Source organism: Diadema antillarum, unplaced genomic scaffold (genome assembly GCF_040938485.1).
Source record: "Diadema antillarum isolate AM-2024a unplaced genomic scaffold, OU_Dant_1.0 seq00001064_RagTag, whole genome shotgun sequence".
NCBI lineage: Eukaryota > Metazoa > Echinodermata > Echinoidea > Diadematoida > Diadematidae > Diadema > Diadema antillarum.
The window spans coordinates 320,001-375,644 of record NW_027271890.1 but is presented as its reverse complement, the minus strand read 5'-3'; the positions used below and the strand labels follow the sequence as shown (position 1 = coordinate 375,644).

Below are 55,644 nucleotides of genomic sequence, written 5' to 3'. Positions count from 1 at the left end.
TTTCATATCCTCTTTACATCACTCTAATATTTCACTACTTCCTGAAAATTTGTGTGAAACCACATAGTGTTGGGGAACAACCAATTTATAATCCCCCAATTCCTTCTGTAACCATCATCATTAATTGCACATCTATCTTCTTCATCTGAAACGGTTCATTGCAAAATGGGCTAAGAGCCACTTTTAAGCATTTAAAATCATGTCTATCATCACATAGAGCAAAATAAAACCTTTCCATTGGTACCTCACTTGTAACATAATAAGGAATATTCTTGAAGTTATGATTAAAATATTCTGCATTCTCTCAGTGTTTTTTTCTTGTTTTTAGCAGCTTTATTCACAAATATCTAAACTTAACAAAAATGGAGATAACTCATTTTGCTATTAAACTCTTCATTTTCCCAGTATTAAACAAGGATATGTCACTCCTAGGAACAGACAGCTGACAGACATCACGATACTGTTCCGTCCATCAGTCACTCTCATCACCAAGTTGCTCAAACTCCTGTAACATGAAACGTAGACAGCAGAAAACAACACATCGATTACTTGTGACATAAAATTGCATGTTTGATCATCACCCCTTATTTTTTGTCTCTTGTTCCTGGAACATGCTATCATGCTACTCGAGTTTGGCATTTCGAACCTAAAGGGGACCTCTAGGCGAATGAAGAGTTTTATTTTATCTGGTTTGCTTTAATAAAAAAACACATGCCATTGAAATACCTACAGCACGGTCATAATTTCTGTTGAAAGAGAACGTAATAAATAATATACAGCGTTCATGGACATTTACATCAATTCCATGTACAATTTTCATCTGTTTGTGTACTTTTGTGCCACTGAGTGTACATACACAAGTACATCTAATGCGTATTGGTTCTACAGATATCAAACGCTGTGAAAAAAGTTAATGCCTTATACCTTTACATTTTTCTTTTCTCAGACTTTCATCTGTGCGCAATAGGCACAGATATGACTTACGTATAGACAGGTGTACCATTTTGACCATGTAAAATTATTGGTTTTTACTGGTAAACACACATTAGTATTTAAGCACCAGTGTGAGACTGCTAGTAGTACATTTCGTGGCAATTTGACATGGGGACGAACAGAATTCAAACTCAGAATTTCGAATTGAGTTTTGAAATGCACAAAGTTCTGTAAAACAAACTGCCAATAGTGGAACCATTACATTGGTTTCTGATATCAGTAGTGTAACAAACAGACAAACAAACAAACAAAAAAGTCTTAGATACGTTACATTGCAAAGATCTGTTAAATACCAAGGAGTTCATGTTTGTACCTGATGAAATGAAGTTATGCCCTTCCCTTGCCTCTTTTAAACGTAGATATAATACAAGACTTTTGTTGAATAACTATAATTGAAGTTTTTGTAGAAATTTAATCAAACATTCATGTGATGTCTGCAATGTGTATCTTTTAACATATTTTTCACTCATAGTTTTGCCTCTTTTATTTGTCTTTCTTTCCCTCTTTTCAAGCGCATCTTATAATGTGCATACAATTTGTCAAGTGGGAGTCCAGCCGTAGAAAGGCCAATGGCCTCTGCTGGCTCCTCCATTTTCTCTCTTAGAATTTCCTTTTTTTAATCTTTTTTTTTTCTATTTCTCTTTGTTGTGTGTTTTTTTTGTGTATGTACATGTATACTGTTACCTAATGCAATGTTATTATTCTCACTTTTTCCTTTGTTTTTTTAATGAAAATTTGGAAATAAATGAAATGGAATGGAATATGACATCTGTTTTATAACTCACCAAACTGAGGCTTCTGGGTTCAATCATACTAATCTTCTTCTCAGTGTCGCTCTCCTCCGATGCAGAGCTGAAGTTGAGCTTGCTGGGGGTTCCCCTCGGGGTTCCTCTGGGGGTTCCCCTGGGGGTTCCACCCATGATGCGGGATGCGGTGTGAGACCTACGGGAGCTCTGGACCAAGCTGACGTTGGGGCTCGGGTGCTGGTTCAGTCTGCGTCATTAGGTTAGGGTCAATAACATGGGGGAAATGTTTGACGAAAGTACAGGACTAGGACAGGGTAAGGTCATAGGCGTAACAATGAATTCAAACTGTTTAAATCAAGTTAAGTCAAGTCATAGTCTCTAATACCAGACATTTCAAAATCCTACAAAAACCTTTACCTACAGACACTGAAAAAGTCTGAAAACATAGAAAGAACAATACCAGTAGATATTCAATCACAATTTGAAGACTTTTGACCTTGATATTTGACAAGTAATTTTAGGGATTTACCTGTTTACCATTACTAATGGGAGTAGTTAAAGGGTGTGTACAGTTCTGGTTGATGTGAGGATTTAGCTTTTGATGTTTTGCGAGATATTCAGAAACCACTCTATGAGATGTCAAAGAGCATGCAATTCTAAGGGGTATCAAAAGTTTATTTGATGAAAATCGGTTTTGAAATGGCTGAGATATCCAAAAACAAGGTGAAACAAAGAAATTCTAATAAAAAGCGTGGCCTGTCACCTTTTATTATCATCACTTTTTGGGATATCTCAGCCATTTGAAAACCAATTTTCATCAAATAAACATTGAATCCTTCTTAGAATTACATGCTTTTTCATATTTCATAAGAGGTTTCTCATTATCTCACTTAAGAATGTTCAAAACATGAATCCCCACCTCAACCAGTACTGTACAGTTCCTTTAATAATTGAGTATGTTTACTGTGTATGATAATATACTGTATACGCCAAATATTTCGCGAGGTTTTTATTTTCGCAAATTTCGCGAGTCAGGTGCTATTCGCAACATTAAAGATACACAAAAATATTGACTCTAATCCCGATGTGGATGTGACGTACGCGTGTACATTTTTCCGTTCAGTACAGGACTCCACAATCGCGAATTTAACCACTCATGAAATCATCGGGAATTCCCGATTCGCGAAAATTTAGACTCTCAAAATATATGGCGTATACAGTATTAGCATAGAGATATTTTCGCAAGTGAGGACTTAGTCACAGTAATTTTCGTGAGATGCTGTTTTTGCGATTTACCACTGATGCCACTGTTCACTCTGCCAATCTACTGTGCATTGCCATGGTGATATTTTTCCTTGTTGTTAAATTTGCGGCCCAAAAGTGATACAGTGCACTCCAGTTATAACGAACACGGTGATAACGAAATTCCGGTTACAACAAAGTAAAAATTCAGACCAAACACTATCTGTTCTTTGTTCTTTATTGTTTATTTGTTCGGTTATAACAAAATTTCAATAGAATGAAAGAAAATTGCCAGTCCAGGGGGGTGTTTCATAAAGCTGTTCGTAAAGTTACGAACGACTTACGAGCGACTGGTGATCAGTTCTTGTGCTGAATTATGGAAATTCTGATACAGTATAGCACATCAGAACTGATCACCAGTCGCTCGCAAGTTGTTCGTAACTTTACGAACAGCTTTATGAAACACCCCCCAGAGGACTTTGTTACAATGTGAGTCCACTGCACGGGAAATTCACAAAAATTAAACCCTTGCAAAATTAAAAGCTTTTCCAGTAGAGAAGTGGTCTCACCTGGTGGAGACAATTCCAGTAGATATCGGAGACGAACTTCTGGGAGTGGGGCCCCTTACGCTCTTCATGTGCATGGGTGTAGCAGGTATCTGGAAACTCCTGATAGAAAGAATAATTCAGATAATATGGTGTCATTAAATAGAAAAGCTAATTCCAATTTGACTCATTTCAGATTTGTTGAGAACGTCAATGCGCTTTACAGACTATTATTACCCTGGTCACTGGATACATTATTTCCAACCAGCACTGACAGTGCTCACATTCCACTTCCTGGGGAGCATTCCAGCCAGTCGCAGCCATTTTACAGGCGCACACATGCTGATCAACCAACATAAACATTCTCATCCTACTGCATACCCATTTATACTCCTGGGTGGAGAACAGCAATTGTGTGGTCAATGTGTCTTGCTTAAGAGCGAACGTATCAGGCTTAGCATGGGCTTGAACCCACGAACCCAAACCACACTCACGTAATTCAGAGACAGGCGTTTTTTTATCCAACTTGGCTATGACGTGTCCTCCTTGTAAGATGATCAGAAGGTTTGAAGTCAAATGTAACTCTACATTGTATGATCAAATCGACTCCTGGGAATAAAGAAATACCACGCAACCATGCCAACAAATTTAACATTATTTTTGTTTGTAGAAATGATTAAAGTTTCATATTTTTGTTTAAATAAATAATTCTAAAACTAAATGCTGCTTCCTCAAAGTAACAAATGCGAAGTTATTAGCTTCCTACGATTCAGTCAGCCTTGCCTTAGTCAAATCCGAAGGGACAGGATAACATTCTTGGTTTTAGGGGAATCAACTTGCACAATGATCATCATACTGATATTCATCACAGGAAGGATTTCTCCCAGTGTTTCGACTTAAACGAGGTTGACAAATATTGACTACACCAGGCAACATTCATTCTTACGTATTGTATTCCTGAGATAGAATTGAATTAAAATCTGCATGCCAATGTGCAGCTTGTGCTGCTGTGACATCACTACCTCAACTCATTTGCACTTTGTTATACTGTGTAAGTTTCTCAATACATGCTACATTGTTTACCCAAAGCAGTACCAAAATATTCATTTGATTCTAATGTCTTTATTGGTTATTTAAAATATGGCATTACACTAACCCCTGCCAAATCCACTTTGAAAATGAATGTGTTGAAAAAAGACAAGTTGTGTGAACACCACCTCACCTGCTTACTCTGCTTCCGCTATGTGAAACTGCATTTGGCTCTTCCTCACTAGAAAACGACAGGCTGCCAAGTGGACAACCCAGGGAACCATGAGAGATGTCACTCTCAAAAATCTCATCTGAAAGAAGAAGGGAAGGATAATAATGAAAGCATTCATTATATTCCACATGCTAAGAATGTTGCAATAGGATTGGCCCAGAGCTGATCACGTGATGAAGCGTAGTTTTGCCCATCACATCACCTGAGACGAAAAGTTCGTTACACTCCATGTTGATAGTCCCTTTAGTTTCGCTGATCTCCACACAGTCCACACAGTCCTAACGCAAGATGAGTACGCGCGAAATAAAAGTGCGTTGCACTGTGGACTATCATGTGACCTAAGTCACTTGATAGTACACAGTGCAATGCACTTTCACTTCGGTGCCGCGCGGTGCACACAGCAAATTCATTGTTTTGATATCTACGCGCACACGTAGCCTAAGTCCTAAGGATACCTAAAGACAGCTAAAACGGTTTCAGATGTGGAATAAAATGGGAATTTCTAGGACCCTAGATGTGGAATATAGAGCAAATAATCAACTTTTAGTTTAAGGCAATGAGACAAACTATCACTTCCTCGGCGATCTAAAATGTGTACGCTATCTTTCCTCAGCTGCGCTTCGGAAAGATAGCTACATCCAGATTGCCTCGGAAGTGATAGTTTGTCCCATCACCTTCACCAGCGTTGATTATTTGCTTACTATCCTTCACACAAGTACTACAGCATATGCCAGCTCATTCTTCCCACGCACCATCCACGACTGGAACAACCTGCCTGTTGATCCCGCTGCATACCCATCCCTCATCGCCTTCAAATCTGCGTTGAGGGAGCTACAGTATGTAGGTTGTAACTCTTCATCCAGAGATTTTTACTTGCACCTGTAAATATTTTGCACCTGTATTCAAATTTCTGTTGCCCCGATGCGGCGTATGCGTATGTTCTCACAGTGCGTTCATCCTCGACCATTTGAGGGCAGCACTTTACCGGAAGAAGAAGAAGAAGAAGAAGGAAAGGGACCATATTTTCTGCATGTGCTTACAGGACAAGTTCCCCTCTGTGGACTGAGTGAATGCAGCAATAACTCATAGAATACACCAGTGAAAGTTTGAGGGAAATCTGACAATTTATTCAGATGTTACGAATTTTGGAAATTTCAGTGCTACCATGGTTGGATGAGAAGACAACTATGCTTTGTGGCATCACATGTGTAGAATGATATGAAGAAAATAAAAAGGGAATTTCACAAAATTTATTATTTCTTTAAAAGTACTCAATCCCTCAACTTGTTGCTGATGTACATGCTAAGGGTAATATCTTTACCCTTGCCTTCTGAAAGAGGCAAGTCAAGTGCTCTTTTATCATGCCAGAAAAGTGAAAATATGTTGAATTTCCTTAATGTTTGCTTTATATTGTTCTACGCATGCAACATCATAAACTAGTAGTGTTCTCATCCATGGTGGCACTGAAACTTCAAAACTTCATAACTTTGAAGGGATTGTCAGACTTTCACTGGTGTGTTCTACTTTATACATTGCTGCATTCACTCAATTAACACATGTAACTAAGGTGAACTTATCCTTAAATGGCAAGTTTTGTGAACAAAGGACTCATACAATTTGAATACATCACCAAAATGGTATTCATCAACGCTACATGGATGAAAATGAAAACTGCTCTTTACCATCTGAGAAACTGAGATCCCACTCTGATGGATGTCGGGGTCGGTCTGAGACACCATCAGCCTCCTCCAACCTCTGGTTGCCATAGCGACTACCCACGAGAGGTTTCAGTATTCTGAAGACAACACCTACGATGATGGCAAACAGCACGGATATCCACCCAAACAATTTCTTCCACTGAACAGAGAAAGAAGAAAATAAAAGTAAAATTCTAAGAAAGAGAAACATCACATACAATGTTCAGTCATTGAACAGAATAAAGCATCAATTTGTAACAAATGTTTTGCATAATCTTCATTTTTTTTTGTATACTGTAAAACACAATATTTTCACGGAATGTAATTTTGCAAATTGGGGCCAACGGCCTTTTTAGTGGCATGAGATTTTCGTGAGTTGCCTCTAACATTCAATGCATATATAGTGTAAACAAAAACTTTTGCATGCATTTTAATTTCACGAATCTTGGCTCTCGCAAAATTCGCGAAATTAAAATGCACCTGCACATTCCTCATTTACAGTAATTTGTTCAATATTCATAGTCCATTCTTTGTAGGAATATCATTAAACACTTTACAACAATGGCAAACTGTCAAAGTTGCAGCTACCATAGCAACAGCCAAACAGCCAATCAAATTCCAAGCATATTAGTTGCTGCTATGGTGACTGCATTGACTGCAAGTTGTAATGATTTATCAAAATTGGCCACTGCTGCTATAAATTCAGTGATTCTAAATGTTCTCAAAATATGCAATGAGTATGGTAAACTTGATGGCCACGCTCTATATTGGATTTGTCATAATATGTGCAAGTAATGAAATAATGTTTCTATAATCAGACTATGTTTTCCAATAAAAAAATTTGATGAACAAAAAATAACATAGAATGCCAATGGTGACCAGACCATGTATCTCAACTGACATATTATACTAAAAAAAGCTCCTACCTCAATTTAGAATATCAAATATGCATTGTATATTATTTTGAGTTTAAAAGCCTTTAAATTGTCTGTGCAATCCAAAACAAAAATTATTTGGCATCAATATTGATGTTATTTTGCAAGAATGTTGCACAAACAAACTTTTTGTTTTCTCTGTTGAAAATTTAGTGATTTTTGAGATTAAAGGTCTTGTCATTCCAGGGGATGATCATTATATTGTGGAAAATAACAAGCTCTCCCTTTCGAAGACGACACTCACAATTCTTTTGAGGAGTCTTTGTCTGCGTTGCCAGGCGATGGTTTGTTGGACCATTCTCGACTCCATCAAGGCGGCCAGTGTGGGACGTCTCCTGAAATCTGGGTCCATCATGCTCTCAATCAGATGCTTCAAGGCAGGAGAAATTCCTGGTGTACGATGTAAGAGGGAGTGACAAGAAAATAATAGAATAAAAGACTTCATCAAGTTTATTTTTCTTTAAACAAAAAAAAAAAAATGACAGTGATTGGGTGATATCTTTCTTTAAAATAGCCAACAAGTTGTTATTCTTCTTTTTCTTTTTCATATCATGCATATTTGTATACATGTAAGGCCTGCAAGTGAGGCTAATTGGGAAGAAGCATCTATTAAATTTCAGGTTGAACATCAGCTCTATGGTAACTGATGATGAAAAAAGAAAACTGGAAACAAAACAAAACTTTGAAGGTTCCACGACAACTGAACAAGCAGTAAAAAAGTGCTATGAAATTTGATGTTTTTGTGAGACTTAATATCAGTCAAAGCTACATAGGGAAATCTGAGTGGGGGTTGAGGGCGTGTTCTGAACGTTCTGAACGTTCTAAAGCTCACTCCTATCGGAAGATGCAGAAATGAAGGTATTGAATGTTATTACTATCACAGGGTGTGATGATGATGATAATGTCAATGACAATAATAATGATAATAATAATAATAGTATTAGTAGTAATAGTAGTACATGTAGAAGCAGCAGTAGTAGCAGTAACAATAATTATAATAACAACAACTTCTACAATAGTATTAACAAAAGTAAAAAACTACTACTACAAAACTACTACTACTACTACTACTTTCAATAATGATGATGATGAAAGTGATGATATTTGTAGCCAGATGGATATCCCTGTTTCCCTGGGTAAAGATTATCATTCCTACCTGCTGTAAGTTGCCATGGTATCCTTCCCTTTCTCAAGTCATGCCAAGATTCTCCATTCCGTGGCAGTTCGAGATCACTGGCCAACTCCAGTATCGTGATTCCCAGACTAGTGTAATAAGAAAGAGAGATAGATAGATAGATAGATAAATAGATGCATAAATAGATAGAAAGAGCGATGGATAGATAGATAAATAGATGAATAGATGGATAGATGGACAGATGAATAAATAGATAGAAAGATAGATAGAAGATAGATAGATAGATAGACAGATGGATACATAGATAGACAGGTGGATAGATAGATGAATAGAAAGATAGATAGATAGATAAATATATAAACAGAAAGAGAGAGATAAAAATAAAGAGAGAGTGAGAGAAACATAGAGAGGACAGGGAGAGGGAGACAAAATGTATCAAAAAAGAAAACGCTTGAAACTTTAAAGTGAGCTTTCTCACTATTGTGACGCAAGAGAAAGAAAAATACAGAGGCAAATAGACACATTGTGAGGAAGTAAAATACAAAAAATGAATGCTCCCACCCCTTTAAAAACAAATCAAAAACACAAAAACAAACAAACAAACAAGAGGACATTTTATATGTCGAAGTGAGATATGTGCTTGACTTTATACACACACATCTTAAAAATACATATATACAAATACACCTCAACTCAATACTGAATGAGGACAGCAGACATGGCTGCAGCATAGGACAAAAATATCAATGCAGAGGACATAAACATGGCACAAAAACAATATTTACAGAACATCAGGGCATATTTTCCAAGTTTTCAGCTGATTTTATTCAAGTGAATGACTCTCGTGGATAGTAACAAACATGTTCAGTATATGGCTGACAATTCTCAAAGGCTTACACTGATGAAATAAAAATATGCATTCTTCACACCTACTATGTCTGATTGATCATATCAAACCTTATCCAAAGAGACAGAATAATTTTCAGCAAACGACTTCAGATCTCACCCATCTCCAATCCTCCCTATCAACATAGTACATTCATCATCACTGCTTCAACCTCTCCCATCAAACTTCTCTGAGTTCGGATTCTACCCACCTGAAGACATCAGCATGCTTGCCAAAGTGGCCCTGCAAGAGCTCTGGGGCGAGGTATTTGGGATCACCTTCTTGGGCATCGGTCACCTGATCCTGTCATGTGACAAGTCACATGAAGAGGGTAAAAAACAAACAAACAAACAAACAAACAAGCAAATAAATGAGAATGTAAACTATACCAATGTCAGATCAGTGTATAAAATCATCAAATCTTTTAAAAGCTTGAGAAACACTTGTGTGCAGGTCTTTCAAAGTGCATTTGTAGAGGAATGTAGTGAGGTTCTGAATAAGGTACCATGGACTAAAATTCCAATTCAAACAATTTACAATTCCAATATTGCATGAGCTTCGCATGAGCTTTAATAACTCTCAAAACTAACTTTATGGGGGAATTTTTAAAAAGAACTCTGATGATGGGATGTACAGCAAGCTAACTTTCTTTCTGAACTTTTCATTTCACCCCCCCCCCCCCCCCCCCCCCCCCCCATCAATGTAAAACATGTAGAAGGACAGGAATTGTCCAACTCACCTCCGTAATATGCACTGACAAGCCGAAGTCGCCAAGTTTGCAAACCCCCTCGTAGGAGATGAAGATATTCTCAGGCTTAATGTCCAGATGAAGAAGACCATGGTCGTGCATGTGATTCAAGCCCTGAAGGATGGATGCCACCATGGCAATGAGCAAAAATCATTATAATATTGACAATTAGTTATGGTGGTGGCAACATCAATGAAAGCAATAGAAGTGGAAGTAGTTACTTTGAAGTGTTTAAAAACGGTGCCTTACCAATTTTGCAATCAAACTCTTCATTTGTGACACTGCACCACAAAACCAACAAAAAGTCGCCAGACAGGGATTTTTAGTTAAGGGCAGATTCTGAAAGAGCAGACTTTAAGCTTTAAAATGATGTATAACTCAAATCAAATGGACTCCCCCTAAAATATTTAAACTTTGGAAAGAACACACACACTCTGGAAGAGTGCGAGATGAGAAAAGAGGCATTGAAGTACAGGGTCTATTCAGGAGCTTAATCTTTTAAAGCCGTGTGAGCTATGCAATGAAAGGGACAAAACACAGGATGTAAGCCACTGGAGTAACAACAATGAAGGGATTATCAGTTTAAGCTGAAATTGAGCATGCTTTGTTAACACATCCTGTCCATGATTAATGCCAAATTTCACAGCAGTAGCATTATCCTTTCAAAAGTTTATAAGAGTTGAAAGTGAGGAGAGTGCAAAGGATTTCAAGAAATAAAAAGAGGTCTCTAAGACATATACCTGATCATTTAAAATAGTCCCCCCAAAAAAGGGTTGTAGAAAAACTGATGAAAACACACTTTCCCATTCATGTTATGATCGCAAACTTAGGAATAATGTAGATGAAGGATAGCTCTTTCAGAAAATATGAAAGAGTCAAAATTGACTTGGTTGACCTATTTCACCTTTCTTGAGTCCTCATGCAAAATCAAGGGGTGCCACTTTTTGTTGGTTTTGTGATGCACGGTCACATTTATCACTTGAAGTCTCACCTGTATCAGATCGACTAGAAAGCTCCATAGAATGCTCTCAGGTATGTTGTGATTCTGGTCTGCATACGCCTGCAAACTACGGATCAAAGATCAGGACGGACAAACAAAATAAAAGAAAGTATACCAATTACAATGATAGTCAAAATAACACCGTTATCAACAATGGCAACAGCAAAAACAATAGTAATAATCACAACAATAACGATGATAGCACAAGTAATACCATCACCACTACAACTGCTGAATATTTGATTTGATTTGATTTGATTTGATTTATTCACAAAATGCATAATTATACATACATTATTCACAAATATGCAAAATATTGTCTGGATCGTCACAAGCTATGAAAAGCTTGACTGGGACGTCCATCTACATGATAAGATTACTGATCACCTGCGTGAGCAATTGATGCTTAACCCGTTGAGGATGAGTCCCGAGTATACTCAGGCAGGTGTCTATGGGAAATGTGTGTTGTAGCAAAATCAAACCGTCCTCAACAGTTTAAGAAGAGCTACAGCTGTCATTATCGAGATGTATGTATGCTAATGATTTCTTTTTTATTAATATGACTATGATTGCCTTTGATTTCTTTTTTATTACTATGACTATAACTCAAACGCAGATAATCCATGTCTATCTACGTTGATGAAGAGTGATGTGTCAAACCCACCTCATCTTGCAGAGCTCGGTCTGGATGTAGAGGTGTCCTCTCTCAGCCCACGCCCGATGAAACTCAACACAGTTCGGGTGTCTCGACAAACTCTCATGCTTCCTCACCTCCTCCAGCTTCCGTCTCCTAGCAACCACAAAAACAGAAACACATGGTGTCAATCAGACAAGGAACTTTAGTCAGAATCTCCTTCAGAGGATAGTGAAACCGAAATACATGTATATTGAGTGAATGCATCAATATCAATAGAACACATCGAAAAAGTTCGAAGAAAATCAGTCAGAAATCTATTCAAAAGATTCCCTGATGTATTCTACTAAGTTTTGCATACAGTATATACCAAAAGAAACTTTGCGTTAATCAACATTAACGTTTCATTAACGCAAGCGGTTTCACCTGGATCGTTAGTAACGCAAAGTAACGATCGGGAAAATTAACGTTTGTAGTAACGATGAGTAACGATGGGTAACGATGAGTAACGATCCCTCACGCAAATTAACGATGTTTCGTTAAAATTAACGATAGGTAACGCAAGAACTCACACGAGATTTTGGTTTTGAAACGAGACCTGGTGAAAGGACGACGTAGCCCCTGCCGAGTGTAGCGATTTAGCGGAGTCTTTTCGCGAATCGAATCACGATTTCGCGAATGGTTTATTTGCGACCGGCGTCACCAAAAACGCACGCCGGGCCACCAAAAAAGCCGAATGTTTGCCTTCAGTTTTGAAAATGAACAGCGGTAACTATCGGCTCCGTAAGCTGCTAGAATAAATGTCAGATGTTTGCTCTTAATTTTGGAAATGAATAACGGCAATATTCGACTCCGTATTATACAAAAATAAATGTCGGATGTTTGCTCATACTTTTGGAAATGAATGATGGTAAGATTCAGCTCCGTACGGTGCTGAAATTAATGTCAGATATTTGATTTTGCGTTCGGAAATGAATAGGGATAAAATACGGCTCCGGAAGATGCTGAAATAAATGTCGAATGTTTGCTTTGACGGTCGGATATAAATGATAACGAATTTCAACTCCGTATACGATGATAAAATAAATGCCGGAAGTTTACTTTTACGTTCGAAAGTAAATAATAATAGCATTTAGCTCTGGAAGATGCTAAAGTAAATGTCGAATTATCCCTTTGGCGTTCGGAAATGAATAACAATAATAATAAACTTCGTACAACGACAAGATAAATGTTGGATGTTTGCTTTTACTTTCGAAAGTGAATAGCAATAACATTCGGCTCCAGAAGATGCTGAAATAAATGTCAGATGATTGTTTTTACGTTCGGAAGTGAATAACAGTAATATTTTGCTCCATACGATGCTAAATAACTGTCGGATGTTTGCTTTTAAATTTCGAAATGAATAACAGTAACATTTAACTGCGTTTGATGGTGAAAGTTAATGTTTGCTTTGACGTTCGGAAATGAATAACAATTATAGTATTCAACTCCGTCCGATGATAAATAAATGTCTGATGTTTACTTTTATGTTCGAAAGTAAATAGCAATAACAATCAGCTCCGGAAGATGCTAAAATAAATGTTGAATGTTTGCTTTGGCGTTTGGAAATGAATAACAATAGTATTCAACTCAGTACGATGATGAAATAATTGCTGGATGTTCGCTTTTACGTTCAAAAGTAAATGGCAATAACATTCAGCTCCGGAAGATACTAAAATACATGTATATGTCGAATGATCCCTTTGACGTTCGGAAATGAATAACAATGACATTCAGCTCCGTACGACGATGAAATGCCGAATGTTCGCTTTTACGTTCGAAAGTAAATAGTGCTCAATAACATTCGGCTTCGGAAGATGCCAAAATAAATGTCAGATGATTGCTTTCGACGTTCGGAAGTGACAAGCAGTAACATTCTGCTCCATAATTATTAGATGCTAAAATAAATATCAGACATTTGCTATAAATTTAACATTTCGAAATGAATAACAATAACATTCAGTTGCGTTTGATGGTAAATTTAATGTCGGATGACGTTTGAATGTGAAAAACAGTATAACATTCGGCTCCGTACGATGCTGAAATATGTCAGATGATTCATTTCACTTTCGGAAGTGGACAGAAGTAACATTCGGCTCCTTCGATCATAAAGTAAATGTCGGGTGTTTGCTTTTGAATTTGGAGATGAATAACGGTAATATTCTGCTCCGTACGATGCTAAAATAAGTAACAGATTGTTGCTTGTACATTTGGAAATTATAAACGGTATCAGTCGGCTCAGTTAGATGATAAAATAAAGAGCGGATGTTTGCTTTCACGTTCGGAAATGAATAAGGATGATATTCAGGTCCGTAAGATGATAGAATGAATGCCGGTTGCTTGGTTTTACATTTGAAAATGATTAACGGTAACATTCGGCTCCGGAAGGTGTCAAAATACTCGTAAATGTTGAATGATTGCTTGAATTTCCACCAGAAATAAATAACGGTAATTTTTTGGCTCTTTACGATGCTAAAACAAATGTCGGATGTTTAATGTCTGCAAATGCTCCCACTTTCTCATTTCAAACGTAAATTTTGACCAATTTGATAGGCATCAACTTTTATAAAAATCTATTATAAGCCTATATATTTGTGAAATCTTAGAACTCAGAATAACGGTATAAGATGATTAAATTTTCTCCTTATTTTAGACGTGGGTACCTGTATCACTTCAGTAATACTTGATATTTATTTTTCTATGTTTAGTAGGACCGATAGTTTTGCTTGTTTGTTTTTCTTTTCGGGCCACCAAAAAATAAAAATCAATCATTTTGGTGGCCCGATCGGGCCACCGAAATGAAAGTTAGTGTGGAGCCCTGGCCTTTTGTGGATAAAGTGTCTTGCTGAAAGGCAAATATCGGGCTTCGAGGGGATTGAAACCGCAAACCCGTACCATGGCTAATTGATTCAGATTTTACTTAAGTACATGTACTTGCAGGTCAACTTTAGATAGACTTTTTTTTTTTTTTTTTCCGATACAGCTGGGGCTCCATGTGCATTAGAGTTTGCATTTATTTACAACAGTATAATCGGAAGACGAGCAGAAAGAATGTCAGCACCAGGAGTAATCGCACCGGGCCGAAAGGGGAAAAGGAAAAGTATATCCTGAATCTATACCCCCCACATCGACAAGAAGACAAATGAAAAAAAAAAAAGAAAAGAAAATGAATGGACCCACATGACGCATAATTTTGGTAAATCTGCGGGATATTCGTTATTTCATTTTGCTGTGTTCAAACTACACACCAGTATAGCTTTTCGAGTGTGATCTTAATGCGTATGAATGTTCTATGGACTTTAAGTTTATAATGCGAAAGAGGGTAACTATATAACAATTAACGACAGTGATAACGCCAAACAATAGGAACTTTCAGAGTGGAAGAAAAATAAGACGTCCCGGAAGTACGCCAGACGTCATAATTGCTTTTTTTTGTTCCTTTCTAGCTCCACAGCATCACCATAGGAAAATCGATTTGACCAAGAACAAAAGCGTGTCCCTCTTTTCTTCCAGGGCAATTACCCCGGACCCTTCCCCTGGCCCTAATCCTAACCATAACCCAAACTCCTCACCCTAAACCTAACCCTAATCTTTACTCTAACCTTACCATTAACGAGTATTTAGCGGGGGAGGGGGGGGGGGGGGGGGGGGGGGTAATTGCCCTCTGGGGTTAATTGCCCGGATTAGGTTGCAACACACAACAAAAACCTCTTCCCAGCCCTAAACCTTCCCGATCTCCGTGTGTTGTCAGGTGAAACGACATGTTCAAATACAAGAATAAAACAACAGTAGGTATTGATTGAAACTCGACACCCATTCATGCCAGCCAGGCCAGGCTGAAATGTAACTTCAAAGCACATTCCGACAGCTGGCTGGCAAAACCACATGGCAAAGGAATTTGCGCGCGCGTGTGGATTGCTCAATTTGGAGGGCCTGGGAGCGGGAAAAACAAGGGTGATTTGATAGTCTGTGAGTTATCAAAAGCAGACCTTTCGAACAATTGCAAACGTCATGATACTATTTTGTCTTCCTTTTGGACTGAAAGAAAAAAAAATCACAAAGACGAGTTGAGTATACGTTGTATCACAATTTTTTTACATAGCCATGCAAAACGATTACTACACTCATGTCATGACAAGAAATGAATCAATATTCCAAGACAACAAAGCAGCCTCGGGTACGGACGGTGACAAGAAACGCCACGCATTCACGATGCACGTTGGGGAGCAACAGAGAGGTGGGAAGAGACTCTTCCCGCCTCCCTGGGAGCAACATGGAGTTGGCAGGGAGGGGTGATCCTGGAGTTTGTGACAACTTCCCGATACTACTCCGTGACAACAGGGAAGTAGAAGAGAGACACTCCACCTCCCTGGTGACAACACGATTGTGACGATCTCAAAGCATGGACCTTACCACGCCCAGCAAATCTGCGTGCTACTTTTCAAAATTAGAAGGAACTTTGTCTCTGATCTGTTGAGTTGTTTTTGCTGAATATCAGGAGCTTTTCATGCCTGAAGTTCAAGTGGATGTTTGCCAAAAATTTCATAATTTATAAATCTCTCAGTAATTTATTTTAGGCTGTTGATGCTGCCGTAAAAACATAAGAAATTTCATATGAACTAGTCAGGACAAAGACAAAAAATCTCCGCACAAAACAAATACAAGTATTTTTTTATTGTCATTGGTAGTCAAATTTGTGTTTTACAGATATGAATAAAGCAATAGGCATAGTATTAACTATTGTATTACACGTAGTAACACTTTCATGGTAAGTTTGACGTTTTAAACGGCTACATTAAGTTAACAAAGATCGCAGGAGAGTTTTTTTTAAGGAGTGCAACCATAAATGTGAAGGCATGTTAAATGAAAGGAGGAAAAAAAAGAATCAACGTTTGTAATCCTGGGTCTTCGACTTGAGCTATCTTTAATTAAACATTCCTTCTCTGTTCATCTCCAAGACCCCAGACTGTTCATGACCTCCGAGAATGCGCCAGTACGCGCGGTTTCTTCTGTTGATTGGTCTCTCTCTCTACCCACCCCTCCCCATTCCCCACTCTGGCACCTTGGCATCGTGGGATTTTCATGTTTCTGGGTAAACTTTCATGTGAAGCGTGCCTATCAAGTCACCACTTGTCTCACCTGCTGGCAGTGTAATAATGCGAGCAGAAAGTGGCAGACATTTTCTTCTGCTGCCCGCTACTTTTACTGCCGAAATACTCGGCTTTGTCACCACACACTACCACCAGTTATTCAGCGAGACACACGTTGTGTATTGGAATATAAATGGACTTTTGCACCTTCCTGAATTCGGTAAGTGTCTGACAGTAAAAAATCGTGACATCGCTAACGTTAGACAGTCGGCGTTAGTTTTAGGCTTGCGTATGCGTGATTTCATGGGTTCAATGTTCGATGGAAAATGTTGGCTCTGGGGAAAAAGGTGGCTTCGAAATTTTCGCTTGCCCGATTCCATTGACTGCGCCCATGAGTACAAATTTGACGACCATGACAATACGACATTGCCAGGGGAGTTCTGCTCAACTACAAAATCTTTTCGGTATTTGTATCGCTATTTTAATGCCCTCCGCCGGCAGGAAGTTGTCCGTAGTAAATATAAAGAACGACAGGCATCTCCGAGTCTCGCAATTTCCGAGATTTCTTCCCAGTCCACATGACAAGTCCGCTAACGCAAGATCTAAAAATTAACGCACAGTAACGATCTGTAACGCACAGTAACGATCATTCACGCACAGTAACGATCTGTAACGATCATTCACGCACAGTGATCGTTAATTTTGTAACGCAGAAAGATTAACGCAGTAACGATCGGCGCTTGCGTTACACGTAAATTTAACGCAAAGTTTCTTTTGGTATATACTGTATCATGTACAGATACTTTCTCGACCTGCTACTGGTCAGACATTTTGGCTTGTTTGTGCGGGTGTAGAGATTCTTACTTCACTCTTTTCAAAATAAAAGACAAAGTAACAAGAGGCAGTACATGTACTAGTACTGATATGTTGTTATTCAGTGATTCACCATACCCACAGAAAACAAGTAGTGTGTTCTGCTCTTGAAGTACTATTAAACTAGGGTGTTGTTAGCCCAAGAAATCACTATACAATTTGTGTACGTCTTGGCCCACGCAGCGTGCTAGAAAACATTGAAACCTTGAGAATCAAGGCAAGATTTGTCTTGTTTGTGTGTGTGTGTGTGTGTGTGTGTGTGTGTGTGTTTGGTTGCTCTCAACTCACTTGTCAGATTCTCCCCTGAAACGCTCCCGGGATCTCTTGACAGCGTAATATTTGCCATCTTCCCTGCTCTTTACCTTGAATACCTTTAGCATGCATCAAAAGATATAAAGAACAGACAGATTTAAAAAAAAAAATCGTCGTGTGCATGGCACATTGTTGTTAGCGCACTTCCGTGCGCATGGCAGAATGTTGTTAACCCTATGCGCACTCCCACACCCTAACGACAATCTGCCATGCGCACTCCCACACTGTAACGACAATCTGCCAGGCGCGGGGAAGCGCTGTAATGACAATCTGCCATGCGCACAACGAAATATTGGTTAACTTATAACACATCATACAGTTATATGCATCAACTCCCATTACGCAAACTTTATGTTGCTCATTGACAACGTTCTTTGTTGTCATACATTGAGCATTATCATTGTACAATTAAGAGTGAAAAAGCTTTATCTTCTATTGAACATTATTTAGTTTAACAGTCTACTTGTACACATTCACATCAAAATAAAAATCAAGAATAACCTAGAATATCTGACATTTATAATCAAATCACCATTTTCTGACTGGCATACTGGTACATTGTACACCAATTTCATGATCTGCAGAGTCTAAGCTACTACATAACAGAACAACTTGTACCACTTATTTCCAACTGACGAGTCCCGAGTATACTCGAGGACGGTGTCTATGGGAAATGCACGTTGTAGTGAATCAGTCCATCCCCAACGGGTTAAAACTTTCTTAGATCTACTGACAGGAATTAGTTATCAAGCTATGGTATCCATTGGCTTCTCATTTTGACAAAAAGTCCACAATCACCTTCTTTTGCAGTTTGTTTGAGATAATGTGTAGATTCTTTCAGCAGAAAGCAGTCCGAGATGGCATGTTTAATACACGTGTACAGGTCAAAATGAATACGAATACCAGTATTGCTAACCTCTCCAAAGGAGCCTGCACCTAGTCTGTCTTCAACAGTGAAACACTGATCAAAGTATAGGGCGCTACTGTGCTGGTTGTAGTGCGGACTCGCTAAAACAGCTGTACGGGAGAGTCTAGTCAAGGAAACAAATGAAAGGATTGAATACAAGTACATTGTACACGTACATACAAGTACAGTATGTACAACTTGTAGGTGCACGATAAAGGGTGAGGGATAAAACACTGAACACTTGTACTGGTCCAGCGGTCTCAGACCCACCAAAATCACTGTTGGGCCAGTAAGTTTTAAGGAAATGCCAAATTTACTAGTCAGGTATGAGTGGTGAAAAATAAAAATAACATTGTTGGGGTCAGTTAGTCAAAAAAGAAAAAGAAGAAGAAAAAAAAAAGAAGGACCAGTTACAAACTTTATAGAAAAACTGGGTATCTTTTGGTCGGACGAGGACAAGTCGAAAAAAATGGATTAGTGTACAGCCCTGGATATACTGAAGAACTTCAAACAGCACAAACAAATCACTTGACAGTTCACATGCCCAGGCATATTACGAGCTAAAAACTTGTTTATAGGCAGCACACTCATTCTCATAAAATTGTGCCTTGTACACACGTACATGTATCAATTGGGAAAGCCTGGGTCATGCAACAAGAAAGGGTTTTTATTTAGATCTCTATTAACTGAGAATTACTGTTTCCAGACATCTGTTAGAATCAGCAAAAAAAAAAAAAAAAAAGGAAGACGAAGAAGAAGAAAAAAAAAAGCAACTCCATCATAGGCTAATTGAAAAAAACAACAACAAAAAAACACAACATTCGTTTCAGTTTGGCTTGGTGCATCATTGCCTTGCTTCTTTCTGAACTTTGTACATGTAGATACGCTGGTACGTAGGATCTATTGTACTGTACAGCCTTTGTTTCTATTGAGGAGAATCTTTCCTTGAGGTACTGGTACAATTTAAAATGCAACAAAGACATGACATTTACACTATTTTGGTGGACATGTAGAAATGCCAGATTTGTGAAGTTTAATATGAAAACTACAATGTGTACAAGTATTTTAGGCGTGCAGAGGTATGGTGACAAAGAGCACATATGATTTCATGCAAGACCTTACAATTCAATTCAACTTCTTCTATACTCAATGTGCATACTCTTTTCTAGGTATGATGGAGAACAAACATCTCCCAAATTGATATTAAAGGGTGCTCTCTCTCTCTCTCATCAGCGGAATATATGGTAACAAAGCTAAAGGATACAATTCTCAGACTGCCTGAATGACACATTTCGCGGCTGGTGTTCCTCCGTCCGTGATCGGTGTGGAAAGAGTCGGCTGACAGAGGAAAGGCTCTTTCCCTGAAGACGAGGTGGCTGTGATTCCCTGGGTGTGCCACCTACATGTAGGTGCTGTGGTTATAAGCAACGAGAAAATAACAAATCTGCAATGAAGTCTCTGGACATACATACTGTTTTTCAATTCAATTCAATTCATTTATTCATCTCATTTTCGGATAAAACAATACAACAGTATTGGCTTTTACAATACACAAAAGGATAATCAATCATTTACATATAACAGTGAAAATGAAAAAAGAGAACTTGAGAAAAGCCAAAAGGCCTTGTGAAGTAAGTTCCCTTACGATTATGCACAAAATAATTGATTTTTAAGGTACAAAGTGTAGACATGGACAGAAAACCAACAAATACAACAAAACATAACATAACAAAACAAAACAAAAACATAAGACAAATGATATGATAAATTGACTATGACTATGTGTGATTTGCTAGAAGGTATATTTTCAAAAATTTCTTAAATGAGGACAGGCTACATGTATTGCGTGAACAAATATCTCTAGGAATTGAATACCAGATTAACGGAAATTGGTGACGTACGGAGTTTGAAACCAGATTTGTTTTTACTACCCACATATGAAATCTATTGCAATTTCGTGTATTGTATTAGTTGAAAACATACATGAAATATACTGTTGAGCTCTTAGAATATGGAGACAGGAAAAATACAGTCATTCAGATGTCGGATTACTTCAGATGCAGGAACATTTGAAGACCTGAATTATATAAGAACGACCCAAGTCCAATTTTTGGCCAAATTCTGTTTGACATGGGAAATTGTAGCTTATGCATGGACTCATCTTGTGTATAAATCATAAATCCTAATTACCCCCGGAAGTGCCTGAAATGCATGAGTTAAATCTTATATTAATGTTAGAATGAAGGACTTGGGTCATTCTTACATTCATATAATAGCGCCCTCTCTCATCCTTCTCTCATCTCTATAGCAGAATATCATGTATATGAATCAAAGAACGACCCAAGTCCATATGAATCAAAGAACGACCCAAGTCCACCACACAAAATGGCCTCTCCACAATTAATATGTTAATTGTCATAATAATATATGTTCTAATTTGTATACAATGTTGCCTTCCCATCACAGATAAATAGAATATTATTGGACAAATAAAAAAGATACTGAAGTTTTTTTTTTAGTTTACTTGAAATGGTTTTCCATGGACTTGGGTCGTTCTTATATTCATATACAGCTGTACTCATTTATTCGGGTCTTTAAGTACACCTGTACTGCAAAGCTCAGACTCCTCTCTCCAAGAAGTCAAAATACAATCTGACTAATCCAAGCACAATCAAGTAGGGGGCTGTAACTGCCCTCCATAGAGTGAATAAACCAGCACAATGTTACACCTGGGAGGTGGGAACTTCCCACCTCCCTGGTTACACATGGTCAGGTGAATATATCCCTTTGTCATATTGTTGTATAGCTTAAAGCTATACAACAATGGGACAAAGGGACATAGATTGTAACACAGGATTAATACAAGGGGTGCCAGCAAACTCCCAGTTTATATTAGGCTGTGTGGTCAATTACTAATCAACCTGTTCCTTATGGGAACCTGGTAAGTCCAGGTTCTCGTTGGAGCAACTCATATGGGAACCTGGCCATACGAGGGCCCCATTTCATAAAAACTTGCTATGATAGCAACTCTTGCTGGAATGGCAATTGTCATGGTAATGACAAGAATCCAGCTTCCTGATTGGCTGTTGCTATTGGAAGTTGTCATTCCAGCAAGAGTTGCCATCCTAACAGTAACATCTTTTATGAAATAGTGCCCAGGTTCCCAAGATGAAGACAAGAGTGCATGTTTTTTGTGACCTACAATATGTAAAATGTGTTTGCGTTGTAATGCAAAAAAAAAAGAAAAAAGAAATGGGTTTGATAAAAAGATAAGAGTTTACTCTATCACCATATGTTTTTTTTTTTCCTGTTGGAAAAATGTATACACAGTAAATGGGTACTTTTCAGGGATGTCTGTTTATTGGGAACTGTTTCCTATAGTACATTATACCCCTGAATACAATTTGATCTTCTAGAACACTTCAATGAGACATAACTTTGTCACAAAATTGCTTCAAACAAGCAATTTATTAAAACTTATGCCAAAATTACAAATTTTGGGTGAATGGGTATAATGCAGGACAGAAATCCATGCACTAACATTGTATGAAGGTCAAATCATGAATGCTCATTGAAACTTTGCTGTTTTTCAATTGAATGGCTTAATTTTGATGAAAGAAGATAATAACAGCTGTACAAGTAAAATTTCAATGGAAATTGTGTTTTCAACCATTTCTAGACTTAGTGGTGAATGCGCGTAACATGGACAGACCGTCTTGTCGCATTTTGGTCTGTCCATGTTACGCGTGTTCACCACTAAGTCCACAAATGGTACCTAAAACACAATTTTCACACTAACAAACTAATAAACTAAACACGGTTTATTTACAAATACGCTTAGTAAAATGCGAACATGGCGCATGACTGCGCAATTTACGTGCATATTACCTACATGTATGGCCCATGGAGGAAGGGGGTGCCAATGTTGAGGTACCCTTTTAAGCTGCGCAATGAAAATGCATCGCACACACAAAATGGCATTATTTCACAATGGGGATTCAGAATCAACAGGATAGCCACAAATTTCAAAACTGTGCAGTTTTGATGGCAGTTTTGATGTGCAGTTTTCATGGCACAGTATTTATGGCATTTGTTTGAGGCAAAACTAAGGCAAATTCGTATTCTATTTGAAAACAAATTTGCCTTAGTTTTGCCTCAAACAAATGCCATAAATACTGTGCCATGAAAACAAGCTGCAGATCCTTAAATTAATAGGGTGACGATACATCATCACCTACAACTGTAGGTGGCTAACTGAATAACATAAGTTGTCCCACGTTAGAACTGTGCACACACAAAGTACTACGTAAATTAAATAATTTTATGTACAATACTACATGTATTGTTCCAAACTGCAACACTCAACTTTTCACAGCATACCATACAGCGTACAGTAGAATCTAACATTAGATTCTACAAAATAGTACAGCTAAAACCATACAGATGATACAGGGCTTACACGTAAGCCTCTATCCATGTTAACACCACCACTAGGCCCTAACTGTTAGAAGTTACAGCAACAAACATAAACCCTCCCATATAAAGCTTAATAATCTCACATTTACACCAGACTCATGGGTTCGACGTCACCCGTTTAGACTATAACGTTAGATATTAGCACGATTAGAGGTTATATTCTAACTGCTACAACTCAACTGTCTTCATACTAAAACTAGACATAGAATCGTATACACAGCCCTGTCACTGTATATTGTCAAGTGTAGACACTGTGTACAGCGACATGGCTGTATCTTCACACAAAGTCAAGAATAAACAGGGAGTTCAGCATCGGTTGGTGACTCACCTTTTTCTGAGAAAATGACGCCTCTTGAAAAAACTTCGGCACAGGTCTCGCGGGAGAGGCAAATTCATAAGCAGACATACTCAGACGAGAATTATGACCGGTCATCATTCTGCTCTGAATGGGGTTTCATCTTGTATTTATACAACCAGACGGAACGCAGCCGCTACGCTGCAGACTGACACACTGTCTCTTCTTTGCCTGCAGTTTCGGCTCGCTCCTCAGCTCTGCCCTGGCACCTCCCTGCTCACTCCTCGTCTGTGACTGTCCCTGTGCTGTGGTGTATGGTGTGTGAGCTCGACGAGCTCTAACATTACAGCAAACAAACGAACGTCGCGTCGCTAGTCGAGTCGTCGCTGCCGGTACGACAGGCATGCACCAATGTTGTGTACTACTGTGCTGAGCTAGAGAGCAATTCCGTACAGTGTAGAAGCATGCAATCAAGTGGACGGAGGGCAATTGCGCGAAAAATTGAAAGGCGCGCGTTGTTGAGAATTGTTTTTTATGAATGTAAAATAAAATATACAAAATCAAATTTGGCACAATATTTGTCAAAAAAATTTTTCGTTTATAATACTCATATAATTCTTTTTTAGTTATTTAGAAAGAAAAAATAATTTTGGAGAGGAAAAACATATGAGTAAAAACCATTTTGTGATGTGGTGAAAATAAAACACGTTACACGTCCACATACGTAGAGCCACGTAGTACAGTCCCATTCATAGTTATATATGGGGTATGACTGGCGAAGTATTTCTAGACCACCAGTTTAAGACTGCTAAAAGGTAAGCCTACTCAAAATTTCTCAGTTTTACTCTCTATATTATTTGAGATGATTTTTGTTTACCTGTCACAGGTATAACAGACTATAAGAAACCTCTGACGCTTAGTTATACATGTTGCTTAAACTCCTCATAGCTGCCCTGCAAGTTCAACTTCAATGCAATGGCAATGCAATTGTAATGCAGTGCGTGCCTATGCATGCCCCAATGCATATGCGATGGCCAATGCAATGGTGTCCAAATGTCAATTATCTAGCGAGCATGACCATGATGAGGATGCAATCAATGATGTCCAAGACCAAGTCCACAAGGCACGATGATGAATACTGTGATAAAAAGTGTATACAAAAAGTCAACAACGGTCACGCTCACTTAGCAGCTGCTCGACTGCTCAAATGTGAACTGAACATGCTGAGTGATGAAGCTAGTGCCTAACGTTAGAGACAGAGTACCATGTCCAAGCCCATGGCGTATGGTATTGGTATAATAAATAATTATCACTGTAAGGCGGAACCGCAGTATCGGCAAACAGGGAGCCAATTACTGTAATGCAAATTAAAGAGTCTAGGTCTAGATCGAGTAGCAGTACACACATACTAGATCCTCATGTCTACTGCACTGGTCTAGTACCGGTATAGAGTCTATCAATGTGAATGTTTAGGGGCCTATATTTATATTCATGAAGTAATTTAGACCCATTCTATCTTGTTTTTTTATTTTTCTTCAAACATTAACAATTAAACAAACACTCTTTCTTCATATCTAGCAGATGTCATGTTGCCTTCGCTGTGTTGGCATGATACAGTGAAATAGCTGGGATGGTTGTAAAAGATTTCAAACCAAGCCCAAAGCATTGTGTTCCCTAAGAAGAAAACTTACGAGTAAGGGTTGTGCAATCAAGAGAACAGCACTCATCAAGCCAGAGGGCAAAGGTCAACAAGAGAGCACAGAGGTCAAAGGTCAACAACAGCTCAGAGAGGACTCAAAATGAGGCGGGCAGCCGGTGGAGGTGAGATGTACAGTTGTACCATTGGCTAAGTATTTGTGTTTGATTGTATTGTAATTCACTTTGCAAGCAAAAAATTCACCATTGTAGTTTCATAGACCAAACTGTTTTTCTTGGTGTAAATGTCTTTTTATTTCATTTGTTTTGTGATTTCTTTGCTGCAAGGATACTTGTAGTATTTCATGAGTGTGAATGAAATAATTTTCTTCCAGTTGGGCCCTGTTTTGGTCACATGCAGCTGTTTACATTGTACGGTACTAGGTATTACAGCTCTAGTTTCATCAAATGCTTCCTAATTCTTACGTATAAATGTGTAACTAGTCATGAAAAAACAAAATTTTGCAGCACATTTTTTTTTTTTGGAGATGATGCTTCCTGTTTCTGCTACAAACTGGCAAGTTTTTGGATTTTTTTTTCTTATTGTATGGAGATGAAATAAAATCAAGAAGTGATTATTTGTCCAGTATAAGATATATGTATGGTATCAAATATCAGTGGTGGTATTCACTGATGACATGATTATGATATCTGCAGCACATACTCTTCTGGGCTTGATGAGTTTAATAGTACAGCAACATGAGGGAAAGAGAGGGAGAGAGTGAGAAAAAAAAAATAGAGGGAATTGTCAACATTGATGGTGCAGAAGCTGTCATTTTAAAGGTCTTCCATACGGTGGAGAGAATACTTGGCACTACCCTACACATGGACTTGTAGCGATCTTCACCAGAGGTATAATACTGGAAAGTTTTTGTTTCTTTTCCTTTTTTTATGCCTCCGCCACAAAGTGGTGCCGGAGGCATTATGTTTTCGGGTTGTCCGTCCGTACGTCCGTACGTACGTTCGACCGCTTTCGTTTATGCGATAACTTGAGTAATGTTTACTGGAATTTTACCAAACTTGGTCCAAGTATGAAGTATGACGGGGCAATGATTTGATTAGATTTTGGGTGAAATCGGCTAAAGGTCAAAGGTCAAAGGTCGAGGTCAAATCATGAAATTGCATCCGTTTATGCGATAACTCAAGACTGGATGGAGCAAATTTCACCAAACTTTGTTGGAGGATGATGGATGATGGGACAATTACTTAATTGGTTTTCCAGTGAAATCGGACAGAGGTCAAAGGTCAAAGATCAGGGTCAAATCCTAAAATTTATCTGTTTATGTGATAACTCAAAATTGGATGAAGCAGCTTTCACCAAACTTGGTCCAAGGATGTTGTATGATGGAACAATTAGTTGAGTAGATTTTAGTGACATTGGCAAGAGGACAAAGGTCAAAAGGTCAAGGTCAAATGCTAAAAATGTTGCTATTTCCCTCATATCTATGCAATGCCCACCGTTATTTTCTTGAAACTTAGTTTAGACATGTACTACTGCGTAAAGATTGTCCAGAGAGAGTTTCATGTGATAAGGTCAATGGTCAAAAGGTCAAAGGTTAGGTGAAAATGTTGCAATATCACTTTTCTCGCAAATGGTTGAATGTATCTTCATGGAACTTGGTACATATGCATGTACTGACTGGCAGGGATTATCTAGGGAATTTAGGGGTCATGGGTCATTAGTTTATAGGGGGGTCAAAGGTCAAGGTCAACTCCTCAAAATGTTACTATTTCCCTCATGTACTAGTTTAAGCAATGATTGCAATATTAGTTTTAAAATTCAATTTATGTACATGTATTACTTAATGGAGATTCTCTTGGAAATTTCCAGCCAGAAGGTCAAAGGTCAAAGGCTAAGGGTCAAAGGTCAGATTTAAATGAAAAAAAAAGAAGATATATTTTGTACTGTAATTACACTCTTTCTTCATACCTTGAAAATTACACTCAATGCATGAACTTATGATAAGGTCCGTCAGAAGTCAAGTAAAAATTTTCAATTCCCCAAATATGTGTACCTGCGCTCTTTAATAGACAGTTATAGCAAGCTTAGATCATGGAAAGTGAACATTCAAGATATTTCTGACAAACCTGTCATTTCGATATTTTGCCAGTTAAATGTGAAACTGTCATCACACATTGTGAAGACATTGTACTATACACCTATTGGGAGAATCATGCATTATGGCAGAGGCATCAGTCGCCATAGCGACATTTCTTGTTTTTCATTTGTTGTAAAGAGTCCCTAAAAGCCATGACAATAACCATATGTTAAAACATGAATAGGTTTCTTAGTAAATCAGGTTTACATGATTAGTAAACAAAGAGTCAGGACCTTCAAAAAACACCCATACAGTGTATTATGTTATTGAAGGATGTTGCATACGATACAACTGTATATGTCGGACCTCTTAATAATGAGGTTGCACTGTATGATGTACAGTGGCAGATCCACTTTATATTTTGTTAAAACAAAAGAAATGAAAAGAAAATATGGGGGGGGGGGGAGGGCGTGTGCACCCCCCATTTAATTTTGTAAAGGCACCTCCCCTTTAAGAATCTCCTGGATCTGCCCCTGTACATACATACATGTACATGTACTGTATGATAAGCATTTTTAAACATCCTCGATGCATTGATGTGTATCTCAATGTACAATGTGTAGGTGGTGCCAGCTCCGGGGGTAGTCAAGGTTACGGCGATTACAATGCCATTGAGGAAGAAAACGAACAGCTCGCCGAGGGACTGCGCTCTAAAGTTAGCGCCTTGAAGTCGGTAAGATATGGAAACTCCAAAGATCAGTCTTTTATTGCATAATTTGATGTGTGGTCAACTGACAGGTACGATAGCTACAGCTCTCTACATTATACTTGCACTTGCAACAACTGAAATGCTCAAATCTTGTGTAGGAAAGTTTAATGGAACTTTGTTGTATAGTTGTTGTTGTATATTTGAATTAGAATTTGAATTGAATTGAATAGGTGAAACCATGTGATTTAAAGTCTTTTGTACAACAAGACTTTTTTCCCCTTTGACTCTTTTCTTTCTGTATACACATATTTTTGTCCCCGCCGAACGAGTTCGAGCAGGGGACTATGAAACGGGCTCCGTACGTGTGTGTGTCCGTGTGTCCGTCCGTCCGTCCGTCCGTGTGTCCGTCCGTCCGTCCGTCCGTCCGTGTGTCCGTGTGTGCGTCCGTGTGTGATCAAAATCTTCAATTTGCTACTTCTCTGTCATTTATGAGCCAATTTTGATTCTGTTTGCTTTATATGATAGCACTACATGGGAGCTTTGAAACTTCTACACAGAATTTCAGTCGTGACCTTTGACCTTGACCTTTGACCTATATTGTACATTTTGCTACAAAATGCTACTCCTTCGCCATTTCTAACCCGATTTCGATTCCGTTTGCTTTATGTGATGGCACTAGGTGAGGGCTTCAAAACTTCTACACAGAATTTTGACCTTTGACTTCTTTGACCTTTGACCTTGATTTTTTGACCTATATTGTACATTTTGCTACAAAATGCTACTCCTTCGCCATTTCTAACCCGATTTCGATTCCGTTTGCTTTATGTGATGGCACTAGGTGAGGGCTTCAAAACTTCTACACAGAATTTTGACCTTTGACTTCTTTGACCTTTGACCTTGATTTTTGACCTATATTGTACATTTTGCTACGAAATGCTACTCCTTCGCCATTTTTAACCCGATTTCGATTCCGTTTGCTTTATATGATGGCACTAGTTGAGGGCTTCAAAACTTCTACACAGAATTTTGACCTTTGACCTTGATTTTTGACCTATATTGTGCATTTTGCTACAGAATGCTACTCCTTCGCCATTTCTAACCCGATTTCTATTCCATCTGCTTTATGTGATAGCACTAGGTGAGGGCTTCAAAACTTCTACACAGAATTTTGACCTTTGTCTTCTTTGACCTTTAACCTTGATTTTTGACCTATAGTGTACATTGGCTACACAATGCTACTCCTTCGCCATTTCTAACCCAATTTCGATTCCATTTGCTTTATGTGATGGCACTAGGTGAGGGCTTCAAAACTTCTACACAGAATTTTGACCTTTGACTTCTTTGACCTTTGACCTTGATTTTTTACCTATATTGCACATTTTGTTACAAAATGCTACTTCCGGCGGGGACATATGTTACGCACTGCGTAATTTCTACTTTTCCTTGTTTTTTGTGGAATTCTTTCAAGCTTGTACAAAGAGTGAGAAATACGTTTGTAGTGATATAAAGAAATAAAGTGCTTGGCCATTTCGGTAGTGGACAGAAATTAAGTGTTACCATAAGTTATCATTTTGATCATGCAAATATATCTTGTGCATATATTTTGGGCTATTACAGATATAGTTTGATATGATTCTATTTGATTTCTGTATGGAGAAACTTGGTATTTGATTGATGAAATGACTGTGTAATCAAATTTTACTGATCCAGAAGCCTCTTTCTGACATCTTTTGTAGAAAGAAGATTTTGCATAATTGTAATGACAGAAGCTTATAGAAAAATAATAGAAAATGTTTTATGAGTTTGACATATTGTCTCATGTGGTCAATTCTGTGTTATCGTTGAAACACAAAACAGTTGAGCATTGACATTGGAAACGAAGTGAGAGAGCAGAACAAGTTGGTAAATGAAATGGTAAGTGATTTATATTTGAAGAGCTCATTTGCAAAAGGGGTTAGATCCATTTTTGATGAAAATTGAGTTATTAGCATCACTGCACAGAATTCCATTTGAGTTTGTTACAGTGAAAATTTCAAATCCAGACAAACATTTGAATAGAAATTATAGCAAAATTAAACTTTGATTTTCCCTACACTTGTGTACAAATTCTCACAAATAAACCTATTTTTTTTAAAAGTACGGTACTAAAAGTGGATCTAACCCCTTTTGCAAATAAACACTTCATTTGAATGAAATTTCACCCGCAACCCTTCCATGGAATGTTCAGGAATGATATGGATTATATAATGCACTCTCAATACAACAAACTGATTTTGCAAAGAATACATGTCATTTGTAATAACAGATCATTTCACTTCATGGTGAAAAGGCAATGCAAATAGAACAAAGTTCTGAATGTCAATGTCAGCACCAAATTTTTTGTTTTATCATTTTTTTTTTTAAATAAAGAGAGCACTGTACTCTCACTTGCCCTGTATACATGTACACCTCTTGTACCTGTCCATTAATAACTTTCCCTTTAAAACTTCAGAGAGCAAACTTTTTTCTTGGTTTTTTTTTTTTTTCAAACATGCCATTTTCATAAGAACATTCCTCAAATGTACGGCAAATAAGCTGATGATGACAGATATTACAGCATGATACCATTATTGTATTATATTTAAACTAATGAAACATTGCAAGTGAGAATTTACCACGGTGGCTTTGGAAGAAAGAAATAAAAAACCAACACACACTTGTCTGCTTAGGATACTAAAAAGTGCATGCCTGCTTTTAGTATTTTATCATTTTCCAGATTTTGTGTAATTATGTTTCACTGTCATATTCTTACTTCATTCATGATATGGTTAGTATTGTCCATTGCATACAGTAACTGTGTACTCTGCTATATGTTCTTTTGTCTAAACTCTCAGATATGTATCATATGTGACCATGCACCTCAAAACGAACATAAAGTCGCACACACTGATTTTGCCTGAGGACTGAAAATAAGTGAAATGGGTCAACCTAGCCAAACTTGACTTTTTCATATTTTCTGAAAGAGTGGGTCTTCTTTTACATTATGCTAAAATTTGGTATCATAAAACGGTCAGGAAAGTGTGTTTTGTTAGCAGTTTATCTCGAACATTTTTGGTAGAATAGTGTGATTAGGTATGTCTTTAGAATCCCTTTTTCATTTCTGAAAAAACCTTGTCCACACGCTTCACTTTCAACTCTAATAACTTTTGAAAGGATAGTGCTATTGCTTTGAAAGTTGGCATTAATTATGAACAGAATGTGTTAATGAGGCATGCTTAATTGCAGTTTAATTTGATAATCCCTTCATTGTCCGGGGGGGGGGGGGGGGGGGGGGGCAGTGTTACTCTGGTGGTTTACTTCCTGTTTTTTGTCCCATTCATGGCACAGCCCGCACGGTTTGGTAGGGATTAAGCGCTTGAATAGACACTGTACTTCAGAGCCTCTTTTCTCGATTCACACTTTTCCTGAGTTTGTGCTTTCTTTCCAATATTTAGATAGGTTAAGAGAGTCCATTTGATTTGAGTTATACATCATTTTAAAGCTTAAAGTCTGCTCTTTCAGAATATGGTCTTAACTAAAAATTCATGTCTGGCGACTTTTTGTTTGTTTTGAGGTGCAGGGTCACATAATAATATAATAGTGAGTGAGACTCTTATAAAGCGCACATTTCTACCTAAAAAAGATACTCAAGGCGCTATAGAACAGAGTACATATTGTGTCACGTTACAACAGTATCACAGAAAATAATAAGACAATAAACTAACAAACATATATAGTCTTATATACGTACACATACTATACATACAGATATACAATATTTCCAATTCAAATTAAAAATATATGTCTTGAGATTCTTTTTGAAACTATCAATGGAAGATGCTTCTCTAAGAGATTTTGGTAGGCCATTCCGTAGTTTTGGGCCCATATATGAAAAAGCCCGATCCCCCCAATTATGCTTGATTCGAGGTACCTGTAATTTTAGCGAGTTTGATGAACGGAGATTACGTGGTGGTTGGTGAAGATGAAGAGTATTTTGAAGGTAGACAGGGGCAAATTTACGCAATGTACGGTAAACAAGAAGAAGAATCTTGAAGTTAATACGTTTTTCTACAGGAAGCCAGTGTAGGGACCGAAGTATTGGGGTAGTATGCACAGTTTTCTTCTTGAAAGTAAGTAATCTAGCGGCACAATTCTGAAGACGTTGCAGTTTACTGAGTTCTTTTTGTGGAAGGCTGCAAAACAGAGAATTGCAGAAATCTAGACGAGACGAAATAAGAACATGCATCAGTTTTTCTGCTGCTGATCTAGTTAAATATCTCCGAATTGAGCCCAGGTTTTCAAATGAAATCTTACAGATTGGCATACATATGAAATGTGGTCTTTGAATGTTAGATTTGCATCATAAACAACACCAAGATTACGAACTTTGTTCGAAGGCTTGATATTACTACACCTTGTATTGCCAATTCTAACAAAACATGTATCAGAATTCACTTTAGACAACATCTGTTTTGATCCTATCAGAATAAATTCTGACTTACTGTCATTAAATTTGAGACCATTTCTTTCCATCCATGCCTTAACATCATCAATACATAATTCCAATCGTTTTACAGCTTCAGTGAGTTCAGTCCTGGTTGGTGAAAAGGATACAAATATTTGTATATCATCTGCATAACAGTGATACTGAATGTCGTGTCTTTAAAAAATGTGTCTAATCCTTGAAAGATATAGTGAAAATAGAAGTGGTCCACCTACAGACCCTTGCGGGACTCCGCAAGTAAGTGCAGCCGGATCAGAGTTACTGTCATTGATCTTAACATATTGTGAACGGCTGGCAAGGTAAGATTGAAACCACTCTAATGCAAGTCCTGTGACACCAACAGATCATGAAATTAAAGAGAGAGAGAGAGAACAAAAATATATATCCAGTGTAGAACAAAACAAAGACAAAACAACAAACCAACAATGCTGAAGATAGCCACATAGTAGTACTTGGGAGACATTAGCCAGAAGGTGTAGAGGGATCAGGCACTATGAATTTGTAATAGGTATCAGTAATATCTCATTTTTATAAGAAGAAAGCTACTTTAAGGTGACGAGGTTGTGTACAGTAAGTGCTTCAATTGGAAAGGAATTTCTTATTGTGTCAAGCTTGTAAAAGCATGGTAATGCCCATACATATAATGCCCTTGATATTCTTTCGTCTGTTTCAGGAGCATGAATTCGATGCCGGGGGTGGATTCTTGAGAGCTACTATGGGGCGTCTTACCCGCTTGTCACGATCTGGTCTGCAGTGCCACTACCTTTACCTATTCCTGTTTGCTGCCTTCGTCTTCTTTATCATCTACGTCATTCTCAAGACAAGGTGACCTTTGAACTCATGGTCGGCACTGGTCTTCACTTTGTGCCAGTGTACTTGTACATACTACATAGAGGAACATTCTATCTAATGATACTTGTAAGTGGTCCATCACTCAGTCTATGAAGATTTTGTTTTTGTTTTTGTTTTGCTCAAGATTGAACAAGTTGTGTTGATACATGCATAATGTTCTAGTATTAAGATCATGAGATTTCTTGGCAGTATTTGATTCATTTGAAGACTCATGTGACCCTGCATTGCAGACTCACAAAGTGCTGTTCACAGTTGTTGTGCATTATCATTATCATTATTGGCTGATTTTAGATTGAAGTCACCTTTCCCAATAAATACAAAGCACTTTGAGATATCATCCTCTGGATAAGTACTTGTATTTGAGTCAAAATATGTATGAACTACTAGGCATTGACAGTCCAAGTTAAACAAGTACATGGGGTTTTTAGAATAGTTATGTCCTCAGACTTTAACAGTGTTTGAATTGTTTGACTGCATGGCTACAAGGACTTGAATAGACCCTCAACTTCTCTTATCCCTTTTCTGCACATTGCATTCCTAGATGTTTGATAATCAAATCCATCATTTATTTGGCTTTTTTTTCTTTACTTTTTTGATGGGTTAGGAACCTGTGATTTTGCAGTTTGATAGAGTTATTTGAAGCTGAGAACCTTCTCGTAGAAACTAACCTTTATTACAGTCTGGAACATGTATGTGTCTGGCCCAGCGACCTTTTGAGTGGGTTGTATGATGCATGGTAACGTGATACTGTACCTGTATTATCTTGTAAAAAATCCCACAGAGATAACTGAAAGCTGTCTTTCTCTCCATTACTTTCTCACATGCTAGTAGACAGTTGATTGTCTCCTTTGTTAACAATTATTTGTGGTTTTGGCTTCATACCTTTCAAACCAAGAGGGATGCATTTTTACAAATACTTATAATTTCTGCCATATGAAATTAGCATTATTCCTTTGTACAATGTGACTTCAAAGTAAGAAAAAATATGTGCCAACATCTTCAATGTTACCTTTGTTTAGTCAGATATTATAGTGTGGTCCCCGTAAACACGTCATGCAGCATTTCAAAAATTGAAAAGACGACTTCTTTCTGGCAGATTATTGTCACCAGGAGAGATATTAAAGGTCCAGTTTACCTTTGGGAGCAATGATTTCAAAAATGTTCAAGATATCACATTTGATGCATATGTGTAGGTCTGTTGTATCACAAAACATCCTACCATATACAATTTTTGCAATAAAGCCTAAAATATGCGGAGATATCAGCATTTTTCTCAATAAACCATAACTGTATACGGTTTAGTCTGGAAGCATTCTTATTATAACTATTGTTCACATTTTGTGTATTTAACAATACTTAACATCGATTACACGGATTCAAATTTTTACAGTGGTTGTTTCTATCCCTAATTCACATTTTAGAACTATTTTAAAGCACTAATGTTGGGTTTTGTTTCATCTACAAATGGTAAATTATGCCTTTAAAAGTACAGTCATAAAATATGGATAATCATTAAAATTAAATGTCTATGGTACAGAGTGTACATATTTTGACCCACCTGAATACGGTATGTTTCAAAGAAATTGCTCTGGTGTCTGGTTTTAGTAATGGTAATTTAATAATGATAAAAACAATAATTATTATGATAATATTATGTAAGAAATATTTCCATCTGAATAGATGTCATAATGTCGAATTCAAATTTCCGTTTCCAGACATTCCATTGCCAGTTTTTGTGTAATGGTTTGATGCACAGCGGTTAATGTGCTTTGGGCAAAAGTGTCCCGAGGGGGCATTTCTACTGTGATAACTGTCCTAGGCAGAAATTGTCCAATCAGGGAAAGCAGTCTTCCCCAGGAAGAGATAACTCGTGATGTAAAATGGCTTGGAAATTCGGTGAAAGATGAAATCTTTGATCCATTCAACTCGGCTGCGCCTCGTTGAATGGATCATTTCATCTTTCACCTCATGAAATATTCTGTCCATTGCACTCATAGGCCCGAATTCACGAAGGTGGTACAAATGAAACCATGGTTTAAACCATGGACAAAAACCATGGAGCGCCAAGTGTTGCATGGGATATTTCGTTACGAAGTCAGTCATTTCGTAGATGAAATGATTATTTTGTAATGAAATGACAACATTTTCTAACTAAATGAACATTTCGTCTACGAAATGATAATTTCATTGACGAAATGGTCATTTTGTCGACGAAACGGTCATTTTGTCGACGAAATGACCCATTTCGTAACGAAATATTCTGTGCGACACTTGGCGCTCCATAGTTTTTGTCCATGGTTTAAACCATGGTTTCATTTGTACCACCTTCGTGAATTCGGGCCAAAAAAAATTCACTTGTATACCATTTAATGGTCTACGTAGATACATTTTTTTTTTGTACTTACTGGTTTGTGATTATTCATAATGCAATTACAAGTGTAACTTGTGCAGCGAGGATCGAATTTGTATAGCCTGCAGTGATATCACGTCAAGTGATTTAATTCAGAATTTTACTGCCTACCGATGGGGCTAGAATGAAATCATGTGTATTAATGTAGATCATTATGATACAAAATACTATATTCCCTCAGCGCTGTGCACTTCAAGAGAAAGTACTGTACAAGATTGTAAGCTCTATGGGAAGATATAACTCTCGTGGGTAAAAATTGTCAGGTGTTAAGATACACCTCGTAAGAGGCAATACAGTGGAAACTTGGTATAAAGAGATCTGATATAGGCCTAACAAAATACCTGATACAACAAACTAATTTCTCCGGTCCCAGTGAATTGAATTATTTCCTTTGTTTTCGGTTGTTTATTGACTACTGATATAACAAAGTGTCTGATATAAAGAACAAACTGTCTCGGTCCCAAGGATCTTGTTATAGCAAGTTTCCACTGTACTTGTAAGATATTCATTGTTCGTTGTGTTATAATTTTCTTCATTCCGTTTTGCAGTACTGCGAAGCACGAATGTACATTTAAAGTTGCTTGAAGTAGCAATGATAGAATGGTGCATTACTTTGTTCTTGCTCTTAATGTTGTAAGAAGTCATTATAGAAAGAAAAAAAATCAATTTAATCCTCTTTTCTTTTCAATTTATCACTGTGTTTATTTCTGCACATCTTTGTCGGTAAAGTGTCCATGATGCAAGTCAGTGTATAAAAATTAAAAGATGGATTCAGAATCATTGATTTACTTATATACATGTACATTGTAATTATTCACCCTTTCTTTGCATATGTACGCTGTATACAGTGCACTCCTGAAATTAGCCTAAACTGTTAACCTAATTCTCGTTACAAATAATTTTCTGTACATGTGCATTACGAAAGATCATGCGAATCACCAACAATGGCGTGAGATAAAATTAGTTGCCATTGTTGGTGATCCACGTGATAAGGGTTGAGCCATGAAAACCATCTAAGCTGTAAAGTTGAATAATACAGGCGACTCCTATTAAGACGGAGTCAATGAGAACGGCAGACTTCTTCCGGTATATGTATCGAAATTTCGTTGTAGCCGAACAACAATAAACTCACCTTCTACCAACTCCAGACTACAAGAAGGTCTTCGACAGATCGCTTTAAACATCTGCCCTGCTCCTTCTACCAATGCGTTTATACCCAGAAGGGCCATGCATCGTTGACCAATATTCGGTTTGGGTATTGTTTTTGATGGTAATTTCTAACTGGGTCTTAAAGTATGCCTAACAAAAGATAAATAAGCACGGACTTACATGTAGCAACCCACTTGGCTCATTGCGTAACCCATTGAAAGTGTTTTTGTTCTCCTTTGGAAGCCACCTCCCTTTCAGTTATGGCCGCCGTAAGCTACAGTATTATATGGTCCGATTGATCTATGCATAATTATCCAGATCCGGAATAAAAGTACATTACATGTATAAAGATATGATAATACATGTCGTGTATATGTACGCCTATACCGAGACAGTAATGAATTTGTGACCTAATTTTTTCTTTCCACTTCGTTGTAACGAGTGTTTGTTACAACTATACAATCGATAAACGGGAGTGCACTGTATTCAGGACGACGTGCAGAGTACAGTGCACGTGTATTAAAGTAACGTACTGTATAATAAACACTTTGATTTTTGTGAGATCTACAAGTATTTCATTCAACCTCTTGCCTTCGTAGGTTGTCCCTATGTTTCCTGGATGCTAATTGTTTAATCATTAAAATAAAATGAAGAATTTGATTTCCTAAATCGGTGTCCTATGCTTGTATACTTTCTTAGTGTTGTTGAAAACTTGACAGTACACTGTATAAGATATCATGATTTATGTAGATAGTAAAACACTGTGCGTGCATGTAGCAAAAAAAAAAAGAAGAAAAAAAGGGAAAAATATGTGAAGAAGGTTAAGTGCTTGTGAAGATAAAGGGTATTGAAGGAATGTCGTCGTTGTAATCATTTCTTTATTGATAAACAAAGGACATGCTGACATATATACCAGGGCCCTGTTTCATAAAGCTGTCTATAAAGTTACGAATGACTTACGAGCGACTGGTAGTCAGTTCTTGTGCTGAATTATTGAAATAAATATTGATGTGCTATATAAGTATAGCACATCAGAACTGATCACCAGTCGCTTGTAAGTTGTTCGTAACTTTACGAACAGCTTTATGAAACACCCCCCCCCCCCCCCCCCGGGTCCATAGTCCTATTCTGGACACATGGCAGGTAATGATACACTTACAAATACTTACACAGTGAATAAATAACAATATAGCTGTATTCGCAACAGATTTGTGAGGTTGACAACAATTACAGAACATTACACAAAATTAAATACATTTCCCCACGCAGTACACATACACTGTAATACCAATGACCAATGTAATAATTCAACATAATTACTACATTATTACTAAGTGCCTTTCATTCTAACATGTTACTTTCTAAGTGATTAACATCCCCCCAGTTCTCTTCTTTTCTTGCATAGAATAATGGTAAATGATGAAACTATTGCGTATCTGCTAATGTCTTGATAGAATGCAGTGGGACTTTGTGTGGATTTCTAGTTTTGAGTAGGCCTTTCAGTTGTTGTTTGTTTATTAAAATCTCCCAGCTTGCATTGGAAACACCATACCACGTAGTGTTTACCATACACGCACGCACATGAAAATTTGTTTAGTGCCTCCCGGGGTTCAATCAGCCGTTGAAGTGTTGTTTATACCATGGCAACGTTATTCGTCAATTTCCAAACATGCCATAATTGTACTAGGAGCTGATGGTTTCATTCCCGTATAACCACAGAATTTGGTTCCTGATTTTACTTCATTTTTTTCTTTCTTTCCTCTATTTCTGTCATTCTAACATACCTTACAAACAGATTGATGTTACTATTTTTTTTTTCGTTTTAGGATCCAATTAGTGTATATGCCATTTAGAAAGATATCATGGAGTTAATTTATTTTGTTACTGAATATATTTTCAACAACAGGAAGTGGATGAGCGCCCCCTGAAGACAAATACGAAATGTATACTTTGCGTGGTTCATAAGACGTATAATTCCATGTAAGTTACAAAGTCCAATAATTTGAAGGCTTTTAACCGAAATCGACATGCCAGAACTGAGGGTCTGAATCATTCCTGAGCCGTTCATGCTTGTTCGTGTCCAGGTTATTTTCAAAGCGAACGCTGAGATTAAACGCTGAATAGCCATGAATTGAATAAATCATTAACTCAGGCATTTTGAACTTCAGACTACAAGACGAGTAGTGAACCTTAAGGATTATTTAAGCTTGTGGCGCTGACTTGGAAATTATGGAGTACAATAATATTGTACTCCATAATTATACATATTATGTATATTCCTTAATGTCAAAAGTGATTTTGTTGTCGCACTCTGTTACTACAATGTACTATAATCTATTCCATTTATAATATAGCTGATTTTCTTTGCTTTTTATTGGGAAAAGAATTAAGACTAGAAGAAATTAAACGAAAGTGATTAAGAGCATTGACCTCTATCATGTTCCGTAATGATATTACTAATCCGGAAATGTTACAGGTGTTAAAAAATAGCTACACACGCTTCCATTCATCAATAATGTAGATTACTTCGAAGTTATAAGACGACTGTAAGAATTTGTGTTAAATACAACTGTCATACATTATTACTACATGTATCAGGATACTCCATACTTTATCAAAACGAATATGAGTTGCATCACACGATAACAATGTTAGAATAAAAAAAAGTTTGTTGTGTTTGACTAAACATTGACGACTTTTCTTATGTTGACGTCAATAGTTGATGTATACAATGAACAGCAGAGGACATACGGTTTGTAGGTGTTAACAGTACGTCGTGTCTACGTGCCCACGCATATACCAGGCGTAACCAGGGTGCACTTTACACCCGTCTATCGATATAGATTCTTGATTATCATGGTATGATAATCATCATGACATCATTGTATCCAAAAACAACATCGCATTGTGAAGTCCTACTTTAACTTTGTTATAGTAACTTCAAAACAAAATTTGCTCCGAGTGTATGACTTTGAACTTTGATAAAGCGCAATGAGCAGGGCAAGGGTGTTGAATGGAGGGTGAAAAGATAAGAGAAGAGTACTGCAAAGAAAATTTTGAATATATTTACATCAGTGTTTCAGTTGATTGTTCTTTTTTATCATAACTGAGGACATAGGTTTTTTTTTTTTACACTTTCATATTATCAACAAAAGTTTGATATCTAACCTAATCGTAAATCAGACGGAAATTAAGCTCCGTGGTTATGGTTTCCTTGTAACTCCCACTCCAGGGGTCTTAAACTGAAACAAATTGAGTTTCAGCTATAGGACAACGGTTGTGTATCAATGAATGTACAGGGACTTTGAAACAAGTGGTCCATCGAAAAACCGTCCTTGTTTTATTTTTTCATGTTTTTTTGTCCCTTTTGAATTTAAGTTTTCGTTTCATCGTTTTGTTTGGGTAAAAGCCGCAGTTTTGTTTTCGAAACAGTTTATTCTTTATATTTTTTTTTGCTCTGACGAAACCGTATTTGAGAATAAGGTAATTTCCAGTGATTTTCTTTTTCTTTAAAATAAATATACAGAGCAATATCTCTGTTATAAAAATTACTATGCCTGTTTAAAACTAAAGGGTCAAATCTTAGCAAGTAATCGTACATACCTACACACATTACCACTGAAAGGTTTAAATAGTGATTCGTAGAATTCGAAAGTGTTTCTGGAAGTTCCTTTGTCAATTTGTTCTCTCATCGTCAAGGCAATGATGAATATGACATAATGACTGTTTTCTCGGAGTAGACATTTATGTCAATTGGTATACTGTATTACGTTTGATAAACGTACTTCTCAATAATGTACTGCCAACTATTATTGCCGGACTAACAAAGCTCATCCACCTTTATTCATTTGTTGTACGCTTTTGAATTGTCTGTATGTGGCTACAAATAATACCTTCACGACAGTTGAAGAGGTTTCAGTCTTACTATGTCAATTTTCAAATGAATGCATCTGTTCTAGACCTTTCTCTAATTTGCGACCGTACAGGGCCAAAAAAGAAAGAAAGAAAGAAAAGGAGCCAGCATCATCCTAAATAAAGAGTGTGTAAAGGGTCTTTAAGAAGTGAAAAGGGGCCTTTAAGACACACCTAATCACAAAATTCTACAAAAGGTGTTCAAGAAAAACTGCTAAAAATTTAATTCCACATTCGTGTTATGATCCTAAAACTGATAGAATAATGTAGAATAAGAATTTGCACTTTCAGAAGATTGAAAAACTAACTTGTTGACTCGGTTGAACCGGTGCACCCACAAAAAAATTCAGGGTTTGTGACTTTTTGTTGGTTTTGTGATGCACGGTCACAATTACTCTTTGATAAAATCGAAATGAGCAAATATCTATATCTCTTCAGTCATTTGACATGTTGGCACGGCATGTACCATTGTGTTAAAAGTGGCCATTATAGTCAGCGCACCTGACAACTTTATTCACTTATAGTACTAGGAAGTTGGGACGTAAATGCTTTAATGAATCTTTTATCATTACCCCTGACAAATTATGCCTGAAGCTCCATTGGATGGCTTGCAACGTAAACCACTATTCAAATACCTTTTAAATAATACCTTTTAGATGAGCATGGTCACTATATATATAAAGGTACATTTTTGAAGTTATGGTCAAAAGAAGCAACATTTTTCTTATTATTCTCTTTATTTTTCTTGACCTTTAATTGCAAATATCTCCATTTGGCAAATATGGACTTGCAGAACAAACTTTTCATTTTTTTTTTTTTTTGGGGGGGGGGGAGGGGGGGTCTTCTTGCTCTCCCATATAAATATAAGAGAAAAATACCAAGACAAGAAGGGCTAATTTGTACTATGAATGCAGTCATATCTCAATATTTGTAAAGGCAAACAAACGGAGTATTTGAAATAAGAATCACTAAATCATATTCTTGTCGTATTGAATAATGAATGCTGACAAAATTTAACCCATTGAGGACGAGTCCCGAGTATACTCGGGCAAGCTTCTATGGGAATATACATGTTAAAGCAAACTCAGCCTTTCCTCAAGGCGTTAATGAGGAGTTTAACAGTGATTCAGAACTTGAAGGCACTTGCACGCGGTTAACTTCTAAGACGTGGACATTTCAAATCTAAGCCACGTCGGTACATTTTGGTGAAAGCATTCAATTTGTTAGTCAAAAAACTTTATCTATGAACTCTTTGACAGCTTCATGTTTTTAACATTGTTAATGACATGTAACATTTAATTGTATTATACATAATTATACATAATAAAACATATACAGAAATAAAAATAGGCCATATATAAATTTATATATATATATCTATATATATATATTATATATATCCTTTTCATATTCTATATATTCTGTCATAGAATAGGTGGGAAAGAATAAGCATAATGATAATAATAAAAAAAAATGCCTTGGACAGTTGAATCGGTCCATCGTTATTTGTCGGCGAAAGTAGAAACCACCTACCGAAGTTTGAGTCGTGGGCTGGCTTCGGCGGCAGTAGCAGCAGCAACCCGCGCAACATTTTGGAGCACGGGTCGAGAATCGATGTACGGGCGTGTAAGCCTCCGTACACGAGGGCAAGAATACCCTCTAAGAGAAGAAATAACGCCGTTGTCAGGATAAACCCGTTTATTGCTAGTCGATAATACTGCCGACGGACAGGAGAGAGAGAGACAGAGAGAGAGAGAGAGAGAGAGAGAGAGAGAGAGAGAGAGAGACAGGACAACTCGTGAAGTCTACACTGTATGTTGTTTTTCTGAAAGGATTATATACTGCAGTTATTCGAGAGATCATCGAATGCATTTTTTTTAAAAGACAATTTTAAGCGTCTTGCCATGTAAATACGATGGGTCAACCAAGATAATGTAAAATGAGGAATGCAACAATATACTAGTAAATAGACAACATCAGCGAAGTTTGGGGAAAATCTGACAATCATTTCATAATTGCAAATTTTTAAGGTTTTTGTGCAGTGTTTCTTTGATCATTAAGCTTCACTGAAAGCCTTTCTAAAAAAAGTTGCTATTCATTATTATTATTTATCATTATTGTTATTATTATTATTATTATTATTATTATCATTATTACTATTATCATTATAATCATTATCATTGTTATCGTCATTAACTATTATTATCGTTATGTATTTCCTACTCTTTCATACTTTTTGTGAGCTTGGGAATATTTCACTCATTCACCCCACAACGGTTGATATCGAATTAGCAGCAAACTTTCCAAGTGTAAGTTATAAGTGTCATTTTCTCAGTGTAATTACATACACCTGAGCCCCAAGTACTTGCTTCAAAAAGAAATTTGATGATATCCCCAAGAGGGTTTTTGCTTTTTTTTAAGACCTGAAAACATATTTTCTTTGCTTTTATTCACAAAACAAAACGAAACAGAAAAAATGCACACAAACAAACAAAACAAACTTGCATATCAAGTCCTATTCGGGTACAGCTACATAGGCCTAACGGGGTAGCCGTTTCCGGTCAGCTTACCACGGAAAACCAGCATATAAGATCAATGTATAGGGCGTTGGCATGCAGATGTACATACATGTAGTTCAAGCGATTTCATAATACTCGTAAACCAGAGACATGGAATACACGGCTAACAGCGAGATTGACATTGCCACTCCGACAGCAGAAAAGAGAATGGAGGATACCACCTGCAGAAAGTGAAACACACACTAGTCCGTATTGTTGATTGTTGGAGGAATTTATTTATTAATAATTTTATTTCATTAAAAATTAAATCACAAACATAATTATCATGCTAGGTTTTATGTAGAGTCTAGGAGAAAGGAGAAAAGACGGAACAACGATAAATCCTTTCCATTCGATTCATTTCATCTCAATTCAGTTCAATTCAATTCGATTCAATTCAAACTTTATTTCATTTCATTAAAATGTATGTTTTGGTGTAAAACAAGAAAGATGATGACTTTTATGAAGACGTGCAATTCACATTATACAAGAACTTTGGCAATGACTTCAGCATAATACTTTGTTGGCCCGGAGAAAAAAAAAGTAGTGGCCAGACAACAAAAGCAAAAGTATCGATTTTAAAGCTTCGTTGCCTGATCGGGGCACAAAAGATAACTTCCGACACCAATTTCTTGTAGACCACCACAAATGTATATTCAAACACACATACATAATAATAATAATAGTAATGATAATAATGATAATGATAATAACAATACTAATATATACATATATATACATATATATATATATATATATATATATATATATATATATATATTGTCGCAGGGGTGACAAGACCTTGTATCTGCAATTTTGGTGAAAATAACTTTTTTAGATTAATGGTCAAATAATTGGGTTAGTGATGTCCTGTCCAAATCCCAACTGTCTTACTTCAAAAATGAAGCCACCACGACATGTAAAAGGAAAGGCTGTCCCATCCAGTATAGTGATGTAGCCGCCATGTCATTTGGCTCTCCTGAACATTTGACATTTTGTAGATACGAAGTCTTGTCGCCCCACCGACGATATGTAATTATAGATATATTGACATTACAAAATATATAATATATATATATATATATATGTATATATCTATATATCTATATATATATATATATATATATATGTATAAAGATACATGTTGAGATTTCATGTATTGGCTACACGATGAAATGAAGAAATGAAGGATTGTCAAGACTCCTGAAGAAGGCGTAGGACGCCGAAAATTTGAGTCAAATAAACTCATGCTTTATTGGCCGAAAATGCATTACCAGTTTGTTTCTTCGTTATATATATATATATATATATATATATATATATATATATGATATGAAATGTGATGAAGGCATTATTTGAGACGTTCCCTCGTCCTCCCCATGCCAAGTGAAAAGTAGTTCCCGAGAAATCCACAAGGAAGATATATCTGTTGCACAGCAGGGTAAGAAAAAACAATACAAAGCATCTTCCGTCCACCTGAAGTTTAATCATTTCTTTCCGTATAACCCTCTTTATTCTTTTTATATTTCTCATGAAATGAATTGATTTGTACAAGTATCTATTCAATGTAGACCTACTTAAAAAAAATCTCGGATAATCAGCATTGTGCAATGTTACAAGCACACAGTCTTCCTGGTGGCTTAAACGAAGTCTCTTCCCACAAATGCGAGTAGTTAATGATAGCTTATTCAATTCACATTCATTTCCACTTTACCTATATGAAGATTGAAACTCATTTTTGTTTACATCATTTAAACCGTAATCTGTTACACAGTGATGCAGTTATTTACAAGGTTGACGATTTCTAAGCGTTATCGAAACATACTCTGAACAGGATAAGAAATCGCATAATTTCAGCAATAATTGAAGATCATGACATATTCCAAGATTATTCCACTGTAAGAAGTGACGTGCATCTACAGAAAAAATGCTTTTGCAAAAAATATAATACATTTGTTTTGCAGGATTAGAAATCGCATATTTTCAGCAATATATGCAAATCATAACATATATCCAAGATTATTCTACTGTAACATGTGATGTGCATCTAGAGAACAATGCTTTAGTAAATACAAAGCCGTTTTTTTCTAAAACAGAAATAATAAATCAAGGTGATTTACATTGAAAAGCCTTCGTTTAAAAGATTGCTATTAAAATGTCATCGCGGGTCCTCCTCCCGCAGAGCTTCGTCGTTTGGAATCATTTAATTAATTGATCATTCAGTTAATAAATAATTACTGGTGGTGGTGGTGTATAAAAGGAAATTTTAGAATTCGCTATCTTACTCTAACTTTTATATTTGATGTTCCATTAAACTGCTTAGAAAATAGATTATGTGATGCATGTTTCCCCCTCAAGTACGTAACATCATCCTAAATATGAAAAATTTAACACTATATGTGACTCTGCATCACAAAACCAACAAAAGTGTTGATTCACATACGGATTTTAAGTTAAGGACAATTTCTGAAATAACAGATTCTAAGCATTAAAATGATGTGTAACTGGAATCAAATGGATCTATCCAACCAGTCTCGATAATGTTACAGCTCGTTATTCCGAAGGTTCGTTATTCCGAAGGCTCTTTAGTCCGAAGATTCGTTATTCCGAAGGTTCATTGTTCCGAATTTCATTTTCGGATTAACGAGCCTCTAGGTATAGGGAATTTGTGTGTTTCGGATTAACGACCCTTCGGAATAACGAACCCTCGGAAAAGCGAACATTCGGAATAACGAACAGCACCCCTCGATAATGGGGGAAACGAACACATTCTTATAAAGCGTTCAATGAGAAATGAGTCTTTGAAGTTTAGGATCTTTTCATGTGCTAAATCTCACCAAGTTGTACTCTGTACGATGCATGAGACAAAATTCCAGGATGTAAAATTGCGCAATCAAGATGAAGGAATTGATACCCTAAGCTGCAGCTTGTCATACTCATTAAGGACATCCTATTCATGATTTATACCGGCTTGAAATACAGTAGCATTATCGAAGTGAAAAATTAACAGTGTGTTCTATTCAATGAAAGAAACAGGGGTCTGTGAGACATACCTAATCACACCAAGAAAATAATGTCCTGTAAAATCTGCTTAAAGGACAAGTTCACCTTCATAAACATAAGGATTGAGAGAATGTAGCAATATTAGTAGAACACATCATTGAAAGTTTGAGGAAAATCAGACAATCCGTTCAAAAGTTATGAATTTTTGAAGTTTTTGTGCAGTAACCGCTGGATGAGAAGACTACTGCAGTGTATGAATAACTTAGATGTCACATGCGTACAACAATATAAGGAAAATATAAAGAGAATTTCACAAAATGCCATCTTTTGAAAGGAGTACACATTCCCCTGACTCGTTACCGACAAATGTTATGAGTTATATTATTCCCCCTGCCTTTAGAAAGAGGCAAGTCAAGAGCTCTTTTATTATGCGAAAAAAAGTGAAAATATGTTGAATTTTCTTTTACATTTTCTTTATACTGTTGTACGCATATGACTCACAAGCTGTAGTAGTCTCCTCATCCAGCGGTTCCAACACAAAAATTTTAAAAATTCATAACTTTTGCATCGATTGTCCAATTTTCCTCAAACTTTCACTGATGTGTTCTACTAATATTGTTGCATTCTCTCAATCCTTATGTTTATGAAGGTGAACTTGTCCTTTAAAACACAATTTCCAAATTCGTCTTATTAATCCAAACCTAATCTAACGTAGAGGAGGTATTCCACTTTCAAAAAACATACAAATCTGAAAATGTAATAGGTGCACAAAATACACACATTTTGAGTTTTTACTAAAAAAAAGGGTGTTCAATTTTTTCTTGGGTTCATGATGGTCACAGAGATGTATGTAATATCACCCTTTTTATAATGCACCGTTTATCAATAATGTGATAATCATATCAACCCTAAATGTAATACATTCTAACCATAATTTTGACCCGATGCCCCAATCAACACTAAAGACTATCACTGAAAACACTATCCATTTAATGTAGCATCAACCCTAATTGCAAAACATGTTCAGAGTAAATGTAATACATTTTAGTCGGAAGTATAGTATCCGTTCTCGATATAGAGTGGACTTAACCTATATGGAACCAGAAAAACCTTCTTAGGATCTGTCACGGTTAGTACGAGCATGTTTTGGACATTAGTGGTAAAAAATCTGTCCAGATTAGAAAAAAAAACACAGATAATATAGAAAGCATTTTATTTATCAGTTCATTTTGTACTAACAAAGTTTACGTACAGGATGTATTCCATCCGTTGCAACTTGATTCTAATAATTAATCAAAAACAAAACCACCCCCCCCCAAAAAAAAAAAACCTTCCTTTCACCACACTTGCAACATGATCACCGATGGTGTACATGATGATGAAAGTAAAAATGAATTACTTTTATTCATATTATTGCACAACGGTTTCCATGCATACTATGAAAGTTTCTTAGATTTGCTTTGGAATTTGTTCCTGTTGGAACTCTAAGATAATTGAAAAAGAACGATTTATTGTCAAAATTATCATGAAGGAACAAAAAAGATGGTGAATTGCAAACAAAATCTATTGTAAAGCGTTGACATAAGGCAGTATACACTCTCTTCATAACATTTGCTACAATATAACCATCATCAGCAGTTTAATGTAGTGTTACGAAAACTATAATGCCCCATTGTTATCAGAGACATGTAGTGTATAGGTTATAATCCAGTTCCAAATTATACCACACATTGTGTTGATGGAAAGAAATACACTCTTGAACTATTGAACTATATCATAAAGACTATTTTGAATCATTGATTTACACAGGTATATACCTGGTCAAATGCATTGTTCGTGCATGCACATAAAACAGCACTCTCCAATTAAAGAAAATGTGAATACAACTTTCTTGTATTACATAGGGATTAGAATATTATTAAACTTATGGTAGATAATTAATTTAGGGATAAGATATGTGATATTTAGGGCTGACACTACATCTCCTGTTATCACGTCATAGAGTGTTAGAAACTATTACATTTAGTGTTGACTCGATTTTTCATTTGGGATCGATATTACATTTAGGGTTAAGATGCATGACATTTAAATTCATGATATATGTAGCGTTTTAATTACCTATTACCTATAATTATTTATTAGTGATAAAATCATACGGGGAGGACACTTTGTGGTGATAGAGACTTCAACTTCAAAACTGCAGAAAACACCGGTATGAGGTAGTAAGGGTAGTACGCTTTGAATACTATAGCCACAATACCACACTAATGAGTAAGACCACTCCTCCACAAACGTGGAGAATTCCAGAAACATAGTGGAACATCGATAATTAGACAAGCTTCAAAAGTGCTGGTCACCATGGCGACATAAACACAGTCACGCACACATGCACGACGCACACCACACATTCATATATTATAAATGAAATGTTTAAACGCAAAATGGTTTAAGCGCCGTTTTCATCCACTCTAAAGCAACTCGGTCATCAGAAAAAGCAAAATATAATCTGCCCAGGGATGCTTTATTTGTAACATTACAAGGTACATCTTTAAAAGATTTCTAAACATATCCTATGCTATATGCTACATATTCGATGCTCTATTCGCCAGATACAAAAAAAAAATAAATAAATCTAAAGGAATAGACTGGGCTTGGTTTGCGCACAAGCACTGGGGATAAGATATCATAAATTATATAATCGACGTGTATATGTAAAACAAACGTAAAATGCAATTTCCCATTTACTTTCTTTTTCTTTTCTTTATACCTTTCTCATCACTGAACCAGGTAAGACATCACTGTATTTATGACGGGGAAAACTATGTTTGTTCCATCGATACACGCATAAATGTGTATATTTGCTTTCGTGGCTTGATGATACTACAATGAAACACCCATATTCAAGGGAATGTGTTTCAATCATTAGTGTCTTGCGTTATACCGGGTGTCCCAAAAAAAGCGGAACGGTGGATTTTCAGTATCTTGCGGTCTAAAAGTTATATATCTTTTGACATCATTAGAAAGAACATCTTCCGCAGAAGACTATGATACCAAAATCATTAAATTTGGTTCAGTATTTCTACGCCAATTTCTGAAAATGCAGTCATTGCCAAATTTCGCCGGATTTTTGCGACTTATGAGATAATAATTAAAGTGCACTACGCGATCCATACGGTGAATATTGTGTAAGCTCGGTGATCCGTGTCAACAAAAGATACAGCTTTCACATTGGGAAACCCGTGTGTGTGTGTCTGTGTGTGTGTGTGTGTGTGCGCGCGCTCCCAATATGAAAGCGTTATCTTTTGTTGACATGGATCAACGAGCTTACACAATTCACCGTATGGAACGCGTGTCGCACCAAAATTATTATCTCATAAGTCGCAAAAAATTGAAAATGACTGCATTTACAAAAACTGGCGTAGAATAAAAAGTGCTGAACCAAATTTAATGATTTTGGTATTATGGTCTTCTGCGGAAGATGCTCTTTCTAATAATGTCAAAAAATGTATCACTTTTAGAACGTAAGGTACTGAAAATCCACCGCTCCGCTTTTTTTGGGACACCCGGTATTTCAAGTAGGCCTATTCTGAAATACATCATGTGTCTATTCGTAAATAACGGCTGTTTGACAAACTTTTTATGCCCGAAAGAGTATCTATGTTTCCATTGCGAAGTCATTTGACAATTCAGTGTGGCACTAAAACAAGTATTCAATACCAGTAGCGTAAAATCCATCTGTACAAAATTAAAATTGTGTACAGAGGGTTGAAAACAGGGCAAAATCTGAAACCTGACTTAAAAATTAATCTTGAAATCAATGAAACTGATTTATGCTAAATTACCTCCAATTAAATTGTACACTATTTAGCTATTGCTCATATTGATGTCAGTGTTTTCTGACGCAGTTTGAACTACTAAGGATTAAAATTGGGAAATATTTTTTTTAACACCTATAGGTTGAGTTTACGTAATGTTTTGTTCATAAAATTTACTCCGAACAACAACTACAAAATTTGCCCTTCCTATATAGCTTCAACTAAGTGAACTTTTTTTTATAGGCTGTAGGAAAATACAGAAATGTGATACACCATAGGAACCTTGTGTTAAATACACCACACCGCACGTTGTTTTGAGGTGATGGCGATAGCACATTTTTTACAATGAAGCTATCTCGGCAAATTGGTTAATTTCTCTATGTGTCTTGAATCGTAATGGAATGAAATAAAAGGTACAATATGAAATATCTCGTACCAGCAGACCAAGCTTGTTCCGTCTGATCTTCCGTTCGTTTGGGTTGGCTGGAGGTGGTGTCGTTGGCTCAAGCTGACCATAAGGAACTGTCGTTGCCGATGCCAAGTCCATATTTCACAACGATATTGAACTAGGAATTCAGTAACAGAAATGTATAGTTATGAGATGAAATCGACCTGTAAGTGTGAACCATGAATTTCGGTTAAATTCAAACGATACTGTAATCTATGACCTGACAAATATGAATAAACGAATGAAATAAGAATGAATGAATTCATTTATAGGCCTACGGCCAGGCGAAATTGCATAAGTTATCGGAAAAAAAAAAACTGACTGAAATTCTATCCAAATAAACGTTTTACCGATACATATACCCTAATATAATTCAAAAGTAATAACACACGGACTTACCTCAACCAAAAAAAAAAAAAAAAAAAAAAAAAAATGTGTATTTTTTTTCCTTTGGTATCAGTATCGTCCGTCATTACGAGAATTCTTCTGAGTTGATATCCACTTGTGCATCGAGTTTAAATATTGACGATTAAAAAAATATGGAGCCTATCATACAGTTCGTAAAAGGGGGTTGTCCCTTCACAAGGACAAACACACACACACACACACACACACACACACACACACACACACACACACACACACACTCATGGTATTAATAACGGTGACATCTACTGGTAGTTTGACCAAGGCTTGTACTTTGTTCGGCTGACATACATCAGCCACGAAAAATGTGTTAGCTGTTTAATATTTGTGTGTGATAATTAAATATCAAAGGACTGCGGAGTTTGTTTGTTTGTTTGTTTGTTCATTTCCATCTAAGAAGATGGCTGGATAGCCCATATTCAGCTACGTTAAGCTGGCCTTCCATGGGGTCCAGTTGGATGTGAGGTGGGACCACTTCACCGGGTTAAACACCCTGCTCTTTGCGATGGATGAATGAAGCGGGATCTTTTACGTGCATGAGTTGTGACTCTCTCATACACGGGACCTCCATTTTATGTCCTATCCGAGGGACAGAGTGTTCTGCCTCTTGCTAGAGGGGACGGTATGTTTACACACAACATTGCTCAGTCCAGAATCGGGTTCGAACCCGGGCCGCGTGATCATGAGGCAGACGCGCTACCGCGACTGAGCCAACCCACCGGAGAGCTAGATATACCAGGATGATGGTGAATGTCATTATCAACCCTTTTAACTCTTCATGTGCCATAATGGAACCCCTCTGTGTGCCACATTATTCTGAGACATCAGTGTAGTCACGCTTTGGGAAAACATTTCGTTTTTCATTTAATAATATAACTTTGACAATTTTTGTTTTCAAAGCTGGACGTGTAGTTAGCAAAATTGGAGAGAAAATGCCAAGCTTTGCTTTGATTGGAAATTGTATAACACATCTACGATTGTTTTCACCAATAGCTACATTATTTTATACAGGCATGACTCCTGCACGCAAAACAATAGCAGAAACTTAGAATAACACAGGCAAATACAGTTGTGAACATCGCATGCAAGTATAAATCACCGCATAAGATGGAAGCTGTATGTAAGAGGAACGAAATCGTGAAAAACACTTTCATTGTAGTGTGGCATTTAGCGATTTATCTACCGGTTTGAGCGGGTTTGTGTGTGTTCAAGCAGAATGTGCGAAGTTGGCACGCTGTGGACTGAATCGGGCGTAAGAACGTGGCACATGAAGATTTAAAGTTAACAACATCCTCACTTTATCGTTCCAAGTTTGTGCATGTTGGGAAGTAAAGGAAACCAATATTGTCAGTGAACATTGCAATCATAGTAATCACATTTAGACGGATTTTACAGTCTTGATTATTCCATTAATTTCCAAATCTGTAAGCAGTAGAAGAAGAGGATGCACTTGAAATCATTCCCTTGATCTTTAATTGGCATGCATTCTGAGAGATTTCATTCCACTTGCTTTTACGGAGGAGCTAAATTCAACAAAACTTTTGAGCTTCTAGAATAGACCTATACAATATATCTAAATATATAAATTCTCCATTTTCAGTGGAATTTCAGTGTCATGTCTTTTTATTACGATGCTATGAGACCAGTTTTTGTACATGGCACCATATCAGAGCTTTTATTGCCTTATTGTTATAACTATTTTGTATCATGATTTATATCATTTTTCGTGCCATTGATCATTTTACATCACATATTCGAAATCTTACTTTATATGATGATGATGATGATCCACAGCATTTGTATGGCGCCATATATCTGTCACAGAAACATTCAAAGGCGCAGACTCCTCCAAGACAGTTAGCAATTAAATGTCTAATTATATACGCATGTTATTGTTTAATTTGAATGATCAAATATATTTTACTCAAAATAAGAACAACATAAAACAAAGTTGTCATAAGGAAAAAAAAAAGGCCAAAAAGTAATGGAAATGGGGGAATCTTCATAAACGGTCTGGAGGCCCAGGGGGAGCTTGGTAAAATGATTTGGTGTATTTCCTTCATAGAGTTTAGGAATACACACGTGTATTTTATAAGCTTTAAAATGTACAGATATTAAAACGAATAGTTCTTCAGTAATGAATTCAAACATTAATGACCTAATATTGCTTCTCGAGCTTCTTTATCATTTTGACATATTTGAGAGCATCAAAGCAGCTGTCAAACGATGAAAGTTAAAATATTTCTAATGATTTATGTTAATTTTTCAAAACATTCGACTTTATATAAAAAGTGCAATGCCATAACGAAGAATTTAATTCACTCTGCTGGATGATAATCATACCCTAAGAATGTTTATGAATAAAATGGCATTTGTTGAAGTTTGCATTCAAAATCTTCATTATTACACAAAAAGCAAATAAAAAGATATATAATCATGAATAGTTATATTTTGTATGTGTACTCTCTCCTTACATTCTTTCATATACCTGATGGACTTCATAATAAATATCGTACCTTCGCGTTATTCCTCTTTGCGTGTTTTTGATTTGGTTTGATTCGATTTATTCTATGTGTGTAATAAAAAAAAGAATCCATCAATCTTTTGGAATTTCATTAACACTGTACAAAACAACATTGACATGAATATGTTCAGCATTTATTATCAGTATTCATCAATTAAACAGTACATATGTTATATTATAATTGCATGAGTTACATGTTGATCTGCACACAGAATGATTGCCAAGAATAAACACAATTTTTTACTTCTGTTTTCTTGTCATTTCTTGTCATTTTCTTACAAATCCCTTTGAAGCTGGACTTTTTAATACGCTTGTTGTTGGCCCTATACCGGTATACACATGTCAATGTAAATGTTATTTCTTTTTCTTTGATAAAGTCTCTCAAAAGTCTTGTAGGTCTATTTACATGCCATGAATATATACATGTCTCCTTATAATACAAACACAAGACTTCGTACAGTCTATCAACAAGTACAAAAATTACAAAACTATACTGGTGGTATTGCCATAGATTAATTTGAAAGAACGTGATGAATTATGACTTCCGTAATATTAAACTGCTGTCTACCAAGTAATTTATCTGTGTTTTACAGAATTTATACAATCATGTGTTATGGGTTATACACTACGAGGAAATCAAGTCTCGTAAACTGTTTTGTAACCCGTTGAAATGTAGTTTTGCACCAATATTTTAGAAGCTGCGATGACAAGAAAAGTTAATTAAATTAACTGAAAATGAAATTTTCATGTGCATGGCGTTTCAGGGTTTGACTTAGGGCGGATGATGTCTTTATACAAGTTACACATGCATGAGAAGGAAAAACAAATGTGGATTCCAAATAACATAAGCGTTTCGGTCTTTACTTCCTCCATTTTTTTAAGGAAGTGAAAAAAGGTAAGAAACACAGAATTTACCAGTGAGGCAATGAAGGAGTTACAAAGACAGGTGATCCTAAGATATTCATGAAGTTTGCGGACTGATTATCGACCACTGGAAATTTTCTTGAAAAGTCACTCAAATTCGCGCGCGTTCAGACTGTTAGTGTTTTGCGTTAGAGTTAAATGGTTAGCTTATTGAAATAGTGACCATAGAAATGGTTGCCCGAAATTTAACAAGACATATAACTGTCAATAATGACGATAATATTCAACCATTAATTTTTCAATGAAATGTATATATTCTTATTCGTCTACTTTCTTTCATCATGCTAGAAAAATACGAATGCACACCCTTGGATTCTCTTTCTATCGCTTTCGTGCAATGACGTCACAATTTTGTGTAGTCCTCACCACCGCCGAAGAACACTGAAGATTTACAATATCGTTATTTTTGAAAGAAATGCCCGATTTTCTTCATCTTATTCGGATGTACTCTACCAATATAATATCTGCACTGTTTTAATATTATAGATGCATTCAGACAACCAACAAGTAAGTATTACAAGTTTGTTTCAGTCTCTTTGTAAATGCAGTTCAGTGTTAATCGGTCCACGTCTGGCAGACTGAGGGCATATATTGTTAGTCGCTATTTACTGTAAATGACAGTCAGTATTTAATTTCAGTGTTGATATGTCCTCTTTAATAGGGTAGAATGAGAGCAGAGACTGCAAGTGTCATATAGTGTGAATGACTGTTAGTATTCAACATCCTAGCTGATATTCAATTTTTGTCTCCTGGAAGTTGCTGTTGGTAGTGTGGTGGAGGCAAGTCTGGAGTTGCGAGATAGGTGGTAGAAGCACCAGGTTGAGGGGCGAGTTGTTGGGAGGGA

General features: G+C 36.7%; 2 protein-coding genes across 2 annotated transcripts; one reads left to right on the top strand and one right to left on the bottom strand.

Annotated features, from left to right (window-relative positions):
* Window positions 1-472: 472 nt before the first annotated feature.
* LOC139743273 (membrane-associated tyrosine- and threonine-specific cdc2-inhibitory kinase-like) lies at window positions 473-23,925 on the bottom strand. Its single transcript, XM_071653768.1, has 16 exons — window positions 23,848-23,925; window positions 20,308-20,455; window positions 19,053-19,153; window positions 18,113-18,195; window positions 11,853-11,978; window positions 11,180-11,255; window positions 10,180-10,302; window positions 9,652-9,743; window positions 8,576-8,682; window positions 7,664-7,809; window positions 6,470-6,644; window positions 4,757-4,866; window positions 4,622-4,639; window positions 3,551-3,639; window positions 1,779-1,986; window positions 473-505 (listed from the first exon to the last, which is right to left on the bottom strand). The coding sequence occupies exons 1-16, from the start codon at window positions 23,923-23,925 to the stop codon at window positions 473-475; spliced, it is 1,713 nt and encodes a 570-aa protein (XP_071509869.1).
* A 1,528-nt stretch (window positions 23,926-25,453) lies between these two features.
* Window positions 25,454-34,083, top strand: LOC139743267 (BET1 homolog). The gene is made up of 4 exons (XM_071653762.1): window positions 25,454-25,635; window positions 28,172-28,281; window positions 30,115-30,171; window positions 33,453-34,083. The coding sequence occupies exons 1-4, from the start codon at window positions 25,614-25,616 to the stop codon at window positions 33,606-33,608; spliced, it is 345 nt and encodes a 114-aa protein (XP_071509863.1). The 5' UTR covers window positions 25,454-25,613; the 3' UTR covers window positions 33,609-34,083.
* Window positions 34,084-55,644: the final 21,561 nt, after the last annotated feature.

Excerpts from the sequence above, each read along its gene's own strand:
- LOC139743273 (XM_071653768.1), bottom strand. The coding sequence starts at position 23,925 with ATGTCTGCTTATGAATTTGCCTCTCCCGCGAGACCTGTGCCGAAGTTT. Across the intron at positions 20,456-23,847 it reads CGTCATTTTCTCAGAAAAAG|CACCTACATGTAGGTGGCAC; the intron begins GTGAGTCACCAA and ends TTATAACCACAG. Across the intron at positions 4,867-6,469 it reads GGATCTCAGTTTCTCAGATG|ATGAGATTTTTGAGAGTGAC; the intron begins GTAAAGAGCAGT and ends TTCTTCTTTCAG.
- LOC139743267 (XM_071653762.1), top strand. The coding sequence starts at position 25,614 with ATGAGGCGGGCAGCCGGTGGAG. Across the intron at positions 25,636-28,171 it reads GAGGCGGGCAGCCGGTGGAG|GTGGTGCCAGCTCCGGGGGT; the intron begins GTGAGATGTACA and ends TACAATGTGTAG. Across the intron at positions 30,172-33,452 it reads ACAAGTTGGTAAATGAAATG|GAGCATGAATTCGATGCCGG; the intron begins GTAAGTGATTTA and ends CGTCTGTTTCAG.